General features: G+C 42.8%; 1 long non-coding RNA gene across 1 annotated transcript; it reads right to left on the bottom strand.

Moving 5' to 3' along the window:
- Positions 1–36,620: 36,620 nt before the first annotated feature.
- LOC139572504 (uncharacterized) lies at positions 36,621–36,985 on the bottom strand. Its single transcript, XR_011674438.1, has 2 exons — positions 36,892–36,985; positions 36,621–36,789 (listed from the first exon to the last, which is right to left on the bottom strand). It is a non-coding gene; the product is annotated as an uncharacterized lncRNA (long non-coding RNA).
- Between the last annotated feature and the right edge of the window lie 35,104 nt (positions 36,986–72,089).

The following is a 72,089-nucleotide window of genomic DNA, read 5'->3' as shown; positions in this document are numbered from 1 at the left end:
TTAATGCCATTCAGACTTGAAGTTGATACAACAACAATGATAGCTGAGGTTCATAGATAGGTATGAATATCAGTTCAGAACCTAATGTTTTAGGGTCCATACACAGATCGGCTACATACTGTAGCTAGCTACACATCCATAGGCATACAGTTATTTTTTATCCTCCACTAGACAGTAAGTGAGTAAATAGTTAGCTATGTTACTTCAGCTGCATTGCAAGGCAAGCTTACACAATTGTACAATCAATTTGCAGTAAATGCTTTAGCTTGCTAGATTCTTTACATCCACTGTTTCACAAGACAACAGCCTGGTTTGCTGGTTTTCTCAGGAGTCCCTAAAACATTAAACAACACGAATTACAAATTCATTCTCCTAACAATAGCAAGCTGGCTAATGTTAGCTAGTCAGATAACTTGCTAAATAGCGATTTTCGTAAATTAACAAGTTTGTTTCCACATTAATTAATAACTTCATCGGGACAGGGGGCAGCATTTCCACTTTGAACAAATTGCGTGCCCAAGCGGAATTTCCTCCTACTCTGTCCCAGAAGGTAATACATGCATATTATTAGAAATATAGAAAACACTCTGAAGTTTCTAAAACTGTTTGAATTATGTCTGTAGGTATAACAGAACTCATATGGCAGACAAAAACCTGAGAAGAAATCCAAACAGGAAGTGAGAACTCGATTTTCAAAACAGTGCCAAATGATACCCCTTATAGTTATGGATGAGCAAACACTTCCTAGGGCTTCCGCTAGATGTCACCGTCTTTAGATTTTGGTTATATGATTCTACTATAAAGGAGGTGCTCATAGGAGCTATTTTACTGAGTGGTCTTCAGAAATTCTCAGTCTCATTTTGCGCGCGAGCGAGAGAGAGTGCTCTCGTTCCAATGCTCTTTCTTCAGACAATGAAATTCTCCTGTTGGATCCTTATTGATGATTAATGTTAAACACATCCTAAATATGGATTGCATACATCATTTGGCTTGTTTCTACTACCTGCAATGGAACTTTTTGAGTTTTTGTCTGGAGGGATTGCTCGTGCGTCATCAAAATGGATTACTGGGCTGAACATGCTAACAACAAGTGGTTAAATGATGGGCTTTATGGAACTTTTCAGTCATTTATTGTCGAACTGGGAATCCTGGGTGTGCCTTCTGATGAAGTTATTCGAAGGTAAGTGCATATTTATAGTGTTTTTGTAGCTTCTGTTGACGCCAAAATGGCGACTATTTCTTTGGCTGGATTGTGCTCTGAGCGCCGTTCACAGATTGTTCTTTTTCCGTAAAGTTTATTTTGAAATCTGACACAGCGGTTGCGTAGAGGATAAGTTTATCTTTAATTCTGTGAATAACACTTGCATCTTTTATCAATGTTTATTATGAGTATTTCTGCAAAATCAACGGATGTTTTGGAATCAAAACATTACTGCACGTAACACGCCAATGTAAACTGAGATTTTTTAAATATATATATATGCACATTATCGAACAAAACATACATGTATTGTGTAACATGATGTCATATGACTCATCTGATGAAGATGTTCAAAGGTTAGTGATTCATTTTATCTCTATTTGTGGGTTTTGTGAAAGCTATCTTTGCTGTGAAAAAAATGTCTGTGCTTTTTTGGATTTGGTGGTGAGCTAACATAAATATATGTTGTGTTTTCGCTGTAAAACATTAAAATAATCGGACATGTTGGCTGGATTCACAAGATGTTTATCTTTCATTTGCTGTATTGGACTTGTTAATGTGTGAAAGTTAAATATTTTTAAGAAATATTTTTGAATTTCCCGCGCTGCCTTTTCAGTGGAATGTGGGGGGGTTTCCGCTAGCGGAACGTGTGTCCTAGACATTAGCCTTTACTTAACACCCATCCCGGATCCGGGAGCATCCTCATCAGTAAAAGCTGACTAGCATAGCCTAGCATAGCGCCACAAGTAAATAATAGCATATAAATATCATGAAATCACAAGTCCAATACAGCAAATGAAAGATAAACATCTTGTGAATCCAGCCATCATTTCAGATTTGTTTTACAAATGTTTTACAGCGAAAACACAATATGTATTTCTATTAGCTAACCACAATAGCCAAAGACTCAACCGCATATTTTCACCATGTTTCTACCGCATAGGTAGCTATCAAAAATCTGACCAAATAGAGATATAATTAGTCACTAACCAAGAAACAACTTCATCAGATGACAGTCTTATAACATCAGGTTATACAATACACTTATGTTTAGTTCGAAAAGGTGCATATTTAGAGCTGCAAACCGTGGTTATACATTGTGAATATGTAGCATCGATTCACCAGAATGTCCGGAGCTATTTTGGACGCTCACCTAATCTGACCAAAGAACTCATCATAAACTTTACATAAAAATACTTGTTGTATGGCAAATGAAAGATACACTGGTTATTAATGCAACCGCCGTGTTAAATTTGTAAAAATAACTTTACCATAACAAACAGCTTGCGTTATTGCGAGACAGCGCCCGCCAAAACGGCAGAGAATAGGAATAACATTTTCCACAGAAATACGAAATAACATCATAAATTGTTCTTACTTTTGTTGAGCTTCCATCAAAACCAAACAACCAATCGTTGTTTGGTTTTAGAATGTCCTTTTCTCCTGTCGAATTCGTGCCACAATGCTAGCCAATGTTGATGACGTTCCCAGTTTCTCTCGACGCAAAGAACGGAAAACTCCAAAAGTCCCAATAAACGTTGATGAAACTCGTTTGAAAAAACCTACTTTATGATGTTTTTCTAATATGTATCAAATAAAAACAGAGCCGGAGATATTAGCCGTGTATACCGAACGCTTATCATAAGATAATATGGAGGTGCTTCCCGCGCCTAGGTAGAGAAAGGAAATTCTGGACACGTCATTCCAAGAGCTCTTGTTCGACCTCAGATCAAGCTAGACACCCCATTCCACCTTCCACTGCCTGTTGACATCTAGTGGAAGGCGTATGAGTGCATGCATATCGATAAATATTAGGCAATTGGATAGGCAGGCCCTGAAACAGAGCCTCGTTTTCAGATTTTTCACTTCCTGTCTGGATGTTTGCTGCAAAATGAGTTCTGTTTAATCACAGATATAATTCAAACAATTTTAGAAACTTGAGAGTGTTTTCTATCCAATAGTAATAATAATATGCATATTGTACGATCTAGAATAGAGTACGAGGCAGTTTAATTTGGGCACGATTTTTTCCAAAGTGGAAACAGCGCCCCCCTATTGACAAGAAGTTTTAAGGTGCACTTTGGCAAACTCCACGTGGGCTGTCATGTTTCTTTTCCTGAGGAGTTGCTTCCATCTGGCCACTCTATCATAAAGGCCTGATTGGTGGAGTGCTGCAGAGATGGTTGTCCTTCTGGAAATATCTGCCATCTCACAGAGGAACTCTGGAGCTCTGTCTGAGTGACCATCAGGTTTTTGGTCACCTCCCTAACAAGGCCCTTCTCACCCAATTGCTCAGTTCTGCCAGGTGGCCAGCACTAGGAAGAGTCTTGATGGTTCCTAACTTCTTCCATTTAAGAATGATGGAGGCCATTGTGTTCTTCAGTGCACAATAAAACAGCTGTCCGTGACAGGCAAAAACAACTTTCCAAATCAAACTTTCATACCATAACTGCTACACACAGCCTACATCGATTTCACTATATTAAGGTCGTAGTCAACATAGCTACTAGAACTAACGTGTTAGTAAACCCACTACAAACATGCTGTACAGTGTACAGCAAGCAGTTCAGCAGTTAACACCGGCAGGCCCCGTTTGCAATAAAAACAAAAGCTTACCTTGACTTGGAAGAATTCCAGTGTTGGATATCCATAGCCAGCTAGCTAGCATAGCATCCCTCTCTTTTTTGAACCAGGTGTTTGAGTAGGCTAAACTAGCTAGATGCATTTGCTAGCTAAGTGAGTAAGTGAAAGTGAAATAAAATAATATATACTACGAAATATAGCTCTGTCTCTCATTCTCTCTCTCGCTTTTCCTTAATTTTGGGAGAAATATATTTGTTCAAAACTGTTTAACTTTTGTCTTTCTCTCTCTTTGAGTCAACTAGTCACCACATTTTATGCACTGCAGTGCTAGCTAGCCGTAGCTTATTCTTTCATTCTCTGATCCTTTGATTGGGTGGACAACATGTCAGTTCATGCTGCAAGAGTTCAGATAGTTTGGAGGACGTCCTCCGGAAGCTGTCATAATTACTGTGCAAGTTTATGGAAGAGGATGACAACCTTAAGCCTCCTAAGTTGTGTATTGAAGTCAATACAAAACCTACCCAGAGGAGGACAGAATCTAGCTGTCCTCCGGCTACAACATGGTGCTATCCTACAGAGTGCTGCTGAGGCTATTGTCGACCTTAAATGCAGAATAGTGTGTTTTAATCAATTAGTTGGTGACGTGAATATATTTAGTATAGTTTTATCTAAAAACAATAACTTTTTAAATATTTCACTATTTAACAAATCAGAAACTCACTGAGGTCCTCCCCTGAGGAGCCTCCACTGCTTGCCTGAAACACAATTATATATGCCATTTAGCAGACGCTTTTATCCAAAGTGCATTCATTTTACCTATCGGGGGCCCTGGGAATCGAGCCCACAACCCTGGAGGTGTAAGCACCATGCTACACACAACAGATGAAGGGAGCCCAATGGCAAAAAATAAAGCCAGAGTAAAAGCTGCATTTGTGAATTTGCCTCACAAAACAGATTGTAAAAATGTTCGTAGGACATTCTTCCTTTATTTCCTTAGACAGCTTCACAAACTATTACAAGTTCACTCCCAAATGAAAAGGAATCATAAGTGATATTGAAGTTTTAGAGAAAGTGAATGGTCTAGGATTTATTAAAGTATCATGTAGAGAGTAGAGGGGATATCATTTTTATGAGGTCATATTGTTTACATAGACATTTATAAGAATATGACATTACATTACATTTAAGTCATTTAGCAGACGCTCTTATCCAGAGCGACTTACAAATTGGTGCATTCACCTTATGATATCCAGTGGAACAACCACTTTACAATAGTGCATCTAACTCTTTTAAGGGGGGGGGGGGGGGTTAGAAGGATTACTTTATCCTATCCTAGGTATTCCTTAAAGAGGTGGGGTTTCAGGTGTCTCCGGAAGGTGGTGATTGACTCCGCTGACCTGGCGTCGTGAGGGAGTTTGTTCCACCATTGGGGTGCCAGAGCAGCGAACAGTTTTGACTGGGCTGAGCGGGAACTGTACTTCCTCAGAGGTAGGGAGGCGAGCAGGCCAGAGGTGGATGAACGCAGTGCCCTTGTTTGGGTGTAGGGCCTGATCAGAGCCTGAAGGTACGGAGGTGCCGTTCCCCTCACAGCTCCGTAGGCAAGCACCATGGTCTTGTAGCGGATGCGAGCTTCAACTGGAAGCCAGTGGAGAGAGCGGAGGAGCGGGGTGACGTGAGAGAACTTGGGAAAGTTGAACACCAGACGGGCTGCGGCGTTCTGGATGAGTTGTAGGGGTTTAATGGCACAGGCAGGGAGCCCAGCCAACAGCGAGTTGCAGTAATCCAGACGGGAGATGACAAGTGCCTGGATTAGGACCTGCGCCGCTTCCTGCGTGAGGCAGGGTCATACTCTGCGAATGTTGTAGAGCATGAACCTACAGGAACGGGTCACCGCCTTGATGTTAGTTGAGAACGACAGGGTGTTGTCCAGGATCACGCCAAGGTTCTTAGCACTCTGGGAGGAGGACACAATGGAGTTGTCAACCGTGATGGCGAGATCATGGAACGGGCAGTCCTTCCCCGGGAGGAAGAGCAGCTCCGTCTTGCCGAGGTTCAGCTTGAGGTGGTGATCCGTCATCCACACTGATATGTCTGCCAGACATGCAGAGATGCGATTCACCACCTGGTTATCAGAGGGGGGAAAGGAGAAGATTAATTGTGTGTCGTCTGCATAGCAATGATAGGAGAGACCATGTGAGGATATGACAGAGCCAAGTGACTTGGTGTATAGCGAGAATAGGAGAGGGCCTAGAACAGAGCCCTGGGGGACACCAGTGGTGAGAGCACGTGGTGCGGAGACAGATTCTCGCCACGCCACCTGGTAGGAGCGACCTGTCAGGTAGGACGCAATCCAAGCGTGGGCCGCGCCGGAGATGCCCAGCTCGGAGAGGGTGGAGAGGAGGATCTGATGGTTCACAGTATCAAAGGCAGCCGATAGGTCTAGAAGGATGAGAGCAGAGGAGAGAGAGTTAGCTTTAGCAGTGCGGAGCGCCTCCGTGACACAGAGAAGAGCAGTCTCAGTTGAATGACTAGTCTTGAAACCTGACTGATTTGGATCAAGAAGGTCATTCTGAGAGAGATAGCAGGAGAGCTGGCCAAGGACGGCACGTTCAAGAGTTTTGGAGAGAAAAGAAAGAAGGGATACTGGTCTGTAGTTGTTGACATCGGAGGGATCGAGTGTAGGTTTTTTCAGAAGGGGTGCAACTCTCGCTCTCTTGAAGACGGAAGGGACGTAGCCAGCGGTCAAGGATGAGTTGATGAGCGAGGTGAGGTAAGGGAGAAGGTCTCCGGAAATGGTCTGGAGAAGAGAGGAGGGGATAGGGTCAAGCGGGCAGGTTGTTGGGCGGCCGGCCGTCACAAGACGCGAGATTTCATCTGGAGAGAGAGGGGAGAAAGAGGTCAAAGCACAGGGTAGGGCAGTGTGAGCAGAACCAGCGGTGTCGTTTGACTTAGCAAACGAGGATCGGATGTCGTCGACCTTCTTTTCAAAATGGTTGACAAAGTCATCAGCAGAGAGGGAGGAGGGGGGAGGAGGGGGAGGAGGATTCAGGAGGGAGGAGAAGGTGGCAAAGAGCTTCCTAGGGTTAGAGGCAGATGCTTGGAATTTAGAGTGGTAGAAATTGGCTTTAGCAGCAGAGACAGAGGAGGAGAATGTAGAGAGGAGGGAGTGAAAGGATGCCAGGTCCGCAGGGAGGCGAGTTTTCCTCCATTTCCGCTCGGCTGCCCGGAGCCCTGTTCTGTGAGCTCGCAATGAGTCGTCGAGCCACGGAGCAGGAGGGGAGGACCGAGCCGGCCTGGAGGATAGGGGACATAGAGTGTCAAAGGATGCAGAAAGGGAGGAGAGGAGGGTTGAGGAGGCAGAATCAGGAGATAGGTTGGAGAAGGTTTGAGCAGAGGGAAGAGATGATAGGATGGAAGAGGAGAGAGTAGCGGGGGAGAGAGAGCGAAGGTTGGGACGGCGCGATACCATCCGAGTAGGGGCAGTGTGGGAAGTGTTGGATGAGAGCGAGAGGGAAAAGGATACAAGGTAGTGGTCGGAGACTTGGAGGGGAGTTGCAATGAGATTAGTGGAAGAACAGCATCTAGTAAAGATGAGGTCAAGCGTATTGCCTGCCTTGTGAGTAGGGGGGGAAGGTGAGAGGGTGAGGTCAAAAGAGGAGAGGAGTGGAAAGAAGGAGGCAGAGAGGAATGAGTCAAAGGTAGACGTGGGGAGGTTAAAGTCACCCAGAACTGTGAGAGGTGAGCCATCCTCAGGAAAGGAACTTATCAGGGCGTCAAGCTCATTGATGAACTCTCCAAGGGAACCTGGAGGGCGATAAATGATAAGGATGTTAAGCTTGAAAGGGCTGGTAACTGTGACAGCATGGAATTCAAAGGAGGCGATAGACAGATGGGTCAGGGGAGAAAGAGAGAATGTCCACTTGGGAGAGATGAGGATCCCAGTGCCACCACCCCGCTGACCAGAAGCTCTCGGGGTGTGCGAGAACACGTGGGCAGACGAGGAGAGAGCAGTAGGAGTAGCAGTGTTATCAGTGGTAATCCATGTTTCCGTCAGTGCCAAGAAGTCGAGGGACTGGAGGGAAGCATAGGCTGAGATGAACTCTGCCTTGTTGGCCGCAGATCGGCAGTTCCAGAGGCTGCCTGAGACCTGGAACTCCACGTGGGTCGTGCGCGCTGGGACCACCAGGTTAGAGTAGCAGCGGCCACGCGGTGTGAAGCGTTTGTATGGTCTGTGCAGAGAGGAGAGAACAGGGATAGACAGACACATAGTTGACAGGCTACAGAAGAGGCTACGCTAATGCAAAGGAGATTGGAATGACAAGTGGACTACACGTCTCGAATGTTCAGAAAGTTAAGCTTACGTTGCAAAAAATCTTATTGACTAAAATGATATAGTACTGCTGGCTGGTGAAATAGGCTAGCTAGCAGTGGCTGCGTTGTTGACTTTGTTTGAAAGTGTAGCTGGCTAGGTAACCTCTAACTGGCTAGGTAACCTCGACAATTACTCTAGACTACACAATTATCTTGGATACAAAGACGGCTATGTAGCCAGCTAAGATCAAACAAATCAAACTGTCGTACTGTATGACATTTGGGTCGTTTATTTCATGCCTTCTAAGCTCATTACTGTTGCGTAGTCATATGGATTTATAGTCATGTATTAAAATGAATGGCAATATACATTTCTCATTGGTGTCATTTTGATGTGGTTAATAATCTAGGGCTCTTGGCCTTCGTTCCAGGTATTCTTACATCTCAGTCTCATGAAAACCACTAAAGTCCTGACTGAGTAGTGCATCACAGCTTTGTTTTCTCTATATCTATCTTACCAGAGAGTGGAGTATTGAAAATGCATTAAATTAGTGCCTGTGAAGTAAAGTGCAACACTTTTTGGGGAAAATTACAGAAGCTATTCAATCAAACACTTGTATCAAGTTTTCGAGACTCAATTAAACACACTGGGTTTCAATCAAACACAGACCGAATTCTGGGGACACCTCTTGGGTGGGAAAGTGGAGGGAATGTATTTTCTTCACCTGTTACTGTAGCCTCTAAAAGAGCATGGGACTGAACAATGGAACATAGAATGCTAACTAGGGCCAGATCCCCCCCCCCAGCTTGGAAATAGAGAGTGATGAGTATAATATTCCTTATGACTGTATTTAGGAAACTAAGTATGCAAAGGCGTAACTCCAGGGTTTCAAGGATAAGTTTTCGCCGTACCTTTCTTTTTCAAATCCATGAAGGTATGGCACCACAGGGCAACAGTTCCTATCACAGCTGCAATAATACAATGGAAGAGGGAGAGGATCAAGACATGAAAGATAATACAAAATAATAACCCTCCCACCAGTACTCTCAGCTTAGTCATCCAATGAATAGAGCAAAGGAATAAAAACATGCTGATGGTTGAATGTCCTTCATAAGACAAGTTTCTATAAAAGCCTACATAGGAGATTGCTTTGAAATTACACTATAGACCACTATGACTTTCGCCCATTGTGTATTGTTTCAGGAAGACAGTGTACTTTAAAGCAACACACAATGCACACATAATCTCCCTCCACTCTTGTGTAACTACAATAAATGTTTTCTCTACGTGTGTCTGCACTTGACAGCAATCCATGTTTTTTGAATTTTTAGACAAATTGATGCCTTCACCACCTATTGATGTATTATTGATAAGGTTTTACTGGGTGGGCTAGGAGCTGCTCCATCTTGATCTGCATTCACTTGTCAGAAAGACACAGAAACCAAATTCAGACTGTAGCTTTAAGTTTCAAGTTATTAGTCGTAATAATTCTCAGCTTCCAGTCAGTCAGCGCATAAAACCACTTTGCCAGGCCAAATATATACACCCCTTTCTTGAAACATACATTTCGTAACAACCTCTATATATCTATTATAGACATGTTTGCGCAGTGGGAAACCTATAGGCCTTCAGTGTGTGGCACGTTCATGATTCCGAGGACATCAACCGCAATACCAGCGCACTCATGTAGGACAGGGCACTTTTTGTAAAACACAAAGGGCCAGTGGTGTAGTTGAGGGCATATGCAGGTTTAAGCCTTATACCCACAATGCACTCTGACTGCAACTCACTTCTTAATCTCTACTGATGCGTATCAAAGTAGTGTATAGGAAGTACACGACTTATCAATTATGTAGTACAATAGACCCTTACAAAAAAAGATTTCAGTTTTGAAACTGCAATAAAAGTGCAGTAACTGCAGTCAACTGTGGTATTTTTGACGCAGTAATTGCAGCATAACTGCAGTGTACTGCAGTTTAAAACTGCAGTTAAACTACAGTGGCACTGCAAAATTACTGCAGTAAAAAAAACATGTTATATAACTGCAGTGTACTGCAGTTATACTGCACTCTGACTGCAATCTTTTTTCGTAAGGGGAGAAATCATGCGCAACACAATTGCAAAGCACATGAAATATATTCACATACCTGCTGCACACATAGCCTAGTTTCAGCGGAATATCATATACAGGCAGCAAGAGTGTGCAGCTCTCAATTTGTTTTGGCATGGAGAAGCTCACAAAAGAATGTCATCGGTAGCCGGTAGGGTAGGAAAGTCGTTTCAACGTATGTTATCTATCAGTAAATGCTAATTAAGACATCAAAGAGTATGCAAATTAGGTATTGAAAGAGTTTACTCCAAAGTGTTGGTTAGTAGGCTATTTGTGATGCTCAATTGTTATCATGCTGTTTGCATTAGGGGCATAGACATCAGTGGAGGCTCCTCAGAGGAGGAAGGGGGGGACCATCCTCCTCAGTGAATTTCATAACATTTTTATTTTTAAAACATTAAAGAAGTTATCCTTTTTAGATAAAACTATACTAAATCTAATCACGTCACCAAATAATTGATTAAAACACTATTTTGCAAAGAAGGTCTACAATAGCCTCCACAGCACTCTGTAGGGAAGCGCCATGGTTTAGCTGGAGGAAAACTAGCTTCCGTCCTCTTCTGGGCACATTGACTTCCATACAAAACCTAGGCGGCTGATGATTCTTACCCCCTTCCATAGACTTACACAGTGATTATGACAAATTCCAACCTGTCATAGCTCTTGCAGCATGAACTGACATCTGTTGGATAGTCATAGTCAGATAGCTAAACTAGCATCCCTCTGTTTGAGCAAGGTGTTTCAGTAGGCTGAGCTAGCTAGTTGCATTTGCTAGCAAAGTAAGTGAAACTGAAAGAGATTTTTTAAAAAAATGGCAGCAGAGGACAGAATCTAGCTGTCCTCTGGCTACAACATGATCTATAGGAAAATGTTGGATTTTTCACACAGGGTGCCTTTCCTACACTGGTTGGACCGTTTGGTAACTTTTTGGCAAAATTAGAGCATACCCACTTCACCAGGCACCACTACCCCACTGCATAGGGCCAATGGAAAGACAGCAGTCACACACAGCATTATGTTAAAGTTTAACTTCTTAGGGCTAGGGGGAAGTATTCGGAAGTTCGGATGACTGACGTGCCCAAAGTAAACTGCCTGTCACTCAGGCCTAGAACCTAGGATATGCATATAATGGGTGGTATTGGATAGAAAACACTCTGAAGTTTCTAAAAATGTTAGAATAATGTCTGTGAGTATAAGAGAACTGATATGGCAGGCGAAAACCATAGGAGAGTCCATCTGGAATTTTTTGTTGTTGTTGAAGTGACCACCATTTAAAATGCCTGTCTATGGGAAAATCAAAGGAATACCTCCCAGATTGCAGTTCATATGGAATCCACTAGATGTCAACAGTCTTTAGAAAGGGTTTCAGGCTTGTATTTTGAAAAATGAGCTAGAATTTTTAGTTTTTCAAGGTGGCTCTCATTTGGACTGTAGTCTTGTGGCGCACGTGGATGAAGGCGCGCACTTCGTTATTTATCTCCGGTATTGAACCTACTATTCTCCGTCTTCAATTTTATCATTTATTTACATATTAGGATACCTGAGAATTGATTAGAAATGTTGTTTGACTTGTTTGGACGAAGTTTATTGGTAACTTTTGGGATTGCTTTGTCTGCATGTTGAATGACTGGAACGGGTGGATTACTGAATTAAACGCGCCAGTTAAACTGACTTTTTTGGGATTTAAAGAAGGACTTTATCGAACAAAACGACAATTTGTTGTGTAGCTGGGAGCCTTGGGATTGCAAACAGAGGAAGATCTTGAAAGGTAAGTGATTTATTTTATCTAACTTTTGTGACCCCTCTGCTGGTTTGGAAAATGTTTTTAATGATTTTGAATGCGGGGCGCTGTCCTCAGATAATCGCATGGTGTGCTTTCGCCATAAAGCCTTTTTGAAATCTGAAAAAGCATCTGGATTAACAAGAAGCTAACCTTTTAAATGATGTATGACACATGTATTTTCATGAATGTTTAATATTACGATTTTTGTATTTTGAATTTGGCGCTCTGCAATTTCACCGGATGTTGTCGAGATGGGGGGCTAGCGTCCCACCTAGCCTTTTAAGCAGTCCATAACCTCGGCCATAATAAGCCAGTAGGTCCCAATCATAAGAATACAAAAACACAATTAAACATTTCCCAATTGAAATTACAACTATTATTTCCCATTGCAAAAAAACATTTCATGTTTAGCACATAAAGTAACCGGTGACCTAAAGTTTAAAGTGGAACTGACAGCACTTTAACTAATTTACAGATATGAAACAAACAGACAATCATAATATTAGTAAAAAATATCAAATTTACAGTTTATGCTACAAATCCAACCAAGAGGTTTTAAAAATAGGTTATATTTGTCTCAATGTTCCATAACGTACACGAAGGCATTGTTGGCAAAATAGATGGATGCAGTTCAATGCATGATGAATATAATTCACCAATATATTTGTTGGTAGTCCCAAAAATATAGCTATGAGGTTGTAAATCACAGCTGTCCTGGTACATTGTTTGCAGCCTCCATTCGAGATGCACTGTTTCAGTTTCAATGACTCAATATTCTGGGCAAAAACGGCCGAATGTAACTAAGGCTGGGAATATCGATACAATCAAACTAGCAAGGGCAATAATCACAAGTCAGTCACAACAAAGCTAATAGGCTAGTATATATATTTATGTAGCAAGCTAAAAACACACAGCCTAATGTTAGCTAGCTAGCTAGTGTCATGACTCTCCTGTTCAGATTTGAAGGATCAGGTTACAGTGGGTCCACTCTACAGCGCCCTCTCTCTCCCGCAGAGGGGAAAAGGGGTGAAGTTGGCCATTTTATGACGATCGTGAATACCTGCAGGGAAAGTCTCCCTCCCACTCTTTTAGAAATTGAAGTTAAATCCCTTTGTTACCACAGAGAGAGACGTTGCAGTATGGTAACATTAAAAGGTTGAATAATGAAACAATATTTCTGAAATTCAAAACAGTTAGAATGGTCAGTGGATACTTAAAGAACAATCCTACCAAATGTGTTACTAATTTGTGATGTAACTAAGGACAGTATAACAACATAACTGTATCTCTGAATGTGTATATTTCCCAGTTGTCAGGCTCACATCCAAATGTCGGGGAACTGATATGATTAAATATGAAACTATTTGTGAGTGAACTGTTTTTCATATAAAGTCTTAACTAGTCAGTGACCACACCCACGTGAGCACAGACATTATGTCGGTGTCATGGAATGCCCCCTTTTCCCAGAGTGCGTAAAACCCACTTCTGATTTTTTTTTACGTTAGTCAAGAAAACGTAAGGACGGGAGTCCCCACGTTGAAATGGCTACCACTCTATAGACCAGTTACGTGCAGTTCCAGCTGAATATGAAGAAATCTCCATAACTAAAGACTACACATTCACTGTCTGCAGCTGTATATGTAAAATAGTCTAGGAAACTCGACTGAAGACGAGAGGAGAACATTTCCCTATCGAATGACCATTGGTACGTCTGACGCATCCATTATAACTAAGGGCAACCATGGCATCCATGACGGAGAGGGAGAAGCTAGCTAGCTAGCAGTACACTTTAACTTGAAATGAAAATGACTTTCTGACAAAATTAGAAATGTGCATTATCTGAAAGTGTAGCCAGCCACACTCTCTTACCTGTATTCATGGTTTGAGGCTTCTCCCTCTCCGTCATCGATGCCATGTATATGATCTGTGTAGTAATAGTATTCATATCTCAGAGCCAGTTGCATCTCAGAGTCATTTGCTAGTTATAGCCTAATGTTAGCTAGCTAACATTGAAACTGGTTGGTTAGCTACCTGCAGATTCATGTAGGGTAGTAACATTATGAGTTGGGATTATGATTCATTGTTTAGCTATCTAGCTACATGTCTAAACAAAAGACTCCACTATGCAAGTAACTATTTCAATAGAATGTTTATGAGATGACTGCAACAACTGTCAATAGACATAGCTGGTAAATTCACTCCGGCTATCTAGTCCGATTTCAGAGTACTCTCGTCTGAGATTGTCAGAGTGCAGAATAACTGACACATTTGTGAACGCTCAACACCCGTGGAATATGGTGTCAGTAAACGTTGGCAAAAAAGCATAATTCAATTGTTGCCAGCAGCACAGTTGCCATTACCAACCCTAACTAGCTCTCTACCTAGCGCAGCTGTCAACTTTTTGTCCTCAAATGAAACTGGTTCATTTTTCTATTTATGCCAGTTCCTTTCAGCCAATTTGTATCTATAATATATGGCAGGCAAACAAGTTCCCTCCCTTCTCCCTTTTCCACTTGCCTCCTCCATTTTTGTGGTTATTCTGCAATCAGTTGTATATAAGTTTGGATTGAGCAGACCATATGCTTTCGATAGCTTCATATGTGACATAACTCCACTGCTTAAATTCATAATTTCATTAATACATTTTTTTATCCCTAAAGAATGTTTTTATTAACTTCTTGTCAATATGGGGGCGCTGTTTCCACTTTGGAAAAAATTGCGCCCAAATTAAACTGCCTCGTACTCTATTCTAGATCGTACAATATGCATATTATTATTACTATTGGATAGAAAACACTCTCAAGTTTCTAAAACTGTTTGAACTATATCTGTGAGTAAAACAGAACTCATTTTGCAGCAAACTTCCAGACAGGAAGTGAAAAATCTGAAAACGATGCTCTGTTCCAGGGCCTGCCTATTCAATTGCCTAATATTTATCGATATGCATGCACTTAATACGCGTTCCACTAGATGTCAACAGGCAGTGGAAGGTGGAATGGGGTGTTGATCTGAGGTCGAACAAGAGCTCTTGGAATGACGTGTCCAGAATTTCCTTTCTCTACCTAGGCGCGGGAAGCAACTCCATATTGTCTTATGATAAGGGTTCGGTATACACGGCTAATATCTCCGGCTTTGTTTTTATTTGATACATATTAGAAAAACATCATAAAGTAGGTTTTTTCAACCGAGTTTCATCAGTTTATTCAACGTTTAATGGGACTTTTGGAGTTTTCCGTTCACTGCGTCGAGAGAAATTGCGAACGTCATCAACATTGGCTAGCCTTGTGGAGCGAATTCGACAGGAGAGAAGGACATTCTAAAACCAAAAAACGATTTATTCTTGACCAAGGACTCCTTGTACAAGATTCTGATGGAAGCTCAGCAAAAGTAAGAACAATTTCATGATGTTATTTCGTATTTCTGTGGAAAATGTTGAATCCTATTATCCGCGTTTTGGCGGGCGCTGTTGTAAGTTATAATCTGTATAAAGGCAAAAAGGCATTTTTTTTTTACAAAGGATGAGCCTTTCTTAATAATCTACTGGAGAGCCATTTAGGGTTTACGTATAACTTGGAGGGTGCGCAGTTCAAAATAATATTTGTAATTTTAAACATTCATGAACATACAAGTGTCTTATATCATTTAAAAGCTTCACTTCTTGTTAATCTAACTCTAGCCTCACATCAACCAATTTTTCAACCAGCACAGACTTCACAAAATCACAAATAGCGATTAAATAAATCACTTACCTTTGAATATCTTCCTCAGTTTGCAATCCCAAGGGTCCCAGCTACAACATGAATGGTCGTTTTGTTCGATAAAATCCTTCTTTATATCCCAACAATTACATTTAGTTTGCGCAATTGATTTCAGTAATCCACTCGTTCAACATGCAGACAAAGGAGTCCAAAAAGCTACCAGTAAACTTCATCCAAACAAGTCAAACGACATTTCTATTTAATCCTCAGGTACTCTAAAATGTAAATAAACTACAATATTTCACACAGAAAGTTGTATGTTCAATAGGAAAGGGAAATTTGTAAGCGTGCCGAAAGACTGATTTGGTCCCATTACAAAAACTCCAAATACTTGTTAGTTTTTCCTGAAATCTTGAAATCTTGAAATCTTGAGTAAAGACTGTTGACATCTAGTGGAAGCCATAGGAATTGCAATCTGGGTGACGGAGGTACATAGAAACAATAGGTTTCCATAATAAGAGCTTGGGAGCTGAAAAAAATATATTTCTGGTCGGATTTTCTTTGTATTTTGCCTGCCATATCAATTCTGCTATAGTCTCAGACATAATTTTCAGAGTGTTTTCTATCCAATGCTATCAATTATATGCATGTCCTGGCTTCTGGGCCTGAGTAACAGGCAGTTTACTTTGGGCACATCAGTCAGGCGGATATTCAGAAAACTAGACCCTAGCCCTACTCATCTGGGAGGGAGGGTTCGGTGGGCACCATGTAGAGAATTTGCCTTTGTAGTCCGTTATAGTCTGTAGTCCTTGCCACATGCTTTGCGAGTCTGAATTGTCGAACACCAATTTTGAGTCTGAGTCTGAGTTTGAGTCTGTATTGTCTTTTTGCGTCCCTAATGGATTTGCAGAGCTCATACCTGCTTGGATTGGATTGTTTTTGTGGGTACAATATCATCAACACATTTCCTAATGAAGCCTGCGACTGACAATGTATAGTCCTCAATGTTGATGGCTGAGTCCTGGGTGGATGCATCTTTGAACATATTCCAATCAGTGTTCTCAAGCGATGAGGGAGGGAGAGGCCACGAGGCATGCTTCAGTCAGGAAAAACTCAGCTCATCTTGGCAGATGAATTTAACATGAAGGCTAGACAGGGTAAAGGGGTAATTTATAACCGAAGATGGCCCCTAAAGAGGCAGGACACATATATATGAAGAAGACTCGTAAACTAAGTGCTGCATTTGTCATCCCAATGTTCTGCTAACCTTATTGAAGCTTCTTGTTGTGAAGCAGGGGTCATGTGAGTGTGGTAGCATTGTAGCGTGGTAGGTGAGATTCAGAGATGAGACGAGGAGTTATCAGTAAACAGGACAGAGAACAAGGCAGCATGTTCTGCTGCAGCCTCTATTCTATTTCATGCTCTAAGTGGGAGACATGCACTGTTATGATGCCAAAGTGGAGCACAATTTTGCAAGTAATTAAGAAACTACAAAAGGCGCAGATGCCTACCACAAACCATTTTAGCCAAATTGTTTTATTCAATAAGCTTGTTGTCCCCATTGGGGCTGACTACAGTACTGCATCTGCAATAGCTTCTAGAATATAATACTGTCGGTGAGTAAGGGTGCATCCAAAATGGTACCCTATTCCTGCTCTGGTCAAAAGTAGTGCACTATATAGGGAATAGGATGCAATTTGGGATAACTCCTAAGACTGCATGGAAATGTTAAAGGTGCATGGCGCTAACAGGGAATTAGCCATGTTGTATGTCCTCAGGATCTGCATTTATTAACACAGCTGGCTGGCTGTAATCACCTTGTCCTGGCTTACTCTCTGCTTCTATATCTGTGTCTGAAATTGCACCCAATTTTGACCAGTGCACAATGGGACTTGGTCAAAAGTAGTGCACTACATAGGGAATAGGGTACTATTTCGAATGCAGACTGAGGAGTTACTTGCCACTTCAGACTGAAGTGATAAAGTGAGGAAGATAGGGTCCCTGGTTAGCTCTGAGATGGGCGGTGTCTAAACATGTGGTGAACCCAAGACCAGTGATGTTATATTAAAACCATACCACATAGTTATAGCCCCTCAGATCCTTCGTTTTTTTGCTGACAGCACTGTTGTTCTCTCTCAACACAAAGTACGTAAAATGTGCCCTACAGCTCTCGGCTTTTCTGGATGAATAGCAGTATTGAGTGAAAGGGATGTTGGGTAATATAACACGGCTGGTTATGTTCCTTTAATGCAGGGGTGGGCAACCCTTTGGTCTAAATTCAAGACTCTTATTGGCATTATTTGAATCAGGTGTGTTACTGCTGGACAGGATACCTGCACTCTGCCCTTATAAAAAAAAGTGCTATAGGATTACTATAAAATAGTATTATACAAATATCACAAAAGAACGTATAGCATTATTGTGGTAAATTCGAACATACTATAGAATACCTATAGCAATCTTATAGTAAAACAAATTGAATAACTACAGCAATATTATAGTGATCTATAAGATTACTATAGAAGAAAATTATAGAAAACTTTTTTTAAATTCGATAGTATTCTTATGGTAAATTCAGACATACTATAGAATAACTATAGCAATCTTAAAGGAATACTGTAACATCTTCTCATAGTGATACTATAGCAATAACTAACATTATACACTACTATACCAATATACAAATATATACTAATGGTATATCTTATGGTAATATGATAGCAATTTATCGTGATACTACAGCAATTACTATAGTAGACTTTTGAAGAAAAAAAAATTCAGTGTACATTAAGAAGTTGACAGATACGAGGATATCATATTTGAAAAATTATCAATTTTAATACTTTTTACTGAGTTAAATCAAAAAGTTAGCTCTTAGCCTCCAAGTTACTCCATTTGAGTAAAAGAAAAACGTTTTAAACGTAAATCTTGGACTTCTTAAGCAATTTCGACTCATTGTTAAGCTTCGATCAAATTATTTTTAAGACATCATTCTCCTCCATCTGGTTTTGCCTAATTAAAAAGGCTGTGGAGAAAAAGAAATATGGTTTTAACAAATTTGCTTTGAGTACAGAATAGCCTGCCTAACTCGAAATTAATCAACAGTCTTGGCACAAACAAATAGACCTGAGATCAGGTTACACACACACGTTCACACTCTTGTAATAAGTAAATAATAAAATAAAATAATTAATTTAAACTACAAAACCCATTTCTGGCCATTTACAGTACTAGTAGTTCTGCTGTATTTTGAAGTAAAAGTCTTATCTTTCATAATTATATATGTTATTGTACAGTATTTATCGTAAAAAATGACTAAGCAACTTACTGCAAATGGCAGACACTTTGGTTGGGAACAGCTGTTTCTTTGCCTCCTGGTCCCGGAATGCATTCAAATGTGTTCCTGTCAATGAAGAGACGGCCATCACCTCTCTGGGAAACAGAGCTGTCATGAGCTCAGAAATGCACTTTGATGATTCTTTGCTCAGCCGAGTGATAATGTTTGTCTGGATTTTAACACCCTTTGCCAGTTCCACCTGTAAAACATCATAAAACAATAACTTTAATAAAATACATTTTAAAAATAAGCCAGTTACACATGATTTTTGGACTTAGCCTGTCTGACTCTGGGGTTCCGCAGGCGGAACTCCTCCCACATTCCACTGAAAAGGCAGAGCGCGAAATTCAAAATATATTTTTTTAGAAATATTTAACTTTCACACATTAACAAGTCCAATACAGCATTTGAAAGATACACATCTTGTGAATCCAGCCAACATGTCCGATTTTTAAAATGTTTTACAGCGAAAACACCACGTATATTTATGTTAGCTCACCACCAAATACAAAAAAAGGACAGACATTTTTCACAGCACAGGTAGCATGCACAAAGCCAACCTAACTAACCAAGAACCAACCAAACTAACCAAGAAACAACTTCATCAGATGACAGTCTTATAACATGTTATACAATAAATCTATGTTTTGTTCGAAAAATTTGCATATTTGAGCTATAAATCAGTTTTACATTGCAGCTACAATAACAGCTACCGTCAGAAATAGCACGGAAGCAGCCAGAGTAATTACAGACACCAACGTGCAATACCTAAATATTCGTCATAAAACATTTCTGAAAAATCGATGGTGTACAGCAAATGAAAGACAAAGATCTTGTGAATCCAGCCAATATTTCCGATTTTTTAAGTGTTTTACAGCGAAAACACAATATAGCATTATATTAGCTTACTACAATAGCCTACCACACAACCCCATTCAGTCAAGGCAAAGTTAGCGATAGCGAATAAACCAGCAAAATATATTAATTTTTTCACTAACCTGGACAAAATTCATCAGATGACAGTCCTGTAACATCATATTACACAATGCATATAGGGTTTGTTCGAAAATGTGCATATTTAGTGGCACAAATCGTGGTTATACAATGTGAATAGGTAGCCAAACGTCAAGCAATCTGGCCGGCGCCATCTTGGAGAGGCACCTAATCTAATCGATAACTAATCAATACACTTGACTAAAAAATACAGGTTGGACAGCAAATTAAAGATACATTAGTTCTTAATGCAACCGCTGTGTTCGATTTTTAAAATTAACGTTACTAGACATACAGCGTGCGTTACAGCGAGACCGTGCCGAAATTAATGGCGGAATTATTGTTTCACATTTTTCAACATAAATACGAATTAACAGCATAAAGACCTCTTACTTTTTGATGAGCTCCCATCAGAATCTTGGGCAAGTTGTCCTTTCTCCATAATAATCGTTGCTCGGCTGTAGAATGTCCTCTTCATCTTTGGAAGTAGCAGCTAACATTAGCTATGTTGCGCAGGTGTCCAACCGTTCATAACGCAATACAAAGACAATTTCGAAAATCGCAATATACTCATGTAAACTGATATAACTCGGTTTAAAATAACTACGTTATGATGTTTCTAACAACTATATCGAATAAAATCAGAGCCGGATATATCTAACGCCGATAAGTGAGCTTTTCAGAATGCCATCCTGAGGTCTGTTTCGCGTCATGGCGAATGTTGAAAAGGGTGCGCACCTCGTGCCAAGCCCATTTATAGGGCCTCAGATCTGCCTAGCAACACCATCTGCCTAGCAACACTCAACGCTTGCTGACATATAGGGGAAATCGTATGCGGTGCTTGTCGACCAATAGAATAATTGCAAATTATTTAACTGACCCCAGAACAGAGTGCCCAATTTCAGATCTCTCACTTCCTCACAGGAAATTTGCTCCAACTCGAGTTCTGTTTTACCCACAGATATAATTCAAACGGTTTTAGAAACTAGAGAGTGTTTTCTATCCAATAGTAATAAGAATATGCATATTGTACGAGCAAGAATTGAATACGAGGCCGTTTAAATTGGGCATGATTTCCCCCAAAGTGAAAACAGCGCCCTCTGGTCCTCATCAGGTTAGAAGCTGTGGTCAAAATGTGCTCTTTGTAGTTATCAACAATGTATTCAAACGTTCCTTTGTGATGGACAGAAACGTAGTTTTTTGCATGATATAAAAATATTTTAAATCAATACAGTATTTTAATATTAGGATTTGTTCTGACTTCCAGTTTGTGTGCACCTGTTCTAAAAAAACCTTGCCTTGGTAGTGCAATCATCCCCAGTATTTCTTTAATAAGGGTGTGCCAAGTATTCAGACAAAACCATTATTGTTACCGATATTAGGACTTTATTAACATCATTATCCGTGATTGTGAAAAGATTCTGAAAACATAATTTTTTCGAGTCAACTACAAATTTAACAAAACATTGTTTTTGACTTTGTCAAGTCGTCGCCATTGATGATGGATATAATCCTATCCCCCAACACTAGTGGTAACAATACAACTCTTATCTTCTTCTTTCTCTCTCTGTCTCCCTCGCTTTGTCATTCAATATATATCAATATTTTAGTTAGATAATGTTCTGTGTTGGTTTTCTCCATGTATTCCTAATTTAGGACCCCCTGACACACCACAGTCAACCTGGCTCTGATGATTTAGACCGTGATGATGCCCCTGAGATGGTTAGTGTCAGGTGCACAAACACACACAACTCTCAGGCCATAGCAATCTGTTCTACCTTTGCAGATGTATTATACATTTCCTTCTGGTTTAAAACATGTCTAAATATACCTTGCATCTAACTCTTTTCAGAACAAAGAAAGGATTTACCCTGGGGCATCAGTAACAAAGGGGCAATGTCGTATGACAATAATGCTCTTTGTTCTGCGTCATCACCTGACTGGAACTGCCCTGATAGACCTACTTGCCTTGCTGAATTTGCTTGTCCCCAACTTGGTTCCAACACCTAAATATCTTTTCAAAAAGTTTTTGGGTAATACAGCCCTGACAGCTGTCTCTCATTTATTTTGTGATGAATGCCAAAATTGCTTAGGAAAGCAACCCGAAGACACAAATTGCTCACATTGTGGAACGTCCTTCATCAGAGAAACAAAACGTTTATTTTTGTCAATACCTTTGAGGGACCTTTTGCGAGATACACTGTATAACCATGGAATAGATATTTTGAGGAAAACAATGAAGGAAGAAGAATATGAAATTGAGGATGTCATGGACATCATGGAAAGATGTACCAGACGTTACTGAAAGAGAATAGGCTATCTGCTGATGATTTAACATTAACCTGGAACTGTGATGGAGTACCCATTTTTAACTCCTCAAATTACTCAGTTTACCCCCTTCAATTTACCATAAATGAACTGCCTTACATACATCGGAAAGAAAATGTGATGGTTGCAGGACTTTGGTTTGGCCCAGAAAACCCCAGAATGAATACCTTTTTAAAACCTTTTATTGATGAATATTGCAATTTAGCCCAAAACCCATTACTTTGGAGAGATAACAGTGAGATTCTCAGTGCTCTGGCACCCCAATGGTGGAACAAACTCCCTCACGACGCCAGGTCAGCGGAGTCAATCACCACCTTCCGGAGACACCTGAAACCCCACCTCTTTAAGGAATACCTAGGATAGGATAAAGTAATCCTTCTAACCCCCCCCCCCTTAAAAGAGTTAGATGCACTATTGTAAAGTGGTTGTTCCACTGGATATCATAAGGTGAATGCACCAATTTGTAAGTCGCTCTGGATAAGAGCGTCTGCTAAATGACTTAAATGTAAATGTAAATTCTGAAGAGGAGAAAGGTCTTCTCCATGATTTGTTCCTCAGATGCAATTGCCAATCCAATCCTTCATTACTGAATGCAAATCAATGGTGAATATGGTTGTGACTGGGGCTTGCACCCCGATAAAGTTGTCCCCAAAGGCAGAGGATATGTAGATCCTATCCTTACAGTCAACACCTGCAAATTCAAAGATCACACAATCCATTTAAGGATAATGCAATTCACGCTGCTCACACTCACATTCCGCAAAATGGTGTAAAGGGGTTGTCAACACTGTTTTTGCTTCCATTGTTCTACATTGTGTTTGGTTTTGTGGCAGACTACATGCATTCTTGTTCTCCTCGGCATAACTCGATAACAGTCTCTTTGATTGGAAACGTGCAACTGTTTGAATCTATGGTACATTGGTGTCTTGAGATTTCGCAGTCGACCTAAGGAAATCACAAGAATATCGCGATCATTGCATATAAGAACATTTTGGAAAGCATCGGAGTGTCGTGCATTTTTTCTGTTTTATTCAATCACTGTTCTGCCTGGCTGTAATGGCTTTCGTCGGTAGAAGGAGAGGAGGACCAAAGCGCAGCGTGGTGCGTATCCATAATTTATTAGAATACTTCTCAATATGAACAAAAACAATAAACAGACGAAAAACCAACGAAGCTACAGTCCCGAACTAGTGAACACAGAAAAAACAGGAACACACGAACAGGAACAATCACCCACAAACCAATAGTGAAAACAGGCTACCTTAATATGGTTCCCAATCAGAGACAATGCAAAACACCTGCCTCTGATTGAGAACCATATCAGGCCAAATGACAAACCTAAACATAGAAACACATAACATAGACTGCCCACCCCAAATCACACCCTGACCATACTAACTAAAGACAAAACAAAGGAAAATAAAGGTCAGAACGTGACACTGGCATCCTCCTTCTGGCTCCATTTCTACTTACATTCAGCATGCATATTTTGCTTCAAGGCTCTATTTCACAGCGTTACCTTAGATTAGCTCACATTTCTTTAGTCCTCTTTGTCAAGAAAAATGAAGAATTGTATGGACAAAAAAATGTTTATTTCAATTGCCATCAGCTAATCCACCTTACTGATTGTGTACTGGGGCCTCTCTGGGCAACGTCATATTTTACATTTGAGGTAACAACGGTAGTTTGAAATCTCTTTTCCATGGGATGCAGTGTGTTCCACAACAAATCTGACAGCTTTTCCTTCTTTGGCGAGACATTCCCAAACATCTTAGTGTTTTAGGATTTCACCCAGAGTCAGAGTTCGGTATATTCCTTACAAAGCTTGCAGACAGAAGACTTAAAGGAGAAAAAATCTCAGGCTCCCTAAAAACTCTTGGAAAATCTGTACCTCTTCACCTCACAGCTTCTGTAAAACTTGCTGTAGAATAACTAATTACTGTCCCGTCCCATCCTGTGTAGTCATACGGCCGATTCATTTATGAACAGATTGTTTATCACACAACTTAGTACAAAATCTCAGAAAAAAGGGATAACACCTCAGTCGTGTTCAAAAATGGATGTTGTGCACAACTGCTGTTCTTTTTCTTTGTTAGACTGAATTGCATTTGTCAAACAAACTGCTTATGTCAACGTATTCAAATTGTTATGGTTCAACCATATGTAATTTAAGCTGACAGTTTGTTCATCAACAAGAATCTAGGCATCTCATCAAATGTGTGTGAAAGTTGAGGTAGAGACAAAATATATATTTTTCTTTGGAAGATATCAAGTGTAAATGTATTTATGTGGATGGCTGGCTTGTCCCTCTGCCAAACACTTATAACATATATTAGTTATGGGTGTTTTTTTAGAGAGCTGGTTGATGTTATTGAGCTGATTGATAATGAGAGCTGATTCCCATTTGCAATGGTGACCTGGCCAAGAAAAGCATCAACATACTTAAATTCAGGTCCTTCCAGTGTGAGGATATGTTAGGGACGTGCAGCTCTGTCGGGCTCACCTTGGGGTCATGATAGGGGCTGTACCAAATGTTTGATGTATTATAATAATTGATTATGCTTATGTTGTATTAATAGAAGGGGAAGGGTTATAAGACTCCTCCCCCCTTACATTTATAGGGTCCTAGACTACAGATTAACAATATATATTCATTATAAGGTTTAATATTGTTCCACAGTCTTTTGTAGTCTCTGCCTCTTATAAAGACATGGACTGAGAGATGTGTGACTGAGAAAGAACATTCCACTATAAATCAACTTGGGGAGTGGACATTTACTGCTGTGCCTTTAGATAACACTGAAACTCTTGTTTGCATAGCTGTGTAGGCATGGGCTTGGTCTCATGAGTAGAAGGTAATGACGTAGGCAGTGACATCACTAAGGCTGGACTTTGGGCTTAATAAAATAACTTGGACCCTTTAATATAACATGCATGCTATGTTCCTGTTGTCAACTTCTGGCTGCAATTGCATTAATACAAGTTTTTGATTTATTTAATTAAAGATACTGTCTGAATGCTAATTTCAACAAGGAGCCAATGATTGACAAGGAACAAGGAACAAACCCCAACAGCTCCCAGTTAAAACGCATGCATTTAGATTCACTGGAATTGAGCAATAGTTGGAGATCACAAAATGTGTGTTGTATGTCATTGAATCTGTGTGATTCTCATTGATAACTTATCAGGGACATACATCAGTGATGGAAGGGACATCGCATATATATTGTATTGTACATGTGGTTAACTTCTTGTCAATATGGGGGCGCTGTTTTCACTTTGTAAAAATTCGTTCCCAAATTAAACTGCCTCGTACTCAATTCTTGCTCATACAATATGCATATTATTATTACTATTGGATAGAAACACTCTCTAGTTTCTAAAACCGTTTTAATTATATCTGTGAGAAACAGAACTCAAGTTGCAGCAAACTTCCTGTCAGGAAGTGAGAAATCTGAAATCGTGCACTCTGTTCCAGGGTCAGTTTATTAATTTGCATGTAATCTATGAGTCGACATGCACTGCATACGATTTCCCTTAGATGTCAGTAAGCAGTGAGAATTGGAATGGGGTTGCTAGGTAGATCTGAGGCCGTATAAAGGCTCTTGGAACGGGGGGGTGCACTCTTTTCAACGTTCGTCATGGCGCAAGACAGACCTCAGGATGGCATTCTGAAAAGCTCTCGTTATAGGCCTTAGATATAGCTCTGATTTTATTCGATATAGGTGTTAAAAACATCATAATGTAGTTATTTTAAACCGAGTTATATCAGTTTATATCAGTATATTGCGATTTTCGGAATTTTCTTTGTGCTGCGTTATGAAGAGTTGGACACGTCTGGGCCACATAGCTAATGTTTGCTGCTAATTCCTAAGTTGAAGACGACAATCTACAACCGAGCAACGATGATTCTGGACAAAGGACAACTTGCACAAGATTCTGATGGAAGCTCATCAAAAAGTAAGAACTATTTATGATGTTAATTCGTTGTTCTGTTGAAAAATGTTACACTACTATTCCGCCATTAATTTCGGTGCGGTCTCACTTTAACGCACGCTGTATGTCGTAGTAACGTTAATTTTAAAAACCTAACACAGCGGTTGCATTAAGAACTAATGTATCTTTCATTTGCTGTCCAACCTGTATTTTTTTGTCAAGTTTATGATTAGTTATTGATTAGATTAGGTGCCTCTCCCAAGATTTCTCCCGACATTTTGTTGGCAGCTTGGCTACTATTCTCATTGTATAACCACGATTTGTGCCGCTAAATATGCACATTTTCGAACAAACAATATATGTATTGTGTAATATGATGTTATAGGACTGTCATCTGATGAAGTTTTGAGAAGGTTAGTGAAAAATGTAATATCTTTTGCTAACGTGCATGAATCAATGCTGCTGTGTGGTTGGCTATTGTAGTAAGCTAATATTGTCATGTTTTGTCATTGATTATCATGTCTTGTCCCTGTGCTTCCCTCTGCTGGTCTTATTAGGTTCTTTCTCTTTCTCTCTCTCTATCGTTCCGTTCCTGCTCCCAGCTGTTTCTCATTCTCCCTACGACCTCATTTACTCTTTCACACCTGTCCCCTATTTTGCCCTCTGATTAGAGTCCCTATTTCTCCCTCTGTTTTCCGCTCCTGTCCTTGTCGGATTCTCGTTTGATGTTTGCTGTTCTGTCCTTGTTCCGCCCTGTCGTGTTTTTGCCTTCTTCAGATGCTGCGTGTGAGCAGGTGTCTATGTCAGCTACGGCCTGTGCCTTCCTGAAGCGACCTGCAGTCTGTGGTCGCGTTTCCAGTCGTTCCTCTCTACTGACGAGAGGATTTCAGTTTCCTGTTTTGGATTTACCATCGATATATCCAGGAGAATCATTATTTGTTTAATACTGGAATAAAGACTCTGTTTCTATTACGTCGCTTTTGGGTCCTCATTCACCAGCATAACAAATATAATGCTAAATTGTGTTTTCGCTGTAAAACTCTGAAATATTGGCTGGATTCACAAGATCTTTGTCTTTCATTTGCTGTACGCTGTGTATTTTTCATAAATGTTTTATGATGAGTATTTAGGTAATTCACGTTGCTCTCTGTAGTTATTCTAGTTGCTTTGGTGAGAGTTGTGATGGTGGCTGCAATGTAAAACTATGATTTATACCTGAAATATGCACATTTTTCAAACAAAACATATGCTATACAATAAATATGTTATCAGACTGTCATCTGATGAAGTTGTTTCTTGGTTAGTGACTATTTATATCTTTATTTGGTCGAATTTGTGATAGCTACCTATGCAGGAAAAAAATGGTGGGAAAAAAAAGTTGTGTCTTTTGCTATGGTGGTTAGCTAATAGAAATACATATTGTGTCTTCCCTGTAAAACATTTTAAAAATCAGAAATGATGGCTGAATTCACAAGATGTGTATCTTTCATTTGGTGTCTTGGACTTGTGATTTCATGAACATTTTATTATATGATATCCCTGTCGCTTTAGGCTAGGCTATGCTAGTCATCTTTTTTGATGGGGGGGGTCCCGGATCCGGGTTTGTGACTCGTTAGAGGTTAACTTCTTATGGCTGGGGGCAGTAATGAGTAGCTTGGATGAATAAGGTGCCCAGAGTAAACTGCCTGCTACTCAGGCCCAGAAGCTAAGATATGCATATTATAGTAGATTTGAATAGGAAACACTCTGAAGTTTCTAAAACTGTTTGAATGATGTCTGTGAGTATAACATAACTCATATGGCAGGCAACAACCTGAGAAAAAATCCAACCAGGAAGTGGGAAATCTGAGGTTTGTAGGTTTTCAAGTCTTTGCCTATCCAATATACAGTGTGAAATTTGGTCCGATTTCACTTTCTAGGGCTTCCACTAGATGTCAACAGTCTTTAGAACCTTGTTTCAGGCGTCTACTGTGAAGGGGGAGAGAATAAGAGCTGATTGAGTCAGGTGTCTGGCAGAATGCCATGAGCTCGGTCAGGCGCACGCCCGTGAGAGGTAGCTGCGTTCCTTTTCCTTTCTAAAGACAAAGGAATTGTCCGGTTGGAATATTATTGAAGATTTATGATAAAAACATCCTAAAGATTGATTCTATACATCGTTTGACATATTTCTATGAACTGTAATGGAACTGTCGTCTGAACTAAGTGTCTGCGCCGTGTGAATTTGGATTTGTGAACTAAACGCGAGAACAAAAAGGAGGTATTTGGACATAGATTATGGACTTTATCGAACAAAACAAACATTTATTGTGGAACTGGGATTCCTGGGAGTGCATTCTGATGAATATCATCAAAGGTAAGTTAATATTTATAATGCCATTTCAGACTTCTATTGAGTCCACAACATGGCGGGTATCTGTATGGCTTGTTTTGATCTCTGAGCGCTGTACTCAGATTATTGCATGGTGTTTTTTCCGCTTTTTCAAAAAAAGCTTTTTTGAAATCTGACACAGTGGTTGCATTAACCTGTTTGGGCTGCAGGGGCAGTATTGAGTAGCTCTGATAAAAGGTGCCCATTTCAAACGGCCTCGTACTCAATTCTTGCTCGTACAATATGCATATTATTATTATTATTGGATAGAAAACACTCTCTAGTTTCTAAAACCGTTTGAATTATATCTGTGAGTAAAACAGAACTCATTTGGCAGCAAACTTCCTGACCAGGAAGTGGAAAGTCTGAAAACGATGCTCTGTTCTAGGGTCTGCCTATAAATGGGCATGATACGTATTAGTATACATGCACGTCATACACCTTCCACTAGATGTCAAGAGGCAGTGAGAGAAGAAATGGAGTGTTTATCTTGGTCTGAGGTGGAATAAATGCTCTTGGCATGACGTGTCACCCATTTCCTGTTTTCTGGAACGCGCGAGAAGGGACCTGGTATTGCCTTCTGGAAAGCTGTCGTTATAGACGGCTACTATCTCAGGCTTTGATTTTATTTGATAAATGTGACAATATCATCGTAAAGTATGTTATTTCAATATAGTTTTATTAGATTATTGAAATTTATTCGGGACGTTAGGCGTGTTGCGTTGTGTGCCTTTGTTCAGGAAGGAGAGCTTCAAATCAAATCAAATCAAATCAAATTTTATTAGTCACATACACATGGTTAGCAGATGTTAATGCGAGTGTAGCGAAATGCTTGTGCTTCTAGTTCCGACAATGCAGTAATAACCAACAGTAATCTAACCTAACAATTCCACACTACTACCTTACACACACACACAAGTGTAAGGGATAAAGAATATGTACATAAAGATATATGGATGAGTGGTGGTACAGAACGGCATGGCAGATGCAGTAGATGGTATAGAGTACGGTATATACATATGAGATGAGTACTGTAGGGTATGTAAACATAAAGTGGCATAGTTTAAAGTGGCTAGTGGTACATGTATTGCATAAAGATGGCAAGATGCAGTAGATGATATAGAGTACAGTATATATACATATGAGATGGGTAATGTAGGGTATGTAAACATTGTATTAAGTGGCATTGCTTAAAGTGGCTAGTGGTACATTTTTACATAATTTCCATCAATTCCCATTTTTAAAGTGGCTGGAGTTGAGTCAGTATGTTGGCAGCGGCCGCTAAATGTTAGTGGTGGCTGTTTAACAGTCTGATGGCCTTGAGATAGAAGCTGTTTTTCAGTCTCTCGGTCCCTGCTTTGATGCACCTGTACTGACCTCGCCTTCTGGATGATAGCGGGGTGAACAGGCAGTGGCTTGGGTGGTTGTTGTCCTTGATGATCTTTATGGCCTTCCTGTGACATCGGGTGGTGTAGGTGTCCTGGAGGGCAGGTAGTTTGCCCCTGGTGATGCGTTCTGCAGACCTCACTACCCTCTGGAGAGCCTTACGGTTGTGGGCGGAGCAGTTGCCGTACCAGGCGGTGATACAGCCCGACAGGATGCTCTCGATTGTGCATCTGTAGAAGTTTGTGAGTGCTTTTGGTGACAAGCCGAATTTCTTCAGCCTCCTGAGGTTGAAGAGGCGCTGCTGCGCCTTCTTCACAACGCTGTCTGTGTGGGTGGACCAGTTCAGTTTGTCCGTGATGTGTACACCGAGGAACTTAAAACTTTCCACCTTCTCCACTACTGACCCGTCGATGTGGATAGGGGGGTGCTCCCTCTGCTGTTTCCTGAAGTCCACAATCATCTCCTTTGTTTTGTTGACGTTGAGTATGAGGTTATTTTCCTGACACCACACTCCGAGGGCCCTCACCTCCTCCCTGTAGGCCGTCTCGTCGTTGTTGGTGATCAAGCCTACCACTGTAGTGTCATCCGCAAACTTGATGATTGAGTTGGAGGCGTGCATGGCCACGCAGTCGTGGGTGAACAGGGAGTACAGGAGAGGGCTCAGAACGCACCCTTGTGGGGCCCCAGTGTTGAGGATCAGCGGGGTGGAGATGTTGTTACCTACCCTCACCACCTGGGGGCGGCCCGTCAGGAAGTCCAGGACCCAGTTGCACAGGGCGGGGTCGAGACCCAGGGTATATTCAGTAGTTCCTCCCGACTGTATGTAATGAAACCTAAGATTACCCGGGGTACCGATGTAAGAAATAACACGTAAAAAAACAAAATACTGCATATTTTCCAAGGAACACGAAGCGAGGCAGCCATCTCTTTTCGCGCCACTTGGCTAGTGTGCTTGCTAATTCAAGAGGGAAAAAGGACGTTCTAAAACCAAACAACGATTGTTCTGGACAAAGGACCCCTTGTACAACATTCTGATGGAAGCTCATCAAAAGTAGGACCCATTTTATGATGCTATTTCATATATCTGTCGAACATGTTGTACTAGTAGTTTGCCCCCAGATTTTGGGCACTCTCTCGCTATAACTAAGCTGGATGTCGTAATGAAGTTATTTTTAGAATTCTAACACTGCGATTGCATTAAGAACTAGTGTATCTATCATTTCCTATACAACATGTATTTCTTAGTAACGTTTATGTATAGTTATTTGGTCAGAATATGTGAGTGGCAGAAAATTTCCGGACGTTGTGGTAAAAAGATGCTACGTTAGCACAATGTATAACCACTGATTTCAGCTCTAAATATGCACATTTTCGAACAAAACATAAGTGTATGTATAACCTGATGTTATAGGACTGTCATCTGATGAAGCTTATCAAGGTTAGTCAAAAATTACATATCTTTTGCTGGTTTGTTACGATCGCTAACTTTCGCTGCTGGTAAATGGCTTGTGTTTCTGGCTATTGTGGTAAGCTAATATAATGCTATATTGTGTTTTCGCTGTAAAACACTTAATAAATCGGAAATATTGGCTGGAATCACAAGATGCCTGTCTTTCATTTGCTGTACACCATGTATTTTTCAGAAATGTTTTATGATGAGTAGGTATTTGACGTTGGTGTCTATAATTACTCTGGCTGCTTCGGTGCTATTTCTGACGGTAGCTGTGATGGTAGCTGCAATGTAAAACTGATTTATAGCTCAAATATGCACATTTTTCGAACAAAACATAGATTTATTGAATAACATGTTATAAGACTGTCATCTGATGAAGTTGTTTCTTGGTTAGTTTGGTTGGTTCTTGGTTAGTTAGGTTGGTTTTGTGCATGCTACCTGTGCTGTGAAAAATGTCTGTCCTTTTTTGTATTTGGTGGTGAGCTAACATAAATATACGTGGTGTTTTCGCTGTAAAACATTTAAAAAATCGGACATGTTGGCTGGATTCACAAGATGTTTATCTTTCAAATGCTGTATTGCACTTGTTAATGTGTGAAAGTTAAATATTTCGAAAAAATATATTTTGAATTTCGCGCCCTGCACTTGTGCTGGCTGTTGTCATAAGTGTACCGACGTCGGGCTTGCAGCCCAAAGAAGTTAAGGAGAAGTTTATCTATAATTCCATGCATAACACTTGTATATTTTATCAATATTTATTATGAGTATTTCTGTAAATTGATGTAGCTCTCTGCAAAATCACCGGATGTTTTGGAAGCAAAACATTACTGAACATAACGCGCCAATATAAACTGAGATTTTTGGATATAAATATGAACTTTATCGAACAAAACATACATGTATTGTGTGACATGAAGTCCTATGAGTGTCATCTGATATAGATCATCAAAGGTTAGTGATTAATTTTACCTCTATTTCTGCTTTTTGTGACTCCTCTCTTTGGCTGGAAAAATTGTTGTGTTTCTGTGACTAGGTACTGACCTAACATAATCACTTTTTTTAAACAAAATGTTTATCTTTAAAATGGTGTATAATACTTGTATGTTTGAGGAATTTTAATTATGAGATTTCCGTTGTTTGAATTTGGCGCCCTGCACTTTCACTGGCTGTTGTCATATCGATCCCGTTAACGGGATTTTGGTCGTAAGAAGTTAACATGTTCAGTGGAATAGATCTTTTTAAAAAGAAAAATAAATTAACATTAATATTACTGGTCTGTTTTTACTAAGATTCATAATGTTTTTAATGGATATAATTTATTGAAAGTATCCATCCCAAAAATTCACACTACTTTAAAAGTAACCTGGCTATAGTGACGTTAGAATATAAAATAAATATTGGTTGGCTTTCTTTTTTTGCTTGCAGGAAATATTTATTCTTGGATCATTTTCATCACCTTAATTATAATACTATTACAAACCCGACATTGATAGCCTATGGGAATGCTTTCAATAACTTCAGGGGAACACTATAGACAATAATACATGAACACTATTTAAATTCATAAGAATACTATAGAGATACTGCATAATATTTATACTATTGAAATCTTATAGGATATTTTGAAGTTATTATAGGTAAAAAAAAATACATCCTGTAGAGACTCCTAAAATCATTATATAGTTTTTCCAAAGCAAAATAATTGTCACGATCTTTCAAAATCGAACCCAGAAGCAGACCAGGACAAGGAGAGTAGGAAGAAGGTGAGTATTTATTTATTTATAAGGTGAGTTGATGGGAGTAAATAGGTGAATCCAATGGGGTAGCGGAATCCTCCGACGACCAGGCGGGAATGGGGTAAATGATCCGGGTGAGTAGGTAGAGGATGAAGAAGCCCAGAGCTGGGCCGATTGGTACTCTTATTCTGCGCACAAACAGGACAAGCGGCAACAAACCTCCGGGTATCTTCTCCCATAGCAGGCCACCAAAATCGTCTGCGCAGTAGCGCCATAGTCCGAGCAACGCCAGGGTGACAAGCTATCTTGCTGGCGTGGGACCACTGAAGGACAGCAGAACGGACCGACTCAGGCACGAACAACCGACCGGGTGGACCGTTACTGGGCCCGGGCTGCGTCCGAAGGGCCGCCATCACATCCTCCTCAATCCTCCATGTAACGGCTCCCACGACAACATTCTGGGGAAGAATCGTCTCAGTCTTGGCCCCACTCTCCTCCGTCTTGGAGAACATCCGGGACAGGGCGTCCGCCTTCCCGTTCTTCGACCCAGGTCGGAACGTCAGGGAAAAATTGAAGCGTCCAAAAAACAAAGCCCACCTGGCCTGACGGGAGTTGAGACGTTTAGCCGATTGCACGTAAGCCAGATTCTTGTGGTCAGTCCAGACCACAAACGGTTGCTCCGCTCCCTCCAACCAGTGACGCCACTCCTCCAAGGCAAGCTTCACAGCGAGAAGCTCCCGGTTACCCACATCGTAGTTTCTTTCAGCTGGAGAAAGATGACAAGAGTAGAAGGCGCAGGGATGGAGTTTACCGTCAGTGGAGCTACGCTGGGACAGGATGGCGCCCACCCCCACATCAGACGCGTCCACCTCAACAACAAACTGACGGGAAGTGTCAGGTTGAGAGAGAATCGGGGCGTTGGTGAATCGGCTCTTCAAGTCCAGAAATGCTCGGTCTGCCTCAGGAGTCCAACAGAAATTTCTGGTGCAAGACGTCAGGGCAGTTAAAGGGCCGGCTGTAATCACGGATAAACCTCCGATAGAAGTTCGCAAACCCCAGGAATCTCTGGAGCTGCTATCTCGTACCGGGCTGGGCCCAATCCCGAACCGCCCGAACCTTCTCTTGGTCCATCTTGATCTCTCCCCTGGAGATGATGTACCCGAGGAAGGACGTCGTGTGGGTGTGAAAATCACACTTCTCAACCTTCACGAACAGACGGTTCTCCAATAACCGCTGCAGGACATGCTTGACATGCTGAACGTGGCTAGAAAGCTCCTTCGAGAAGATGAGGATATCATCCAGGTAAACGAACACAAAAATACCAATCATATCTCTCAGAACGTCATTCACCATACTTTGGAACACAGCAGGAGCGTTGGTCAGTCCAAACGGCATCACCTGGTACTCAAAATGTCCCATCGGAGTATTGAACCCAGTCAACCACTCGTCCCCCTCTTTGATCCGAACCAAATGATAAGCATTACGTAAATCAAGCTTCGTAAAAACCATAGCACCCTGTAAGGAATCGAAAGCCGAGCTCATCAAGGGCAGGGGATACTTGTTCTTGACCGTAATATCATTCAAACCCCGATAATCAATACACGGTCGAAGAGAGCCATCCTTCTTGCTCACAAAAAAAAATCCTGCTCCCAGAGGTGATGACGAGGGCCGAATGAGACCTGCAGCTAGAGACTCCTTGATGTAGGTCTCCAAGGCCTCACGTTCAGGTCGAGAGATACTGTATAACCGTCCCTTGGGAAAGGCAGCTCCAGGAAACAGATTAATCGCACAGTCATAAGGTCGGTGGGGAGGAAGGGACAGAGCCTTCTGTTTACTGAATACTTCACCCCACTCGTGATATGTTTCTGGAACCAGGGACAAATCAGGAGGAGCAGAGTCACTGACCTGACTGGAAACAGCAGGAGAACAGGCAGTCCTAAGGCAGTTAGCATGACACTCAATGCTCCAACTAGTTACCTTACCCGTCACCCAATCAAACGAGGGATTGTGTTCCTTCAGCCAGGGGTAACCAAGAACCAGAGGAACATGGGGCGAGGACAGAATGAAGAAGGAGATAAACTCTGAATGATTCCCCGACACCAACATCTTAACCGGTTCAGTCCTCATAGTGATCCGTGCCAGACTACTGCCGTTCAGAGTGGTTGCTTCAATGGCTTCCGGCAATTGCTCCTTGGAAAGCCCCAGCTGTTCCACCAAGTCGGCATCAATAAAGCTGCCATCGGCACCTGAATCGATAAAAGCGTTCATCTCTAAGCTCTGATCCTTATTCATAAGGGTCGCAGGAAAACGGGGTCTGACAGGATCCTTGAGAGGTAGCGAGCCGGGCCGTTTAACGGGCGCTGTGGACAAGCGGAGATGTAATGTCCCGGGCTACCACAGTAGAAACAGCTGTTGGTCTCACGTCTACGTTGGCGATCCTCCTTAGTTAGCCTGTGTCGCCCCACTTGCATTGGTTCAGAATCTGGTGGCAAGACCCCTCCACTAATCCCGTGTGGGGAATAACGATCAATGCGTTCTGGTTCACTTCCTGAACCGAATGGTACCCGAGTTGCTGATTGATTGGATGGGCCCCACTGCTTCTCCCTCCTTCTCTCTCGGACTCTATTATCGACCCGAATAGATAAAGTGACCAAGCTGTCTAGGTCACTAGGCTCTGGATAGGATATCAGCTCGTCCTTGAGTTGCTCCGACAACCCCTGGTAAAAAGCCGCTTGTAGTGACTCCTCATTCCAACCACTCTCCACAGCCAATGTCCTGAACTCGATCATAAAGTCTGCCACACTGCGAGCTCCTTGGCGAAGAGTGAACAAACGTTTAGCTGCGTCCTTACCTCGGACTGGATGGTCAAAAAGCTTTCTCATCTCTCCTGTGAACTCCTGGTATGAAGCCATGCAGGTCCCCTGTCGTTCCCAAACGGCTGAAGCCCATTCCAGAGCTCTTCCACGCAGCAGTTCAATAACAAAGGCTATCCTAGCCTTGTCAGTGGCGTAAGAATGGGGCTGCAGATCAAACACTAACCCACACTGCATAAGAAACGAACGGCATCTTCCCAAATCCCCTTCATATTTATCAGGCGTCGGTACCTTGGGTTCACGGAAGGAAACCGCTCCAGACACGGCAGGTGAGATGGGTGAAACAGGTGGTGAATGAATCGCCGGCGAACTGAGCTGATCCTGGATTTGTGTCAAGCTAGCAGATAAGTTCTGGATTGAACCCGCTATCTCCTGTAGCGCCGTCTTGTGTTGTCCCAATGTCTTCCCCTGCTCGGTAATGGCATGGCAAACGGAGTCCAGGTCCGCTGGGTTCATCCTTGGCCGGATCGTTCTGTCACGATCTTTCAAAATCAAACCCAGAAGCAGACCAGGACAAGGAGAGTAGGAAGAAGGTGAGTATTTATTTACAAGTGAATGTGAATGGGTAGATATATCCAGGTGGCGTAGCGGGCAGCGGTGGTGAGTTGATGGGAGTAAATAGGTGAATCCAATGGGGTAGCGGAATCCTCCGACGACCAGGCGGGAATGGGGTAAATGATCCGGGTGAGTAACTGAAGACAAAACAAACGGAGGTAAGTTTAAGGCAAGCAATACGTAAAAAACAACAAAACAAATTCTATCCAACTTGAGGCTGATACTATGGCACAACATACTGTTCATGGCTAACGATCCGGCAGGGAATGGATGTCAGGTCCGGGCTTATGAAGAGGAGAGATGATGATCAGGACCAGGTGTGCAGATAGCTGATGGGATACAGGTGCGGGTAATCAAAACTCCCAACTGGCTACATTGCCCGGCAACCAGACAGGGTGCGTTCCAGGACGCCGGAAAAAACACTCCAGGACAGAACACAGGAAAAAACCCGACTCAGGAAACGGGATTCGTGACAATAATATAACATAGCATACTATAAGCTAACTATAAGGTATTATAAAAAATGTACAGTTTCTTACAGAAAAGCTATAGTGCTTTTTTGTAAGGGTATGGCCCTCCAGGACCAGAATTGGCCAATATAAGAATGCCTTTGACAAAGGAAATCACATGCTGGTGACATGATGTCAAAAGTCTAAATATAGTTACAGTACTGTAGGTATGTCATTACTGTGTTTGTCCATCTATTGAATGCTACAAGGACATTCTGTTACGTGGCTGTACTGGATGCGAAGTCAGGTGCAGGAGTGCAGTGTATAGTAACAAGCACACTTTAATAACGTTCCACATAAAAAGTACTAAAAACAAACAATGTGCTCAAAAACAGGAACATAGAAAATAAAGCGCGTAACTAAACCACATAACATCCAAACAATTACACACAAAGACATGATGTGAAGGGCCTCCCGGGTGGCGCAGTGGTCTAGGGCACTGCATCGCAGTGCTAGCTGCGCCACCAGAGTCTCTGGGTTCGCGCCCAGGCTCTGTCGCAACCGGCCGCGACCGGGAGGTCCGTGGGGCGATGCACAATTGGTCTAGCGTCGTCCGGGTTAGGGAGGGTTTGGCCGGTAGGGATATCCGTGTCTCATCGCGCTCCAGCGACTCCTGTGGCGGGCCGGGCGCAGTGCGCGCTAACCAAGGGGGCCAGGTGCACGGTGTTTCCTCCGACACATTGGTGCGGCTGACTTCCGGGTTGGAGGCGCGCTGTGTTAAGAAGCAGTGCGGCTTGGTTGGGTTGTGCTTCGGAGGACGCATGGCTTTCGACCTTCGTCTCTCCCGAGCCCGTACGGGAGTTGTAGCGATGAGACAAGATAGTAATTACTAGCGATTGGATACCACGAAAATTGGAGAGAAAAGGGGATAAAAAAAATAAAAAATAAAAAAGACATGATGTGAAACAGAGGGCTAAATACATGTAGATGATTAGGGGTAATGAAAACCAGGTGTGTATGGAACATTGCATCATGTATGGAACATTGCATCATGTCAGAGGTAGAACTGTGTTAGAGCTGTCAAATCCACAATGGTTGGGTTGTGCTTCGGAGGACGCATGGCTTTCGACCTTCGTCTCTCCCGAGCCCGTACGGGAGTTGTAGCGATGAGACAAGATAGTAATTACTAGCGATTGTGAACCAATATATTTGTGAACAATGGACATTGCCATTGTTCACAAATTCGAAAACTGGAATTTGAGATGTAATCTACACATTGATTAGGCTGATAGAAATCCTCATTATTTAATTTCATGATTTTTAATTTGAGTATCATTATTTCTACATAGCCTACACTTTCTCGTTCAGAACTTCTGGGACGGTGTAGCTTTGTGACAATGATCACAAGAGTTGTTTACCGATTTGATATCTCCAACGCAGTTGCACCTCCGACACCGCCAAAACATCAGCTATGCAGGTGTCGGCTATCGCCGGTAAACGTTTGATATGATTAAATATAGGCCAAGATAAGAAGTTATATGGCTATGGCTTGTAGCCTGCATTCATGGACTGATTATCCATGTGTTTACTCTGGCATTGTGTAAAATGAAATGTGAGCTCATGCGTTACCAATATGTTTTTCCTTGACCTTCCCTGCTTAGCTGTGCCAAGTGAATAGCCAAATAAATCAGGACCCTGGTTCACCCGGCGGCACAGCCATTTGGAGGGACCAAGAGCTCAGCTCACTCCATTACTTTGCAGTTCATTTCCCAGTGTCACCTGGTCACGACACCTCAATAGATTTCTCTGCATTTTTCTTCAACTTGATTAACTTTGATCTTGATATGACTAGATTAATTTGCTCCCCCACCACATAAGCGAGGATGTAAGAAGAATGAACGAGAGCAGATAAATCTGGTCCTGTGAGGTGGATTGATTGCTGAACTGGTGTCACTTCAAATGGAGACAAATTATTAGTTCTGCTAGAAGAGCACAGGGAGCATCTTCTAGCATCTTTCCCTCCAAGATGGTAAGTTTACCACTCTAGATATTCTGTATTCCAAAGTGTGTTCTGTGTACCATTGTGCCGTGTCTAATCTGTGTTACAGAGATGTGTCCTACCACTGTCATCTGCAATGTCATGTTACATCTCAACAGTAGACAAACACTAGATGAAAGAGTATGTGGTCTAGTCTGTCAGTGGAAGGCACAGCACGGCTATACTGTAGAATAACGTCAGAGAGAGCTTTCATGTTTATATCATTGACTCTGCAAAAATCAACATTGAGTCCTCAAAGATTATAGGGAGATTGGGAAGTAAGAGAAGAACGAGTAATCTGTGCTACTTTCTATACATTTTGAGTTCATGAGTTTGATGACAGGGTATCAACCTTCAAGCTTTGTCCTTTTCCTTTTTATATACTATATATAATATATATATTACTTTTTTAATATTTTTTTTTCAAACCAGTTACAAACATACACATACAAACAACAACTTGCAGACGCATATTAACAACGACTACATCTCATCTTCCCAGACTCACATGCTCACACCCCATCCCTAGTGCCTGCATTATTGTTTGCCATATATTATTGTTTGCCATATGGCCTTAAATTATACCAATTTGTTTTTCCTCGGTCGCCCGTGCTATTTCAATAATACAATAATAAATCATTAGATTTTTCCATTGTGTTAATGATGGCGGGTGGATTTCCAGATTTTTTGTATACGTTTTTTCAAGATGAGTGATGAGAAGAGAATCGTCCAGCCCTTTGAGTATCTCATTACACCCGTCCCTTTTTCAGGACCCTGTCTTTCAAAGATCATTCGTAAAAATTCAAATAACTACACAGATCTTCATTGTAAAGGGTTTAAACACTGTTTCCCGTGCTTGTTCAATGAACCTTAAACAACTAATTAACATACACCTGTGGAACAGTCGTTAAGACACTAACAGCTTACAGACGGTAGGCAATAAAGGTCACAGTTATGAAAACTTAGGACGCTAAAGAGGCCTTTCTACTGATTCAGAAAAACACCAAAAGAAAGATGCCCAGGGTCCCTGCTCATCTGCATGAACGTGCCTTAGGCATGCTGCAAGGAGGCATGAGGACTGCAGATGTGGCCAGGGCAATAAATTGCAATGTCCGTACTGTGAGACGCCGAAGACAGAGCTACAGGGAGACAGGCAAGACAGCTGATCGTCCTTGCAGTGGCAGACCACGTGTAACAACATCTGCACAGGATCGGTATATCCGAACATCCCACCTGCGGGACAAGTACAGGATGGCAACAACAACTGCCCGAGTTACACCAGGAACGCAGAATCCCTCCATCAGTGCTCAGACTGTCCCCAATAGGCTGAGAGAAGCTGGACTGAGGGCTTGTAGGCCTCATGGATGTTCATGGACATCCTTTTCTGACTCAAATATGAATTTCTCAAGGTTCCTCTGATGTCCAGAAGAGTTCAAATTGAAATGTTGTGATATTTAACTTTTAAGTTGCATGTATATGGAACAATTTAAAAGATTTGACTGAGTTACAGTTCATATAAGGAAATCAGTCAATTGAAATAATTAAATTAGGCCCTAATCTATGGACTTCATATTAGAGATATGCATCTGCTAAATAAAGGTTTTAAAAAAAGTAAAACAATCTGTTGGTCACAGATACCTTTAAAAAAGTTAGGGGTTTGGATCAGAAAACCAGTCATTATTTGCTGTTGCCACCACTTGCCTCATGCAGTGTGACACATCTTCTTCACAAAGAATTGATCAGGCTGTTGATTGTGGCCTGTGGAATGCTGTCTCTCTTCTCTTCAATGGCTGTGCGAAGTTGCTGGATATTGGCGGGAAATCATTTACTTGGTGCGTTTATATTTTTGTTCAGTGTATTTGAAACGATCAACATTGGTCAGTCCAAAATTGCTTTTGAATTACTCTGTCATGGAAATAAACGTATTTCCTGTCACCAAGTCATTTATGGTTTCTACGCCTTTTGTTTTCCATGTAGACCAATTTATTGGTGAATTCTGAAAAGCTATCCAAGGGTTGTGTTTTTAGGGAGTGATATTGGTTCTTGTAGAATAAGTTTCATTGTCTTCCACATTGTTATAATGTTCTTAACAAGAAGTTGTTAATGTTCTTAGCTTCATCCTTTTGAAAATAAACACGTAAAAAAGATTATGGGGATGAGCATTGTCTTTTTCCACCAACACCAACAACATCCCCAAAATTATGGCTTATCTCATAGTCATCAACGTGACATATACAGTTACAAGCATAGAGTGTGCTGTACGGACTTCAACTCATTCAGATGCATTCAACTTTCCAGCGTTTCAAAGCAGACAAAGGTTATTGCTGCCTCGAGGGTCTCTTATGCCCAAAGCATAAGGGGGGGAAGTGACCCTGAGCTGGCATACAAGAGTGCCTCCATTCAATGGGAAGAAATGGACTGTGTGATCAGTGTTAAATGTCTACTACGGCCCTAATGGTCTTGCTGTGAACCTGCTGGAACCCTGACGTTGACGTGCTGCATATTCATGCGAACATGCCTCCCACCATACGGACACATTAGCTCAGGCCGTGCCAATGCCCTCTAATCCTCAACTCTATGCCTGATCTTTCAGGTTCACTGGAGCCCAGCTGGCATCCACAAGACACCAAAATGAATCTACATGTTAAGAAACTGCATGGACCTGGGTAATGAATTACTTTCTAAGCAGCTTGAAGCTGTCAGCGAGTGCGTTTAGTGTTATCACGTTTCCTAAGTTATCCAGTTTCCTCTAAGGATTACAGTAGGGACAACTGCTATAAGTATTTAAAACTGATTGTAATTAAACTTTGGTGCATGGAGCACCGGTGAGAAAAATTGGATACATTTGAATTCCCCACGTCGATTGATTCTGGGTCTCTTCATCAGTGGAGGCTGCCGAGGGGAGGACGGCTCATAATAATATCTGGAAGGGAGTCAATGGAGTGGTATCAACAACATGTAAACCACATCTTTGATGTGTTTGATACCATTCCATTGACCCCATTCCAGCCATTATTATGAGCCGTCCTCCCCTCAGCAGCCTCCACTGCACTGCATGTACAATTGAAGTCAGAAGTTTACATACAATTATGTTGGAGTCATTAATTAAAACTAGTTTTTCAACCACTCCACAAATTTCCTGTTAACAAACTATAGTTTTGGGAAGTCGGTTAGGACATCTACTTTGTGGATGACACAAGTCATTTTTCCAGCAATTGTTTACAGAGAGATTATTTCACTTATAATTCACTGTATCGCAATTCCAGTGGGTCACAAGTTTACATACATGAAGTTGACTGTGCCTTTAAACAGCTTGGAAAATTCCAGAAAATGATGGAATGGCTTTAGAAGCTTCTGATAGGCTAATTGACATCATTTGAGTCAATTGGAGGTGTACCTGTGGACGTATTTCAAGGCCTACCTTCAAACACAGTGCCTCTTTGCTTGACATCATGGGAAAATCAAAAGAAATCAGCCAAAACCTCTGAAAAAAATTGCAGAGCTCCACAAGTCTGACTTATCCTTGGGAGCAATTTCCAAACGCCTGATGGTACCACGTTCATCTGTACAAACAATAGTACGCAAGTATAAACACCATGGGACCACGCAGCCGTCATACTGCTCAGGAAGGAGACACGTTCTGTCTCCTAGAGATGAAAGTACTTTGGTATGAAAAGTGCAAATCAATCCCAGAACAACAAAGGACCTTGTGAAGATGCTGGAGGAAACAGGTACAAAAGTATCTATATCCACAGTAAAACGATTTCTATATCGATCCTGCTGTTTTAATCATCTTCTTGATATGCCATAACTCTCAACTGGATGGATTATCTTGGCAAATGAGAAATGCTCACTAACAGGCAGGTAAACTAATGTGTGCACAAAATGTTAAAGAAATAAGTGTTTTGTGTATGGAACAATTCTAGGATCTTTTATTTCAGCTCATGAAACATGGGACCAACACTTTAGATGTTACGTTCATATTTTGTTCAGTGTAGTTCAAAAAGTATATATAGTGTCAAAAAGCTGTTGACAAGTAATCTAAAGCCTTGTTCACACTGCAGGCACTAATGCTCAAATCAGTTTTGTTTTTCAAATCCATTTTGGTATATTGACTGTCCAAACAGCAAGTTTATAATCGGATGTGTGTGTGTGTTCAGACAGGAGTCATTTGTTGACATGGCTATGCTAGTTATCATAGTAATGACGGGTGTGTGCGCACAGTGGTGTAGGCTGATTGGTGGTGGTGCTATCACTCAGAAGTGATGTAGCAAGCAAGCTAAAATGACAACAATGCCTGCCATGGATGTTTCCCTGTTGCTTTTGAAGTTCAAAATCATAGTGTAAGAATACTTTTAAAGCATCAAAGGATAAAATTATCTAACTTTCAAAACGATTAAAGCATCAAAGGATAACATTATCTAACTTTCAAAACGAGTCCTAGGTATGTTTCGCTTTCTAGCACATTTACTAATTTGTTTGTAAACAATTAACATGCTAGTTGGCTACCACATGTTCTTGTCAAAATGACAACAGAGTAGCTTACAAGCCACAAGATATGTCAAATTACAGTCTAAAAACCACTTGAGAGCAAATAAATCAGATTTGACCATTCAGACAAGTCACAGTGCCAGGAATCAAATTTGTATCGGACTTCAAACCACCTACGGAGGTGTTGTCATCTTAGCTTGCTTGCTACATAACTTCTGAGTGATAGCACCACCACCAATATCAATACAAATAAGGGGGATTTTTTCTCTCAAAATGTTCTAACACTCCTCTAACAACAAAAGCGCAGCAGAAGAAAACAACATTTGTGCTAGGCTACATCTCACATTCTTTGTGGGTCTGGCCAAAAGACTTCATCCACATCCCATGCGATGTTGTCTTGAGCTAGGCAGTGTGGAAAGTAGCGCCTGGAGTGCCATATCCAGGCCTGGCATGACACCTGATCGATGTCTCCACCTCCATTGCCTGTAGAAGGGCTGGCGATCATACACCTTCCAACGCCATGCAGAGAATAATTCTTCAATAGGATTCAAGAACGGAGAGTATGGGGAGAGATTGAGTGCGATAAAAAGTGGGGGACCTGTGAACCAATTGTGGACCAAAGAAGCCCGGTGGAAACTAACGTTGTCCCAGATAATAACATATCTGGGCTGCTCTGGCCCCTGGTCATTAGGTATTAGTCTGTCGTGGAGGGTGTCCAGAAATGTGATAATGTGTGCAGTGTTGTATGGGCCTAGGATTGCATGATGGTGAAGGACGCCGTTTTGACTAATAACCGCACACATTGTTATGTTGCCACCACATTGTCCCGGGACGTTGATGATGGCACAATGATATTTCTGCCGCGGCCCCTTGTTTTTGCAAAGTTGAAACCTGCATCATCCACATATATTAGCTCATGATGCACTGCATCTGCTTCTAGCTCAATTAGTCTCTGAAAGAGACAAGACAAAACAATGCAGCACAGTGCGAAAAGACAGGGATCAGTCAGTATGGTATAGCACCATACACTTTCATATCCAGTACCAATGATAGGATAGTATAGCTTACCTGCACATATTCATATTTCAGTTTTACACGGTCTGAGTTTCTTTCGAAAGGACTCTGTACAGCTGCTTCATCCTAATTCTATTGTGTTTCAGTAGACGAGTTAGTGCAGAGAGACTCACTCTGTTGACGTTTTGGAATATGGTGTTATCTGCCATTATATGGTACTGCAGTTCTCAAAGTCTGATGCAGTTATTTGCAATGACCATATCTACAATGTGGGTCTCCTGCTCTGGGGTGATCAGTCAACCTCTTCCACCAGATACCGGTTTTCTTGCAGTTCTGTAAAAACATTTGAATGGTTTTAGTGATAGATCCTTCTCATTATGAAAGTACAGCACATATTACTGTACCGTAAGACTACAGCTACTTACCAGTTCTCATTTAGAAATATCTGGATAATACCTGCAACAGTATAGCACTTGAACCCTTGCCCAGCCTCTCTCCTGCTCATCTCATGGTTGACAATATGGTCAACCACAGTCGCTCTGATTTCATCAGTTATTGTGTTTCTGACTACCCTTCCTCTCCCCTGTCCTACTTCACGTCTTCCTTCTCCTCCTAATCCTCCTCTTACTTCTTCACCTCCTTGTCCTCACCCTCCTCTTCCTCCTCTAGTTCTCACCCCTCTTACTTTCTGTCCAATATTGGCCTCCATTGTTCTCCAAACCAATGTAACGGCTGTCGTCGGAAGAAGGTGAAGACCAAAACGCAGCGTGGTAAGTGTTCGTCATGTTTAATAGAAACTCAACACTAAAAAGCAAAAACAACAAAGTGACAACCGAAACAGCTCTGTCAGGTGCAACACACACTAAACAGAAATTAATCACCCACAACACAAAATGGGAAAACAGGCTACCTAAGTATGGCTCCCAATCAGAGACAACGATAGACAGCTGCCTCTGATTGGGAACCACACCAGGCCAAAAACATAGAAAACCAACAACATAGAAAAAAGAACATAGACTGCCCACCCTAGTCACACCCTGGCCTAACCAAAATAGACAATAAAAAAACCTCTCAATAGCCAGGGCGTGACAACCAAACCTATTTATAGTTCTCAAGCTCTGATTTGTAAGTGAACTCGTTATCTAAAAGTCTTTTCACGTGTGTCAATGTGGAAAGGCAATTGGCAAAAAGTGTAGCAATGTAGAGACCAATGTTTACAGTTTTGCTAGAAGTGTGTTATAAAATTACAAACTGAGTGTAAAGCAGAGAAAGTGCATTCAGTTTGGCACACTTGGTAAATGCATTGGCTACAACGGTTAATGATTTCAGAGATAGTACTTCAAGAATCATTGTTAGTGTTTAAGCATTCATAAAAAACTGTAATAACTTAAATTGTTTAAAGATTGCTGTACACCAGCGGAACCCATCCATCTTGAAGGAGCTAGAGCAGTTTTGCCTTGAAGAATGGGCAAAAATCCCAGTGTCTAGATGTGCCAAGCTTATAGAGACATACCACAAGAGACTTGCAGCTGTTATTGCTGCAAAAGGTGGCTCTACAAAGTATTGAATTTGGGGGGCTGAATAGTTATGCTCGCTCAAGTTTTCAGTTTTTTTGTCTTATATCTTGTTTGTTCCACAATAAAAAATATTTTGCATCTTCGAAGTGGTAGGCATGTTGTGTAAATCAAATGATACAAATCCCCCAAAAATAAATGTTAAGGTTGTAAGGCAACAAAATAGAAAAAAATGCCAAGGGGGTGAATACTTTCGCAAGGCACTGTAAACCATCATCCAGTTCTCTGAATAGTAAGGATGGCTATAAGATATCAGTGAAATGGTGGAGAATGTATGACAAACTACCAGAGCACAAGGATGGTGTGTCTCACAAGAACTGTTACTGGAAATGGAAAAATCTGCAGCATACCGCAACAACAGCTACAGGTAAAGACAGTCAGCTGCAGAAACAAATCCAGTCAGAAATGTATAAAAACAAAGCACTTCTAGAAAGGATTTTGGATTTGACACTGTACTTAGCATCTAGGAATCTGCCATTCTGGGGGAAATCGCTCAATCTTGATGACGTGCATAATGGACATTACCTAAGCTTCCTTGAACTGTTGTCAAATTTTGACCCGCTATTATGTGAGCACTTACAGAAAGTCAGGGACAAAAAGAAAGGAGCACGACTGACTCATTACCTCAGCCCTGAGCCAAAACGAGTGCATAGGAATATGTGGTCAAAGGGTTTTGAAAACAATACGTTATGAAAGAGAAGATGCAATCTATTACACGGTTATATGTGATGCAACTCCAGACATTTCCCATTCTGAGCAAAATGTATTATTGGTGAGATATGTACACAAAGATAAAGTTCAGGGAACAGGTGAATGTGAAATAATTGAGTGTTTTCTTGAATTTAAAGACTTTGCTTGAAAGACAGGCTGTGAAAATTCTGAAATGATTTTGAGTGCGTTGGAAGGTAATGGTATTGACATAGCAGATTGCTGTGGTCAAGGCTATGATAATGGTGCAAATATGTCAGGGAAAGTGAAGAGAGTTCAAGCACACATACTGCAAAAAAATCCACATGCCACATACTCACCTTGTGCCTCCCATACTCTTAATCTTGTGGGTGTACATGCAGCTCAGTCGTGCCAAGAGGTATCAACCTTTTTTTGGCTGTGTGAAACGTCTTCACAATCTGTTCAGTGCCAGCCCAGAGTGATGGGCCATTCTCAAGGAAAAGACTCGCTGCTGTCTTATCTGCCTTTCAGACATGCGATGGTGTGCGTGTATTGCTGCGTTCCGACCAGTGGTAACTCATTTACTGTCTATCATCAATGCCTTAGACGTGCTTCTTGCTACCTGCAGCCTGACAAATGAAGCCAAATCTGAGACAAAAGGTCTGAAAAGCTACTTCATGTCTTTCAAGGCAATCTTCCTGCTCACTTTCTGGGTAAAATTGTTGCAGTGTACTGAGAATAGAAGCCTAATTCTTCAGTCAGGAAATATTTCTCTGGACATTGAAGCAGCTCACATTAAGGGGCTACAGGAAGAAATACAGGCTCTGCATAATCAATGGGACACTCTTCTGGCAGAAGCCTCCATGGTGGCAAATTAAATGGATGTAACTTCTCAGTTTCACAGTGAACAGAGGAGCCACCAGAAAAAAAGAAAATGTTTCCCTGATGAGACTAAAGATGACATAGCAAATGAACAGCTTAGTAATTCAGAGCGTTTTTCATTGAGCACACACTGGACACTCTGGCCAATAAGTAGGGTTGTTCCCGAAAGCTCTGACCTCACAACTACAGTCAAGCACCCAAGCTAACTGGCTAACATTGGCTAGCTTTTCCAGACACATAATGAGAGAACTCCCCACTCTGACCATTTTACTCGCCCTAGCAGAGCTGGTCATGTTATCCAGAGCGTTGGTGACTGTAACTGTGCTGCTGGCAACAATTGAATTACGCTTTGTTGCTGACGTTTACTGACACCGGACATATTCAATGGGTGTTGAACGTTAAAAAATGCATCAGTTATTCTGCACTCTAGCACACTAAGACGAGAGTCTTTTGTTATGAAATGGAGCTAGATAGTTAGCTTCGTAAACAATGAATCCCAACGCATGCATTAACATTAGTTTGCGAGCCAGCCAGCTAACGTTAGTTAGCTAACTAACAGTACACTTTAACTTGAAATGAAAATACTTTGTCAAAATTAGAGTTGAGTCTTCTGTTAAAGACATGTAGCTACAGTAACACCTGATTTACTTAACAAAAGGCACATCAAAATAGGTGGTCCAGGTTAGTCATGGTCCACCCTTTAGTGTGTGTAGTTTCCTGTATTTATATATTGGGACATTGCTTTTCAGCAGTAAAAGTAAAACAATAGCTGGAGGAGGTCTTTAATAACAGTGTGCATGGAGTTATTTCTGTTCAATGTCACATCAATGTCCTGGGACACTAGGTCTGATATCCGGGAAGCATAGGAGTGTTAGGCGCCACTACCAGAATACATGTGTAACAGCTTTCTTCTGTGGACGAAGGAGAGGACCAAAGCGCAGCGTGGTTAGTGTTCATCATGTTTCATTAAAGCCAATAAACGTGAACACTACAAAATACAAAACAACAAATGTGAAAAACCGAAAACAGTTCTGTCTGGTGCAGACACACGAAGACATGAAGACAACCACCCACCAAACCCAACACAAAACAGGCTACCTAAATATGGTTCCCAATCAGAGACAATGACTAACACCTGCCTCTGATTGAGAACCATATCAGGCCAAACATAGAAACGGGAAAACTAGACACACAACATAGAATGCCCACTCAGCTCACGTCCTGACCAACACTAAAACAAAGAAAACACAAAAGAACTATGGTCAGAACGTGACAACATGTCATATAATGCAAATGTAACATTGAAAAACTGTTGATGCGAATTACTGCTCTTTCCTTGTACTTACCTGGGTCTATCTGGATGCTGTTCAAGTTCAGGGCTCGTTGAGAGGCATCAAATCGTTTAGCCATTTGTGACCCGTTTCAGAAATCTGTGTGTATGACTGATGTCACTACTTCACAGGATCAGCTTTCAATAACAGTGTTGTCCTGAATACAGCTGCTGGTATCGACACAGCTCTGTCTTTTGTGGCAAAAGCAGTCTGGACTGGTTGAATCCGAGTGGGAAGGATTATTTTGAGTGTTTCAGTCTGCCGTGAATCATAATAATCCATAAACAGTTAAGAATACAGTTAAAATGCTGACATAGTTACATGTTCTCTCAACTGTATCAAAAAGTTGTTTTCATGCTAGCTATTTTTAGCGATATAGCTAGCTTGACAGTTGCATACAGGTAACATTTTAGTCAGCTGAGCTGGCCAGTTGCATTCTGCTGTTAATGTTGATTGCTGATGTGCTTAGCCTTGCATGATATGATGATAATCATGTTTGTCATGTTTAAAAAAAAATGCCACTGTTGTGTGAATGCTAATCGATTAGCAAGCTAATCAAACCTCCTGTTAAAGCTGCAATATGTAACTTTTTGTATTTTTTGTAATGTTCAAAAGCTCCAATAAGTCACTAGTGGTTATCCAATGTCATGCAACAGTAACAATAGTTTGCCCCTAGCCTGCCAGAGGACCGCTGTGTTCACTGGTATTCATTTTCTGACCAAGCAGCAACTACTCCTCCATCTAAGCCAGAGGAACCGAGACACTTGGAGAGTAGACAGGCAAAAAGGGAAAGCGATTGAAGGGAGTTGAAGGGATTCACATCTGACCCAGCATTAGAATGTGTTATGAAAAGGTAAGACATAGCTAGCTAGATAATATATATTGATAGATATAAAGTGAAATGTTGCTATTTAGTTTTTTCAGCTATGTGTTCAATAGTTCGTATTACCTAACTAGCTAATGTTAGCAAGTAGCTTGTGAGTAGACTGCGACATTGGTTTGTTTAATTTGAAAATAAGATGTCGCTTCGCTAGTTAGTCTTATGTGTATAACATTACTTGACCTTGCGTTACATTTCTGATGTCTGGTCTGAAAATCATGCTGATATTGGCTAGCTGGCTGACTACAGTTCACACAAGTGTACTGGCACGGAATAGCCACAATGCCAAGCTCAGATACACAAGATGAGACACAATGCGACAGTTAGAGCTTAACGGTCTAGTTTAAGAACATCTCATGATGTTGGCTGGAGTATTCAAGATTCAACATGTCAACTTTTGCCAAAGTCTTGCGATGAGACAGATCCATTTAGCCATTCAAAGAACAGTGCCCTAACATTGTGTTCAGCTTAGCAGCTAGCTATTTTGCTGTACATAGCTAGCCTGGCTTGCTGACATTTCTGACAAGTCAAAAACTGTACCCTGTTTCTGGTGCATGTATTTAATGACACTCATTTGCTACAAGTGGCAACTTTGTTTTATTGTGTCATCAAGGGAAAGTAAAGCGGCAACGTCATCAGGGAAAATGTATCCACTGCACATCTCGTGGTCTTGATCTGAATGCCCTGTCCTTAGTCAGCTATTGTACAACACATTCTAAAACTAGCTAATTTTCTCTGATCTAGGTCAGGAATGATCAACTCCAGTCTTCGAAGGCTTGATCGTGAAACATTTTTGCCCCAGCCCCATTGTAACACGACTCCAATAATCAACTAATCATGGTATTCAGTTTAGAATGCAATTAGTTGAATCAGGTGTGATAAACAGGTGTGATAGTTAATTATATAGACAAAATACTCATAATAATATTTGGTATCTTTCAGCTAAAGGAGACTTTACAATAACAACTCCCAAAGTTGAAGTGTCTACACATTGAAAACTGCAAAGGACAACACCGACATCCCATAACTTCAGAGAGCAGTGTTGAGAAGAATGGGCTCTCAATTGGTGCTACTTTAAAAATATATATAAAAAAAAAAAAAGGCAAGTCAGTCTACCAGGGAAGAGTGGGTTAACTTCTTGCAACTATAGGGGGTGCTGTTCCGCATTAGCATTTTTTGGTCTCCAAATTAAACTGCCTCGTGCTCAATTCTTGATCGTACAATATGCATATTATTGTTATTATTGGATAGAAAACACTTTCTAGTTTCTATAGCCGTTGGAATTTTGTCTCTGAGTGGTACAGAACTACTTCTACATCACTTTTCCTGACAGGGAGTCAGATTTCAGAAATTTTTACCCCTGATCTGGAGTCTGTTTTTAAGGTGACAGTGAATGCTATGAAGAAACCGACACTGCCTACGTCTTCCTCTGGGTGTCAGTACGTCATCACGTTTTGAATGGAGTCGATTGCGCAATCAGAGCCACTATAAAACACGAAAACGTGCAAGTACCGCTCTCTTCCTGCATGCATTTTGCGCAAAATGGACATCAGACCTGCCTCCTTCCAAATGGTTGTTTAGAGAGTGATATTTCTCCGGTCATGTTTTTAGTCGTTATAGTTGTTAAAAACATCATAATGTAGTTAATTTGAACCGTTTTATAGCAATTTATATCCGTTTAGTGCGATTTTGAGGAATTTCTTTGTCGTGCACTCTGAAACTTTGGGCACGTTTCGGGGTCCCGTTCGATCGTTAGTGGATATTTCGAAGGACAGAGGACATCTATCGACCAAAAGAAGATTAGACCCAAGAAAGGATACATTGCCCAAGAATCTGATGGAAAATCACCTCATAGTAAGGAATATTTAATATGATAAATCGTTGTTCTGTCGAAATATTTTAAACGCATATTACGCCATTTTGTTTGTTATAGCTTCTCTTGGCGAACGCTGTATAAGAAAGTAAGGATAATTTTAGAAATGTAAATCAGCGATTGCATTAAGAACTAATTTGTCTTTCGATTCCTGTCAACCCTGTATTTTTTAGTCAAGTATATGATTAGCTTTCAATTAAACTAGATCACTCTGAAAGATGACGTCAGACATTTTGAGGCTTGATTTCCTAGTATTTTCATTGTGTAACCACGGTTTTGTATGGCTAAATATGCACATTTTCGAACAAACTGTATATGTATGTTGTAAAATGATGTTACAGGAGTGTCATCGGAAGAATTCTGAGAAGGTTAGTGAAAAAATTAATATATTTTGGCGATGGTTACGTTATAGCTCTTTGGCTTGAATCGATGCTCTGGTAACGTTTTCACATGTGGTATGCTAACTTATCGATTTATTGTGTTTTCGCTGTAAAACGCTTAGAAAATCTGAAATATTGTCTGGAATCACAAGATCTGTGTCTTTCCATTGATATGCTTTGTCTATTCTTATGAAATGTTTTATTAAGAGTAAATTGGTCATACACGTTGCTCTCTATAGTAATTCTAGTCGTGTTGTGATGGGCGGTGCAATTGTAAACTGTGATTTCTACCTGAAATATGCACTTTTTTCTAACAAAACCTATCCTATACCATAAATATGTTATCAGACTGTCATCTGAAGAGGTTTTTTCTTGGTTATTGGCTATCAATATCTTAGTTTAGCCGAATTGGTGATAGCACCTGATGGAGTAAGAAACTGATGGAGTTAGAAAAGTGGTGTATTTTGCTAACGTGTTTAGCTAATAGATTTACATATTTTGTCTTCCCTGTAAAACATTTTAAAAATCTGAAATGGTGGCTTTATTCACAAGATCTGTATCTTTCATCTGGTGTCTTGGACTTGTGATTTAATGATATTTAGATGCTACTATCTACTTGTGAAGCTATGCTAGCTATGCTAATCAGTGTGTGGGGGGGTGGGGGGTGATCCCGGACCCGGGGTAGAGGCTCGTTAGAGGTTAACTGCCTTCTTCAAGGGAAGAACATCCAATTTTTAACTTATCAGCTCGAAGATTCGATCCAGCAACCTTTCGGTTACTGGCCCAACGTTCTAACCACTAGGCTACCTGCCGCTACTAAGGAGAATGATCCTGAGATCACATGACCCAAGACTCCTTGAAGTGCCAGCACTAACAACGGCTGAGCGCTACAACTTCTAGGAGACGTTGCCACACAACACAGGGTGTAGTAAGCACACCTTTGAGCTTGGAAGGACCAGAGCTTTCCCTGTTGTCAGACTTGGTGGTTCAAGGGAAGTGTGGAAACCTACTTAGAATTTTTGCCTACAACCAAACTTATAAATCATATAAGGGAAGTTTGTGTGGGCAACAATAAACTTGTGTGAGTTTTATCTAGCAAATAGTCATCATTATTGTACTTTTGGAATTGTTTTATAATGATTTACTAAACTGTTCTCTTCCAAAATAACAAAAGCACAGTGTAAGGGAACACTTCAGTACTATATCAAAATATCACCCAGACCAAGGAAAAATTCACAACTAAATTAAGTACAGTGTAGTTGTGGAAAGTGTTAACTTGTTATGTAAACATACTTAGTAATAAATAAATGGAATATTGCAGTTGTGAAATGGCAGCGGTTGTGTGCTGTAAGGTGCAGGAGTCTCCCTGCAATTCATGCAGGTGCACCGGCGAGGTTGTCCGGAGACCCTGGTATAGCTCTCCGGTACTCCATGATGTCAGAAATCACTCCAAGAAGATGGGAAGCGGCCAACTTCAGCACCTCTCCCCTTTCTTCAAAGGACAGGTCTTGAAATTACAGAATCCAGCCAAATGTTGTGTGATATGATTATACAACATTGTGAAATTGTCATGGTTTCAGCTGTCACCAGAGGGCGGCAGAGACCGTCCTAGAAACATTAACGACACTCAGGTGTGTCCTATTTACTCGTTATGATTTCCCTGTTAACTTTTATTGCCTCAGAAACCCGGATCCGGGAGCACCCCCCACCCCCCCCACACTGATTAGCATAGCTAGCATATCTTCACAAGTAAATAGTAGCATCTAAATATCATTAAATCACAAGTCCAAGACACCAGATGAAAGATACAGATCTTGTGAATAAACCCATCATTTCTGTTTTTTAAAATGTTTTACAGGGAAGACACAATATGTAAATCTATTAGCTAACCACGTTAGCAAAATACACCATTTCTTTGTCCACCATTTTTTCTCAACACCACTAGCTATCACCAATTCGGCCAAATAAAGATATTGATAGCCACTAACCAAGAAAAAACCTCATCAGATGACAGTCTGATAACATATTTATGGTATAGGATAGGTTTTGTTAGAAAAATGTGCATATTTCAGGTAGAAATCACAGTTTACAATTGCACCCACCATCACAACTCGACTAGAATTACTACAGAGAGCAACGTGTATGACCAATTTACTCATCATAAAACATTTCATAAAAATAGACAAAGCATAGCAATGGAAAGACACAGATCTTGTGATTTCAGACAATATTTCATATTTTCTAAGCGTTTTACAGCGAAAACACAATAAATCGATAAGTTAGCATACCACATGTGCAAACGTCACCCCAGCATGAATTCAAGCTAAAGGGAGCGATATCGTTATCATCGCCAAAAGATATAAATTTTTTCACTAACCTTTTCAGAATTCTTCCGATGACACTCCTGGAACATCATATTACAACATACATATATTGTTTGTTCGAAAATGTGCATATTTAGCCATAAAAAAACGTGGTTATACAATGAAAATAGTAGCAAATCAAGCCTCAACATGTCGGACGCCATCTTTCATAGTGATCTAGTTTAATCGAAAGCTAATCATATACTTGACTAAAAAATACAGGGTTGACAGGAATCGAAAGACAAATTAGTTCTTAATGCAATCGCTGATTTACATTTCTAAAATTATCCTTACTGTGCAATACAGGGTTCGCCAAGCGAAGCTATAGCAAACAAAATGGCGGAATATGCGTTTAAAATATTTCGACAGAACAACGATTTATCATATTAAATATTTCTTACTATGAGGTGATTTTCCATCAGATTCTTGGGCAATGTATCCTTTCTTGGGTCTAATCTTCTTTTGGTCGAAAGATGTCCTCTGTCCGTCGAAATGCCCACTAACGTTCGACCGGGACCCCGAAACCTGCCCAAAGCTTCAAAGAGCATCACATAGAAATTCCTCAAAATCGCACTAAACGGATATAAATTGCTATAAAACGGTTTAAATTAACTACGTTATGATGTTTCTAACTCCTATATCGAATTAAATTACAGACGGATACATTTCACGTTGATAACCGAGCCTTTGAAAATGGCATCCCGAGGTCCTCTTCTGCGTAATGGTCAGAGTCGAAAGGGGGGCTACCCTCACTCCTTGGCCTTTTATAACCTCTGAGAGCTACGCAGAAAGCCCATTCCACTTCTCATTGGTTACTGACATCCAGGGGAAGGCGGGTGCAGTTCATGTCGTTCCATAGGATACACACAGACCTTAAAAACTGATCTGAAACCAGAGCTTCGCTCTCAGACCTTCGCACTATCTGTCATGGATTTCGCTGTAGAAAGAGTTCTGGGTCACCCACAGACATAATTCCAACGGTTTATGAAACTAGAGAGTGTTTTCTATCCAATAGAATTTATAATATGCATATTGTACGAGCAAGAATTGAGCACGAGGCAGTTTAATTTGGCGACACCCAGAAAAAATAAATGCTAACTGCTCCCCCTATTGACAAAAGGTTTTAAAAGAGGTGTGTTTTCTGTTGTCCTTTGCAGAAACTTGAATTGTGTGGGTTCGTTTCCTGCGTGAGTTTTCGAGACTCAGTTTGTTGTTTTTCAAGTTTACTGTGATCCTGCGGCTACCGTGTTATGTTTATCCTAATCTACTAATTCCTAATTCCTAAAATCTGTCTCTTCCCTGCTCCTGGGTCCAACCTCACCATGTCACAGCGAGCTTCTGCTTCAACATGGACCCAGCAGAGATCACCCAGTTCCAGAATGCTATAACCCACCAAGGAGCACTGCTAGGGAGGCAGCAAGAACAACTCTCCCAAATATCAGAGACTCTCCGGGCATTTAACGATTCCTTCCAACCACGGCCCAACCGCAACCCAGGAGGAACCAATACCCAAGTCTCATCGCCAAGTGCTACAGAAATCACCGTAGTTCCTCCAGGGAACCTGCAATGGGAACCCAAGATTCCAACCCCCGAGCGGTATGACGGCCACCCTGGAGGATGCAAGCGGTTCCTCACCCAGGGCTCTCTGGTGTTGGAGCTACAGTCCTCCTCGTTCCACACCAATTGGGCAATGATCGCCTACATCATCTCTCTACACTTGGGCAAGGCCCTGGCATGGGCAACGGCGGTGTGGCAACATCAGCCACCATCCTGCAGCTCCATATTAGCCTTCACTGCCGAGCTGCAACAAGTCTTTAACCACCCAGTTGGCGGACGAGAAGCGGAAAGCTGACTGTTCAACCTCTGCCAAGGGGGCCAGACCAATGGCTGACTTCGCCATTGAGTTCCGCATCCTCGCTGCCAAGAGTGGGTGGAATACTGAGGCACTGGTCATCACTTTCCACCAGGGTCTGTCTAACTATTTCAAGGATGACATGGCTGCTCGGGAACTGGGAGAGGACCTCGAGTCCCTGATAACGCTGGCCATAAGAATTGACAACCGCACCCGAGAGCTTGTGAGACAGCATATTTTTGACACCTCCCCCGTATCCCGGTCTCCAGAGCACACCAAGCCCCTCAAGCCCAGCATTGAGGAGCCCAGAAAGCTGAGACGCACATGTCTGAGCCCATAGGAACGTGACGGGCAGATGCGCTTAGGGATATGTTGAATCGGTTCGTCTTTGTTTACCTCGATGACATCCTGATCTTCCACAAGACCCTTCCGGAACACGTCCTGCATGTCCGCCAAGTCCTGAGACGCCTCCTGCAGAGTCAACTATACACCAAGATAGAGAAGGGTGAATTCCATGTAGGCCAAGTTTCTTTCCTGGGCCACATTATCTCCACCGCCGGCATCCAAATGTACCCCGTAAAGGTGAGGGTGGTCACCGACTGGCCCTGTTCCGCCTTACTCAAACAAGTCCAGCGGTTCCTAGGGTTTGCCAATTTCAACAGGTGTTTTATACTCAACTTTTGTGTGATGGCAGCGCCTCTCATGGCACTAACCCACTAACCCAGAACTGTTTTTGCTGGACCCCAGAGGCTGACAGGGCATTCGGGGAGCTCAAGGGACATTTCACCTCCACACCCATCCTCGTCCTTCACCCATCCTCGTCCTTCATGATCCTACCCGTCCCTCCGTGGTAGAGGTGGACGCCTCGTACACTGGAGTAGAGGTCGTCCTTTCGCAGCGGAACGAGGGGGACAAGAAACCGTACCCAGCAGTTCTCGCCAGTGGAACGCAACTACGATGTAGGCAACCGGAAGCTCTTGGCAGTTAAGTGGGCCCTTGAGGGGTGGCGATACTGGTTGGAGAGGGCACCTCATCCTTTTGTGATCTGGACGGACCATAAGAACTTGGTCTCCATTCAAGACGCCAAGAGGTTGAACGCTCGCCAGCCTAGGTGGGCTCTGTTTTATAACAGGTTCAACTTCACACTAGCCTATTGCCCGCGATCCAAGAATCAGAAAGCAGACACCCTGTCCCGCCAACACGATGTCTCTAACGAGGAGAGGGGCTCTAAGCCCATCAACCCCAGCTCCCGCATTGTGGACCCCGTGATATGGAGCATTGAGACTAGAGGTCGACCGATTAATCGGAATGGCCGATTATTTTTTTGGGCGCCAATTTGCCTATTTTTTCATTAAAAAAATATATATTTTAATTAAATTTATTATTATTATTATTTTTTTATTTTTTTTACACCTTTATTTCATCTTTATTTAACTAGGCAAGTCAGTTAAGAACACATTCTTATTTTCAATGACGGCCTAGGAACGTTCTGCCAGAACGACAGATTTTTAACCTTGTCAGCTCGGGGGATGCAATCTTGCAACCTTACAGTTAACTAGTCCAATGCTCTAACACTGATTACATTGCACTCCACGAGGAGCCTGCATGTTCCGCGAATGCAGTAAGCTAAGGTAAATTGCTAGCTAGCATTAAACTTATCTTATAAAAAACAATCAATCAATGACTGTCATTGCTCCAATGTGTACTTAACCCTAAACATCAATGCCTTTCTTAAAATCAATACACAAGTATATATTTTTAAACCTGCATATTTAGCTAAAAGAAATCCAGGTTAGCAGGCAATATTAACCAGGTGAAATTGTGTCATTTCTCTTACGTTTATTGCACGCAGAGTCAGGGTATATGCAACAGTTTGGGGTGCCTGGCTCTTTGCGAACTAATTTGCCAGAATTTTACATAAATATGACATAACATTGAAGGTTGTGCAATGTAACAGGAATATTTAGACTCATGGATGCCACCCGTTAGATAAAATACGGAACGGAATAAACGTTTTGTTTTCGAGGTGATAGTGTCCGGATTAGTCAAAGTTCCACCTGTCACCAGAGGGCAGCAGAGAGAGTCCTAGAGACACTGACGACACTCGAGTGTGTCCTATTTACTCGTTATGATTTCCCAGTTATAAGAGGTATGTTTTCTGTTGTCCTTTGCAGAATCTTTAACTTCTTACAGATCATTGGGACGCTACCGTCCCACCTGGCCAACATCCGTTGACATTGCAAAGCGCCAAATTCAAATGACAGAAATTGTAATATTAAACATTCATGAAAATACAAGTGTCATACATCATTTAAAAGCTAAAACTTCTTGTTAATCCAGCTGTGTTGTCAGATTTAAAAAGGCTTTACGGCGAAAGCACAGCATGCGATTATCTGAGGACAGCCCCCCGCACACAAAAGCATTACATACATTTTCCAACAAAGCAGATGCGTCACGAAAGTCAGAAATAGCGCTAAAATAAATCACTTACCTTTGAAGATCTTCATCTGTTTGCAATCACAAGAGTCTAAGCTACATAACAAATGGTCCTTTTGTTCGATAAAGTCCTTCTTTACATCCCAAAAAAGTAAGTTTCAATGGTGCGCTTGACTCAGTAATCCACCAGTTTCCCTCGTTCAAAATGCATACAAAATGAATCCCGTAATTTAACAATAAACTTCTTCTAAACAAGTCAAACAACGTTCCTAATCAATCCTCAGGTACCCTATTAAATAAACTATAAAATTTAAGGCAGAGAATACCGGAGACCATTACCGGAGATAAAAAACGAAGTACGCGCACTCACCGGAACGCGCTACAAACACTACAGCCAAAATGGGAGCCACTTAGAAAAACTACAAATTCTAGCTCATTTTTCAAAAAACAAGCCTGGAACTCTTTCTAAAGACTGTTGACATCTAGTGGAAGCCCTAGGAACTGCAATCTGGGAGGACTTCCTTTAATATTCCCATTCCCAGCCATTGTAATCAGTGGTGAGCTGAAAAAAAGAAATCTGGATGGATTGTCCTTGGGTTTTAGCCTGCCATATCAGTTCTGTTATACTCACAGACATTATTTTAACAGTTCTGGAAACTTCAGAGTGTTTTCTATCCAATACTACCAATTTCCGAACTTCCGAATACTGCCCCCTAGCCTGAAGAAGTTTAAATGTTTACCATGTGCGTTCATTTCCTGATTTCTTGAGACTTCGTTTTTCAAGTGTACTGTGATGCTGCGGCCACCGTATCTCAGTAAAGTATTATGCTTATCCACCAATTCCTCATTCGGTCTTCTCTTCACCTGGGTCAAACCTCACCACGTCACAGAAATAGATCAATATAGGAAATATTTTGATCAAACCTTCATAAGAGCGTTAGGCAAGTAACCGTAAGGTTGCTGGATCAAATCCAGAGCTGACAAGGTAAAAAATCTGTCTGTTAAACCCACTCTTCCCTGGCTGCCGATGCCGTGGATGATGATTAAGGCAGCCTCTCGCACCTCTCTGATTCAGGGTTAAATGTGGAAGACTCATTTCAGTTGAAATTATTCAGTTGTACAACTGACTACGTATCCCCCTTTCCCTTTCTTGGCCAGCCTCTCTTCTTGCAGTCGGGGCAGTCCTTTCAAGGTCTTCAAAACAGGAGTCCTACTAAAATAGTATCTTGTGGCAGAATAATCAGAATTAGTTAGGTAACATAGATTATTAAGATGTCTTATCTGCATAATATGATTGAACGGTTGAACTCTTGTTATTAAAATGTGTCCCTTCGGACTCTGATGTTGGCAATTGCACTTCCTCCCTCAGCTTGGCCTCAGTCACCTGGGGCCCAGGGAGGGGAGAAGTTAAGCTTATCTATCACATGTCCCTGGTGCTATGCAGAATATCAGAAAGAGGACAGGAGGGAACATTGTCTTCATATGTGAATGTCTTTTTACCTATTTTAAACCATGTGAAGGGATGGCCTGATTAATGGGAAACCAATTACTTGTCTCCACAATGTCTGTGTGCTAGTCATTCCCTCCTTTGGCATTGGGGGATATAAGGTCTGAGACAAGATGTGTGGGGTAGTGTCTGGAACTATTGTATGTCATCTCTGATGTTGCACCTATCCTGGAATAGTGTATGACCTAGAGGCTCACTACCCTCAGTGAACTTGTACAGGCGTGTGGTCAAAAAGGGGTTTCACTTGAGAGTGGAGTATCTGGAGTTGACAATTGATTTATGCCATGGAATGAGTTGGTGTTTTTGTGCTATGAAGTACAAGGAATGAGATCGGATCCTCGTCTTAGTGGCCAAAGTCTGAACATTAAGAACAGTTTTCATAGCAAATGCTATCTGGCTGCGGGATGCTCCTTTTTCATATATCAAGTTTCACCTTGTGTCCCATTCCATACACCTGTTTGTCATGTAGACTAAGAGGGCATATCTTTGCTATAAAATATATTTGTATTCTTCGTATGTCAGAGCTGCTCACCACAACGCTTGGGAGTGTTGAGCTGACCAGCGTCATTATTATAGAAGCAATTACTCTATGCGTTCCTAATTAATAAGTTTTGAATATAGTAATATCCTAATTGGGATTGACCTTGTCTCTCCTCATTATTGATTAGAATTTCCACGACAATTTCTGCAACTTCATCTGTTGACCACCCCTGAAGATTTGGGTAAACTGTGCACAGGGGATCAGAAATTGGGATCCCAGGGAATACCACACTCATTATTGAGCAGCTGGACCCGCCTAATGATCTGAGAGGAAGAGTGCACGGGTGGATGCCAGATCCTGAACATAGATTGTCCAAGCTCACCTCTCTCAGTACTATCAATAAGTGATGAAAACATAAGAAACAATTAAAACAATATAAAAAATAACAAAAGCCCCTGTTGTGGGTACGCTCAGAGCGAGGTCTTCCTGTTTGTAATGTTTTGTCTACTGATCGATGTCCTCACACAAACGCTTGGATTGCTTTCGCTGTAAAGCATCTTTTCAAAATCTGACACGACAGGTAGATTAACAACAAGCTAAGCTGTGTTTTGGTATATTGCTCTTGTGATTTCATGAAATAAAATATATTTTGTAATTTAATTTGAATCCGCTGCAATTCAGCGGATGTTGACGAAAATGATCCCGCTAAAGGGATCTGTGCGCCAAGAAGTTATTAAGAGGGCCACAGCTGGGGTAACTAGCAGGACTGAGTTGAGTTGATAAGAGTGTTCTAAAGTGAGGTATCCTTGGACATGATTGTTAATTAACCAGTTGCGGGCTACGAAAAGTCCAGATCCGTGGTACTGGGTTGATCACAGTAGGACTGGTGAGGTTAATGTATTGAACAAGGAATTAGAGTGCAGGTGACGCCTTGCCAGGGCATCTGTTACGTTTCCAATGGTGAATGAAGGAGTCAGGCGCAGAGAGCAGGGTAGTTTCGAGCAAGTGGATATACTTTAATATTCCAAAATAGAATATAAACGAGACGGCTACGCCACACAACAAAAGGGCGCGTCAACATCCAGTCCACAATTAACAAGGACAAAATCCACACGAATACAAACACCACAAACAGAATAACAAGCCCGCACAAAAGCCAGCGGGCCTACTGCCCTTAAATAGCCTACCCACAAAACTAAACTCAAAACAGGTGCACCCAATCAGCCCAAACTAACAGAAACAAAAAGAAGAGAATCGATGGCAGCTAGCAGGCCGGTGACGACGACCGCCGAGCGCCGCCCGAACAGGAAGAGGCACCATCTTCGGCGGGATTCGTGACAGTACCCCCCCTCTGACGCGCCGACCCCGGCCTCGAGGACGACCCGGAGGGCGAGGCGCAGGGTAATCCGGGTGGCGGCGGTGGAAATCAACCAAGAGGGAAGGATCTAAAATGTCCCTCCCCGGTACCCAGCACCTCTCCTCCGGACCGTACCCCTCCCAGTCAACGAGGTACTGCAGGCCCCTCACCTGGCGTCTCGAGTCCAGAATAGCTCGTACTGTGTACGCCGGGGACCCCTCGATGTCCAGAGGGGGCGGAGGGACCACCGGTACCTCACCTTCCTGAAGGGGACCAGCTACCACCGGCCTGAGGAGAGACACATGAAACGAGGGGTTAATACGATAGTAAGAAGAGAGTTGCAATCTATAACACACCTTGTTTATCCTCCTCAGGACTTTAAATGGCCCCACACACTGCGGCCCCAGCTTCCGGAAGGGCAGGCGGAGGGGCAGGTTTCGGGTCGAGAGCCAGATCCTGTCCCCTGGTGCGAACACAGGGGCCTCACTGCGGTGGCGGTCAGCGCTCTTCTTCTGCCGTTCACTGGCCTGCCTGAGAGAGTCCTGGACTGCCCGCCAGATCTCCCTAGAGCGCTGTACCCACTCCTCCACCGCAGGAGCTTCGGTCTGGCTCTGATGCCACGGAGGCAGGACCGGCTGGTACCCCAGTACGCATTCAAATGGCGACATGTTAGTTGAGGAGTGGCGGAGTGAGTTCTGGGCCAACTCTGCCCACGGGACGTACCTCGCCCATTCTCCTGGCCGGTCCTGGCAATACGACCTCAGAAACCTACCCACTTCCTGGTTCACTCTTTCCACCTGCCCATTACTTTCGGGGTGATACCCAGAGGTAAGGCTGACCGAGACCCCCAGACGCTCCATAAACGCCCTCCACACCCGGGACGTGAACTGGGGACCTCGATCAGATACGATGTCCTCCGGCACCCCGTAGTGCCGGAAGACGTGGGTAAATAGAGCCTCCGCAGTCTGTAGGGCCGTAGGGAGACCAGGCAATGGAAGGAGACGACAGGACTTAGAAAACCGATCCACAACGACCAGAACGGTAGTGTTCCCCTGAGATGGGGGAAGATCAGTCAGAAAATCTACCGATAGATGAGACCATGGCCGTTGTGGAACCGGGAGGGGTTGTAACTTCCCTCTCGGCAGGTGCCTAGGAGCCTTACTCTGTGCGCATACCGAGCAGGAGGAGACATAGAGTCTCACGTCCTTATCCAAGGTGGGCCACCAGTATTTCCCCCTAAGACCCCGCACTGTCCTCTCAATCCCCGGATGACCCGAAGGAGGTAGTGTGTGAGCCCACCGACTCAATCGATCATGGACACCAAGCGGTACGTACCTAAGGCCAGTCGGACACTGGGAAGGCGCAGGTTCTACCCTCAACGCCCGCTCGATGTCCGCGTCCACCTCCCATACCACCGGGGCCACCAGACAAGAAGCTGGAAGGATGGGAGTCGGATCGATGGGCCGGTCATCAGTGTCATAGAGACGGGACAGCGCGTCGGCCCTAGTGTTGAGGGAACCTGGTCGATAAGAGATCGTGAATCTAAAGCGTGTAAAGAACATGGCCCACCTAGCTTGACGCGGATTCAGTCTCTTCGCCGCTCGGATATACTCCAGATTGCGGTGGTCATTCCAGATGAGGAAAGGGTATTTAGCCCCCTCAAGCCAGTATCTCCACAACTTTAGGGCTTTTACCATAGCTAGTAACTCCCGGTCCCCCACATCATAGTTCCGCTCCGCCGGACCCAGCTTCTTAGAAAAGAAAGCACAGGGACGGAGCTTCGGTGGCGTGCCCGAGCGCTGTGATAGCACGGCTCCAACACCAGCCTCGGACGCATCCACCTCCACTATGAACGCTAACGAAGGGTCCGGATGCGCCAACACGGGAGCCTCAGTAAACCGTGCCTTCAACTGGTTGAAGGCTCCATCTGCATCGGCCGACCACCGTAGACGCACCGCCCCCCCATTCAGCAGTGAGGTAATGGGCGCCGCCACTTGGCCAAAACCCCGGATAAACCTCCGGAAGTAATTGGCAAACCCTAAAAACCGCTGCACCTCCTTTACCGTGGTCGGAGTCGGCCAATTACGCACGGCGTTAACGCGGTCACACTCCATCACCACCCCCGAGGTGGAAATGCGATAACCCAGGAAGGAAACGGCTGGTTTGGAGAACACACATTTCTCAGCCTTGACGTATAGGTCATGCTCCAGCAGTCGCCCAAGCACCCTGCGCACCAGGGAGACATGCGCGGCGCGTGTGGCAGAATAGATCAAGATGTCATCAATATATACTACCACACCCTGCCCCTGCATGTCCCTGAGAATCTCATCTACAAAGGATTGGAAGACGGCTGGAGCATTCTTCAACCCATACGGCATGACGAGGTACTCATAGTGGCCTGATGTGGTACTAAACGCTGTTTTCCACTCGTCTCCTCCCCGAATACGCACCAGATTATACGCGCTCCTGAGGTCCAGTTTTGTGAAAAAACGCGCTCCGTGAAATGATTCCATCGCCGTAGCGATGAGAGGTAGCGGATAACTAAATCCCACTGTGATTGAATTTAGACCTCGATAATCAATGCACGGACGCAGTCCTCCCTCCTTTTTTCTCACAAAAAAGAAACTCGAGGAGGCGGGTGACATGGAGGGCCGAATGAACCCTTGTCTCAGAGCTTCCGTGACATACAGTGGGGAGAACAAGTATTTGATACACTGCCGATTTTGCAGGTTTTCCTACTTACAAAGCATGTAGAGGTCTGTCATTTTTATCATAGGTACACTTCAACTGTGAGAGACGGAATCTAAAACAAAAATCCAGAAAATCACATTGTATGATTTTTAAGTAATTAATTTGCATTTTATTGCATGACATAAGTATTTGATCACCTACCAACCAGTAAGAATTCCGGCTCTCACAGACCTGTTAGTTTTTCTTTAAGAAGCCCTCCTGTTCTCCACTCATTACCTGTATTAACTGCACCTGTTTGAACTCGTTACCTGTATAAAAGACACCTGTCCACACACTCAATCAAACAGACTCCAACCTCTCCACAATGGCCAAGACCAGAGAGCTGTGTAAGGACATCAGGGATAAATTGTAGACCTGTACAAGGCTGGGATGGGCTACAGGACAATAGCCAAGCAGCTTGGTGAGAAGGCAACAACTGTTGGCACAATTATTAGAAAATGGAAGAAGTTCAAGATGACGGTCAATCACCCTCGGTCTGGGGCTCCATGCAAGATCTCACCTCGTGGGGCATCAATGATCATGAGGAATGTGAGGGATCAGCCCAGAACTACACGGCAGGACCTGGTCAATGACCTGAAGAGAGCTGGGACCACAGTCTCAAAGAAAACCATTAGTAACACACTACGCCGTCATGGATTAAAATCCTGCAGCGCACGCAAGGTCCCCCTGCTCAAGCCAGCGCATGTCCAGGCCCGTCTGAAGTTTGCCAATGACCATCTGGATGATCCAGCGGAGGAATGGGAGAAGGTCATGTGGTCTGATGAGACAAAAATAGAGCTTTTTGCTCTAAACTCCACTCGCCGTGTTTGGAGGAATAGAAGGATGAGTACAACCCCAAGAACACCATCCCAACCGTGAAGCATGGAGGTGGAAACATCATTCTTTGGGGATGCTTTTCTGCAAAGGGGACAGGACGACTGCACCGTATTGAAGGGAGGATGGATGGGGCCATGTATCGCGAGATCTTGACCAACAACCTCCTTCCCTCAGTAAGAGCATTGAAGATGGGTCGTGGCTGGGTCTTCCAGCATGACAACGACCCGAAACACACAGCCAGGGCAACTAAGGAGTGGCTCCGTAAGAAGCATCTCAAGGTCCTGGAGTGGCCTATCCAGTCTCCAGACCTGAACCCAATAGAAAATCTTTGGAGGGAGCCGAAAGTCCGTATTGCCCAGCGACAGCCCCGAAACCTGAAGGATCTGGAGAAGGTCTGTATGGAGGAGTGGGCCAAAATCCCTGCTGCAGTGTGTGCAAACCTGGTCAAGAACTACAGGAAACGTATGATCTCTGTAATTGCAAACTAAGGTTTCTGTACCAAATATTCAGTTCTGCTTTTCTGATGTATCAAATACTTATGTCATGCAATAAAATGCAAATTAATTAATTAAAAATCATACAATGTAATTTTCTGGATTTTTGTTTTAGATTCCTTCTCTCACAGTTGAAGTGTACCTATGATAAAAATTACAGACCTCTACATGCTTTGTAAGTAGGAAAACCTGCAAAATTGTCAGTGTATCAAATACTTGTTCTCCCCACTGTATGTCTCCATAGCCAACGTCTCCTCCTGTGACAATGGGTACACGTGACTCCTGGGAAGTGCAGCGTTCTCCTGGAGGTTTATCACGCAATCCCACCGTCGATGAGGTGGTAATTTGGTCGCTTTTGTCTTACTAAAAGCGATAGCCAAATCGGCATATTCTGGGGGAATGCGCACAGTGGAAACCTGGTCTGGACTCTCCACCGACGTGGCACCGATGGAAACTCCCACACACCTACCTGAACACTCATCTGACCACCCCTGAAGAGCTCCCTGTCTCAAGGAAATGAGAGGATTGTGAATGGCTAGCCAGGGAACCCCCAACACCACTGGAAACCCAGGTGAATCAATAAGGTAAAAACTGATCTGCTCCCTATGATCCCCCTGTGTTACCATGTCCAGCGGAATCGTGGCCTCCCTGACCAGCCCTGACCCTAACGGTCGGCTATCTATCTGCACTAGCGGAATACCCAACTTACGGGCGAGTCCGCGATCCATAAAACTGTGCATGAGTCGACTAGCGCCTTATGCTGAAGAGAGGGGAAAAACGCAGGGAAAAAAATAACCAAAAACATGTGACCAACAGGGAGCTCTGGGTGAGTCTTGTGCCTACTCACCTGGGGTGGCCGAGGAGTATTCCGCCTGCCATCTCGACTCCCAGATGGACTCCTCCAGCACCGGTCCGAAGTGTGTCCTCTCCGGCCACAGTAGGTGCAAGAGGAGCCACCTCCTCCGGCCCCCCTAGATGGAGCTCCTCCCAACTCCATCGGAGTTTGGAGCAGGAGGGCTGGGAGGTGGAATTGACAGGGCCCCCTCTGAACGCCCGCGGGCAGCTAGCAGGTTATCTAGTCGGATCGACATGTCTATCAGTTCATCGAGGGAGAGTATGGTGTCCCGACAAGCTAACTCCCGACGGACGTCCTCCCTGAGGCTCCAACGGTAATGGTCTATTAAGGCCCTGCCATTCCACCCCGCACCAGCAGCCAAGGTCCGGAACTCCAACGCGAAGTCTTGCGCACTCCTCGTCTCCTGTCTGAGGTGGAAAAGTCGCTCACCCACCGCACGGCCCTCCTGAGGGTTGTCAAATACGGCCCGAAAGCGGCGGGTGAACTCTGGGTAGTGGTCCCGAACCGAGTCTGGGCCGTTCCAGACCGCGTTGGCCCATTCCAGGGCTCTACCCGTCAGACAGGAGATGAGGAGGCTAACACTCTCCTCTCCCGAGGGAGTCGGATGAACGGTAGCCAAGTAGAGCTCCAACTGGAGCAAAAACCCCTGGCACCCAGCCACCGCGCCGTCGTACTCCCTCGGGAGCGCGAGACGCAACGCGCCGGAACCCGACGCTGACGTGGAAGGAGTGGGTTGCGACATCTGTGAAGGAGCTGGGGTAGACGTCGGGAAACGATCGCTCCATCATCATGTCCATCGCCGAACCAATCCTATGGAGAACGGCGGTGTGATGGAGGACACGCTCCTCCATCGATGGAAGAGGGGTGGTCGCTGCTTCTGCTGACTCCATGGGTGGTGCGGGCTTCTGTTACGTTTCCAATGGTGAATGAAGGAGTCAGGCGCAGAGAGCAGGGTAGTTTCGAGCAAGTGGATATACTTTAATATTCCAAAATAGAATATAAACGAGACGGCTACGCCACACAACAAAAGGGCACGTCAACATCCAGTCCACAATTAACAAGGACAAAATCCACACGAATACAAACACCACAAACAGAATAACAAGCCCGCACAAAAGCCAGCGGGCCTACTGCCCTTAAATAGCCTACCCACAAAACTAAACTCAAAACAGGTGCACACAATCAGCCCAAACTAACAGAAACAAAAAGAAGAGAATCGATGGCAGCTAGTAGGCCGGTGACGGCGACCGCCGAGCGCCGCCCGAACAGGAAGAGGCACCATCTTCGGCGGGATTCGTGACAGCATCTGGCTTGGTGAAGTTCAAATGAAAACGTGTAATGTTTTGATAAACAAAGTAACAGGTATGGCCTGGGTTACTATTGGTATATATTATTGTGAGTGTTTTGTTATTCCTGGCACTTCACCGGAGGTGGAGGTTAGAATATACTAGGTAAGATTGGATTTTTGAGGATCGTGTTATGCAATTTCATAGACACGGGTTCTCAGTAGGTAGTTTTGCACATTTGGATAGACATAAGAGAATCTGTACCACAGTAATCGCAGTAGGTGATATTCCAGTGTGGAGACAACACCCCATTTTGAGACCACTAATTAGGCAATCATTTTGATAGTGTTATGGGTTACCCTGTTCATATAGACAGTTTTAAATTTAAAAACAGCGCTAACCAGTTTTTCTTGTCTGCCTCATCCCCTGTGTGTCAGTGTTTGTTTTCTGTGAGTGTTTATGAGTGAAAGAGCAGGAACCATGGGAGCACACGGGAGCAAAGGACACAGCATTCCAGATCCCCCGACGGGTGCTCTGAAGGTTATGGTAGATAAATGGGGAGGGGACATTCTGGACCAGGTGAAATTGTGGCATATCGAAAGAGGCTTTCCTTTGACAGGGAGACTGAGTGTGACACTGTTGGATGAGGTTAGGGAGAGAGTAACAGATTATGAGGGTACTAAGAAAAGTAAGAAAGATAAGGTAGACTGGGTCAAATTTCAGAAATGGGAAAGAGGTGCAGACAGGTGCATACAAGGGGGAAGGCCCCGTCAGAACATGGTAGTACAGACTGAGGAAGAAGGGAAAACAGACAAAGATGAGACAGTAAGGAAGAATAGGTAAGACGATGAGAGAGACCCCCCCCCCCCTCCCCTCCCTATTCTTCTCCTCACAATCACTACCCAGTGCTGCCAGTGCCTGTAGCTGCAGCTGTCGACCTCCCTCTCTGGCCTCCGCCTGATCCAAACAACCCAGTGGACGCCCTAGCTCTGCACTCTGCTGTGTCTCCTCCCCCAACTCCACAGTTCACTCCTGTCCCTCCCCTCCCGTATTAATCTCCCCTAGCAGCAGCGGTGGACAAACTGCTCTCTGGACTGGTCATGCTGGGTGCAACGTTAACTCCAAAACCAACCAGAAAGGGTGCAGCTGGAGGAGCCAGAGCAGCAGGTAGGAAGAGCAACATCCCCTTCTCACAACAACCACCCCCAGCCACCCCGGTGGAGGATGATGACGACTGCAGTCATATGTCCTCTCAGAATGGAGCAGCAGCTCCCCTACTCTCTTCCCCTCTGCTCAAGAGCCGCCTGCGAAGGAAGATAATCCCACCAACACTCTCACCATATGATCCAGCACCAGATATGTATCAACAGTACCCTCTGATGTCATGCCCGAACCCTCACAACCAGCTGCAGGCCACGCTGATTTGGCTGCCTGGCAACCAATTGTGTACATCCAGAGGACATGGAGACACAATGAAATTAAAGACATTGTTGAGGATCTGCCTGACCCCATCAACGGTTAAGTTTGCAGCAGAAATGAAGGTTCTGGCAGGACAGTACTAGGCATCTGCAGCTGAGATAGCCCATGTCTGTAAGAAGAAACTGGGACTTAGGTGGGCTGATGTAGAAGGGAACTTTTATTACAACCAGCTCTGGGCTGAGAATGGCCTATATCAGGATCAACTGGTGGCCGTTTTGGGAAGAATAGGAGCACTGTATCCCCCCCCAAGACTGACTGGATGACCATCAGAGAATGCACCATGGCGAAGGATGAGCACTTGGAAGCGTATCGAAGGAGACTGTAAACCTGTTTCAGGCTGCACAGCGGCATCAGACCTAATGAACTTGCATATGGAGATCTATTGGACGCCCTGATCAGGGGCCTGACACCAGACCTGGAGAAAGCAGTGAGAACCACCTGTATCAGTTGAGAAACTGAACCCCTGGCCACTGTGGTACAACATTACAAACATGCTGAGTGACGACAATGTGCTCAGAGGGATGAAGAAAAAGTGAAGACTCAGAAAGTTGCCCAGCTGACATTCTACCAGGGGCAGGTGCCTGCTGGAGTGGGAGGTCGTGCAAAAACTTGGAAGTTGCTTCAGCTGTGGCAAGCCAGGCCATTTCGTTGCACAATGCAATCAAGCCCAGCAGCTGAGGGGAAGAGGCAGGGGCGGACCAAGAGGCAGAGGAGCCCCAAGGGGGGCCCTTCAAGGAGGAGGTCCACCCGGAGGACAAGGACTGTGGTATCCCCTTGCTCAACAGCCATGGCAGTCGCCACCCAACCAATGGCCAGGGCCACCCCCACAGTGAGGACCACAAGGGGGGCCCCCAATACAGAGGTCAATCTGGGCAATGGGAGACGGTTCCGCCTGCACAGACGACCCTGTACAATCAAGGACAAGAACAGGAGGAAGAATACTGACATGCTGAAGAGACAGGGACAAATGAGGTAGAATTGTCAGAGCAACCAGAGCATTTGTTTTTAAAGAGTCACACCCTTCCCAGAGTAGAGCCCACCATGGAGGCTTGCGTCAATGGTGAGTCAATAATATTTATTGTTGATACTGGGGCTCCCAAGTCTGTCATTAAATGCAAGCCGATGACAAAACCTCCCATGTCTAGTGAAACAGTCAAAACTGTAGTGGCTTCAGGCCTCCCATTCAGAGAGCATGTAACTATGCCTTTGCCTGTCTCTTTTTGTGAGGAGAAGTGTCAACATCAATTTCTCTACTCTGACCACTGTCTGGCAATCTGATGGGCAGGGACCTCCTGTGTAAACTGGGTATGAACATAACATGTGGCCAAACCGGTTTAACCGTTATTCATGAAGAGGGGGAGCAATTGATGTTAATGTCTGAGTTTTGTGACTGGTATTATGCATGGGATGTTGATAATGAGGTGCCCAATATTGCTTGTTTTCTCAATGACTAACACCCATTGGGGCCACGAGGGCAGTTTCATGTCTGAAGCAGCCTTACATTGCAACTCCCATTTTTCACCATTGACAAGAGATCTCCATTATGTGAAACAATGGCTGTGTGCTACATTACAGGATGAGTCAGTACTGTGTGAAGGTTTATACTGTAGCAGTGATTTCTGTGCTTTAGGGGTTAATCTAACCCCTGCATAAAAAGAGCTCTACCTGTTTGAGGATAGTGCACCACATGTGTCCCTGGCGAAATCAGAGTAGAAAGGGTGCATACTGGTATGTGGATGAAATGCTTGGTTGATGCTATTGACTGGGAGATGCGCCCTGATGGGTCAACTTATTCACCTAGCACACAAGCTGTTACCCACCCAGTTTTCTACCAATATCATGTTGTTGAGTGAGGACTCACTCCTCCTGAGAGGGGTCCCTGAATACCTATGGGCAAGGGACAAGTATGATTTTGGGAGAATGAAGGGAACTGAGCAAATGGTAGTACTCCATTTGGTATTCCACTCCTAAAGATACCAGGCACCCATTTAGAGCACAGTATCCACTCAGTAGGGAGACAATAGCAGGTATTACCCATGTTCATGCATCTATGTTAGCCAATGGTGCTTTAATTCCCTGTCCAGAATCACCCTGTAACACCCCTAACTTGCCTGTTGGAAAACATTCAGGTGACTGGAGATTTGCCCAGGACTTAAGGCCTGTAAACGATGCAGTTTT

Source organism: Salvelinus alpinus, chromosome 4 (genome assembly GCF_045679555.1).
Source record: "Salvelinus alpinus chromosome 4, SLU_Salpinus.1, whole genome shotgun sequence".
NCBI classification, from domain to species: Eukaryota; Metazoa; Chordata; class Actinopteri; order Salmoniformes; family Salmonidae; genus Salvelinus; species Salvelinus alpinus.
Note: the sequence above shows the minus strand (reverse complement) of the source record. Positions and strands in the feature narration are given on the sequence as shown.